The 67388-nt window shown below is 59.4% G+C and overlaps 3 protein-coding genes across 3 annotated transcripts; all 3 read left to right on the plus strand.

Moving 5' to 3' along the window:
- Positions 1-1879: 1879 nt before the first annotated feature.
- SPO11 (SPO11 initiator of meiotic double stranded breaks) lies at positions 1880-15874 on the plus strand. The gene is made up of 13 exons (XM_028524989.2): positions 1880-2048; positions 3945-4058; positions 5321-5409; positions 5790-5856; positions 6349-6457; positions 6800-6883; positions 7807-7843; positions 8180-8289; positions 11512-11611; positions 11875-11912; positions 12733-12809; positions 14981-15092; positions 15574-15874. Exons 1-13 carry the CDS (start codon positions 1915-1917, stop codon positions 15691-15693), a joined length of 1191 nt encoding a protein of 396 aa, XP_028380790.1. The 5' UTR covers positions 1880-1914; the 3' UTR covers positions 15694-15874.
- Positions 15875-20429: 4555 nt separating this feature from the next.
- Positions 20430-33107, plus strand: RAE1 (ribonucleic acid export 1). Its single transcript, XM_028524540.2, has 12 exons — positions 20430-20631; positions 23379-23475; positions 23997-24101; positions 25881-25973; positions 28319-28405; positions 29321-29407; positions 29507-29578; positions 30519-30626; positions 31197-31303; positions 31386-31461; positions 32008-32202; positions 32669-33107. Exons 2-12 carry the CDS (start codon positions 23386-23388, stop codon positions 32753-32755), a joined length of 1107 nt encoding a protein of 368 aa, XP_028380341.1. The 5' UTR covers positions 20430-20631; positions 23379-23385; the 3' UTR covers positions 32756-33107.
- A 10462-nt stretch (positions 33108-43569) lies between these two features.
- Positions 43570-57424, plus strand: RBM38 (RNA binding motif protein 38). The gene is made up of 4 exons (XM_028524469.2): positions 43570-43975; positions 44694-44817; positions 45281-45335; positions 56374-57424. Exons 1-4 carry the CDS (start codon positions 43739-43741, stop codon positions 56669-56671), a joined length of 714 nt encoding a protein of 237 aa, XP_028380270.1. The 5' UTR covers positions 43570-43738; the 3' UTR covers positions 56672-57424.
- Positions 57425-67388: the final 9964 nt, after the last annotated feature.

The following is a 67388-nucleotide window of genomic DNA, read 5'->3' on the forward strand; positions in this document are numbered from 1 at the left end:
GGAATTAAGGAGGCTTAGGAGACTTATCAACTAAGAGCCTCGAGTAGGTGGGCCTTATCTGCATTCTGACCAGAACAACCTATAACAGCAATTCCAGAAATAAGTGGGGACAGTGCAGCAGCGATGGAATATTTGGTGGTGTTAAAAATGATTGTGAACCTAAGTTTGGGTATGATAATGGGATTATGGCTATTTTTAAAAGGCCCCTTTATTTTATTTTTTTTTTAGAGACGCGTGTTCAAATACTTATGGGTAATAAGATGCTTGGGATTTGCTTCCAAATCCCCGGGGAGGGCTGGGAAGGCGCTGGCTGTGGATGAGAAGGCTGGCCATGAGTGACAGTCTCAGAAGCTGCTTTTGGGTCCCTGGTGATGCGTTCTAGCGCTTCCTCTGCGAAACCAAACACGCCTTCGTCCATCAGGCGGCCCGCGGCTTACAAAGATTTTGCTGAGCTTACTGAAGTTCAGTTTGACTTCCTTTTATTGATCCGCTTTACATGGTATACCCAGCTCCATGATCACTGGTTATCAAAAACGGGGAAATTCATTCAACAACACTAAATTACCCTAATTTTGAGGCAATTCACATAGCAACTGAGAGCAGAGAGACTGTTCCTGTCAACACTCTGTCCTTTGCGTCCCTATGACACAGCAATTTTCTACGTCTCGTGGCCTCAACCCTCTCCCCTGTAAAATGGGTGGAGGGAGCAAATGAAGTTTCACGCGTGCGGCGCTTGGCCCGGTGTCTGACCGTCGGCACACTGCCGTTACTAGTTTGACCAGGGGCAGCAATACAGAAAAACGTGGAATAGGGTCTTACTCATATAAAAAACTATGCTTCTTCAGGTATCGTAGAAAGACGCCTGGGATGTTACAAATAGATAACAAAGATAATCCCACTGGGAGTCAGTCGACCCAGCCCCTGAGTGGGGCTGGCCACCTGGAGGCAGAGCCGCAGCTGCCTGGGGGGGATGCCCTCGCTTTGCCCCGCCGCAGTGGGAACCTTTCAAGGTCTCGCCTGGCGGTTTCTCCCTGCAGGGATGCCGGGTTCACCACGCGTTTGTCCCCTTGACTGTTCAGATCTGCTCCCCGTGCCCCCACCCCCACCCGCCTCAGGACCTTGCGTTTCATGTCAGATCTAGGGGGGCCACTGGCTCCTGGCTGAGTAGAGTGACACATGCCACAGAGATAAGGGCAAGGGAAGGGCAAGGGAAGGGGAAGGAGAAAAGTACTCGGTGTTTATCTGGAATTCCAAGCTAGCTGAGTGTCCTGTATTTTAACTCGCTAAGTGTGAACCCAGGCCTGCCCGACCTTGGGGACCGCACTGTCCCCACTCCTGCACCGTGGCCGTGAGCCCCACGGGAACCTGCTGGGCTGGTCGGGAGCCCTCGCAGGGGGCGGCTGAGTGACCCGGGCTGCGGGAGCCCTCACCCCCCACGCAGACCTCCGCAGGGGCAGGCTCTGCTCCCGGCCGAGCCCGCCGGCCGCCTAGCACTGCCTCGGCCACACCCCTGAGCCGCCACACCTCTCGGTCACAAGGGCGAATCTCTGGCCCCGCCTTCCCTGCACAGCCGAAAAAACCCAAACAGGAAACCACTTCAATGAAACCTAGGTCCAACACCCCAAGCACGCCCTGCGGACCCCCATTCCTCGCCAAACTACTCCCCAGGAAGGACCCGACACGCTGTCCCCGCAGTGTGACCATGTCTCAGAACGCCCTGCGTGCGCGTGCGCACTCCACTCAACGGGACGTGCTGCGCACGTGGCGTCTGTCCAGCGGGCCTCTGGACAGGTGTGCGCCTGCGCAGGAGGCCTAAACCAGGAAGCGCGGGAAAAGCTTGATCCATGAGCGCGCGCCATTTTGGGGCCCCGTTGGATTCCTGCGCTCGGGGATTTCTCATCGCCGTCCATCTTCATGGCCTTTGCGCCCATGGGGCCTGAGCCCTCGTTCTTCCAGGCTTTGGACCGGCACAGGGCTTCCCTGCTGGCCGCCCTGAGGGGAGGCGGCGGCGGGGAGCCCGCGGGCGTGGGGACACGGCTGGCCTCCAGGTACGAGGGCTCCGCAGCGGGGCGGCGGGGCAGAGCACGTGCTCGAGAGGTGGACAGCGAGAGGGTTCCACGGCCTGGCGGAGGGTCGGGGGTGCTCTGTGGGGAAATGTCCGGGGGCAGCTCTTCTGGTCTTTGCGTGTTAGGGGCCGAGGGCTGCCCCTCCCTGATGTTGAGGCCCCTGGATGATGGGGGGGCTCCCTCGGCCAGCCGGCCCTGAACCCCGAGAAGGCGCCTCCCTTAGCGCTCCTTCCCCTTCCCACTTTTAATTCTCCTTGAGCTCCAACAAGCCTAGTGACAGCCCACCCCCTGGCGCCTTCCAGAATGTTCCAGGAGCACCCCCCCCCCCCCCCCCAGCCGTAGCCGGGCTCGCGGGTGCCTGAGCTCCTTTTGGGTGGGGGAGTCCAGGGCATAGTTGCGGGGGAAAATAATGTTTTTGAAGGGGGGATAAAATTAAAACTGGGGTTTTTGTGACTTTTGGGGCGGGGGGAGAGAAAGCGAGAGAGAAATGCATGTGGTGAGTTCCCGATCAGTGCGTCTCCTCCCGGTGAGCCAGGAAGCCAGCACGCCGGAAGTGGTTTACGGCACAACATTGGTCTTCGCGTCTGGGAAGGGGGGGCAGGGCGCCGGGTTGAGGCGGGCTCTGCGACCGCGAGTTCCAGCCCGGGGCGCGGAGGAACACCTTCCGGGCGGGCGCTGCGGCCGGCCCAGACCCGACGGCGGAAGGGCGTCCGCGTCGCTGCGTCGCTGCGTCGCTGCCGACTTGCGCCCGAAACGCTCTGTTGTTCTGCTGCTTTGATCCGCTTTTCTGGTTCATCAGCAACGTTTTTCGGCCTAAATAAATGGCCGTCTTTTTATTTTTAAGCCCAAACCAACTATCAGGGGGGGAAAAACCCCACAAGCAAACGAATGTTTATGTAAAGAGTTAGTTTGAGGGCATTTAGGAGGGTGAGGCAATGGGAGCCCCCCCCGTTTCCGTTTTAGCTGTAAGTTGATCTGATTGCGTCTTGGAGTCCGTCCTGCAACTTTTTATTTTTATTTTTTGTAACTGGAAAAAAAATGAATATTAGAGCCCGTTTTTACAGGTCGATATCAGGAAATAGTAAATGTTTTAAGTTCTATTTTCTGATCCCTGTGGTTCCGACGGGAGCATGTCCCGGTGGGATTGGGAAGCGCCCGCGAGTTGCCCGTTTGCTGCGCTCGGTGTTCGGTCCCGGGCACCGCGCCGGCGTGTTTGTACCCGAGCCGCGGTGTTCGGAGGCTGGCGGCTGGTGGAGTCCAACGTCGGCTGGCCGAAAACGGGGCGCGGTGCTAATGGTTCGCTGTGAAGTGGCCCAGTCGTGGCCCAGGCTGTCTTTCCGTGGCCGGGGTGAAAACTTTTCTGTAGTCACCGAAGTTCAAAAGAGCATGAGATCAGTCGGGGTAATTAGCCACAAAAGGAACTGTTTCTTTTGAAATGCGCATACTTCTGCGCTGCAGTTTCAGGAATTAAATTCAAAGCCAGCGTGACATCATTTTTAATGGAAACAGTAGCAGGTAAAGCCAACACGGTTGCATTTAAGTAGGTTAATGTGAAAGGTAGTAGACTCAAGTGTATTTGTAAATTGAATTGTCTAGTCATTCACCTAAGAGGGAAATACCTCTTCAATGGGTAATTGTTTGGAAAGTGAAATTACAAGCAGGTGAAATGTCTGTTCAGCCACCACTGTCAGTGCCGCCGAGCTGACGCGGCACGCCGGTGTCGGAGTTCAGTGGGAGACATTACCCGCGCGGATTACTGGGGCTTAAAAACAACTGACAGCACAACGATTTAATTTAGTGCTGATCTGGGGAAATGTTGTATATTGTTAGGGCCTAATTTAGAATTAAGATAGAATCATGGCGTGTTTATTGTTTCAGTTCTGAGGTCCTTGCATCAATCGAAACTGTCATCCAGGACGTGATCACCAGCTTGGCAAGAAACGAAGCACCTGCGTTCACCATAGATAACAGATCGACCTGGGAAAACATCAAGTGGGCACTTTGCGTTTTTTGTGTTTGTAAATGCAGTATCTATGTTGTTATTTGAATTCACTCAAGTCAGAGTTCTCGTCAGATTTTTTAAATTGCTTTTACCCCTGCCAAAAAGGATTTGAGGGATTTCACAATACACATACCATGTGGGCTGGTCACACAAACTAGAAGTAGGGGCGAAGATAAGGCCGAGGGAAAACAATGCTGGGGGAAAGACCGGAGCTCTGCAAGAGGGTGGGATTCCAAATGCACACGATGAAGCCTTGCAGTCCTGCCAGAAATAGCTCCCAACTTAGATCTGAGCTTTCCGGCACTCCGGGCAGGGAGTTCTCATCCGTGCTGCGAGAGCAGACCACCTGTTCTGGGGCTGCAGCCAGTCCTGATGCGGAGACAAAAATAAATGTGTCCTGAGCACGGAGCATGTTCCCTCAAAGCCTCTTCCCTCTAACAGGTCTCCCCTGCTAAGTCCCATGTCCAAGAGGGTAAAATCAGCGAACAGCCTAATCAGAGTCCTGAGCCTGGTTGCCTAGTTTGTTTCTCTGAGATCCTCAGCCTGCAGGGCTCTCCACCACATAATGAAGCACACTGCAGAGGCAGTTCTCCGCGAAAGTCAGAAACAGAATGAACGTAATGTTGAGGCTGAGAGTCACTGAGTGCTCTTTTATGATCCATGTAATGAACATAAAGCCTAAGCTTTTGAATCATATTTTGCTTCGTGTTTTGCAAGATGGATTGCAACAAGCCTCGAAGCCCCGGCAGCTGGCCTGTTTGCCTGGTGCCTTCTGCCCCCTTTGGGACGGGCCCGGTAGTTCACTCTGACAACCTAGCAGAAGTGATTCCATTTCATGTAACCTGGGAGGTAAATCAGAAATTAAATATTTAAAAACTTATTACATTGAATAAAGTCATTGAGTGAATTGGTGAAATTAGCAAAATGCTAGTTGTGAAATATTTAAAAATAGTTTCACATACACTAAATGTCTTCCCAGGGAAGAAACACACAGACGCACACACATGTCATAATCAAAGGTCTATAGCTCACCTATTTTAAACACGTTCTGCTAGTGCCTTTATATGTCACAGCACTAATCACCCAGATGTCACATGGAGTTATCTAAGCTAGCTACCCGAAAGCTTTAACGCTTACATTGCAGAAACATGGACCTAAATCATATGCAGAAGAAGACATTAAGTGTATATTGTTTGAAATTCAGAAATTGATTGTTTTTTATGTTATTCCCTTGCTTTAAACAAAATGACAGGTTTGAAGATTCTGTGGGTCTTCAGATGATATCTCATTGTACCACAAAAAAAATCAAAAGTGATTCACTAAAATCAGTTAAAAATTTTGGTAAGTCAATCTTTCTTAGCTTTTGGTAATAAATGAATTCGGTCACTTTCAGGGTTTTTGTTATTCCTAGTTAAATAATTTTACTTGTTCTTTAATAAACCACCATCATACCTGAAATAAATTTATAGAATTTTGTATCATCATTAACCATGGAAGTAAATTGTAATTCCAAAATAAATTTTCAAGGTACATAATTCAGTGGAAAAGTATTGTCTCAGTTTTGCTGTTCATTGAGCAATAATTTTATCTGATTCTTCAGGCAACTATATTCTGTACTGGAAAGATAATTTTTGTAATGTTATGGAAAATAACTGGTGACTGTTAAATGTTTTGAATTAGAGAAATGATGAGTAACTCATTTATTGCATCTTATTTTCCAGCTTTAATTCTTAAAATACTGTCCATGATTTATAAACTAGTACAGAGCGACACTTATGCAACCAAAAGGTACATGTATTGTTCTGGTAAATTATTCTTTAAAATGCAATGTGAGTCCTGGCTGGTGTGGCTCAATGGATTGAGTATTGGTGTACGAACTGAAAGGTCACCAGTTCGATTCCCAGTCAGGCCACATGCGTGGGTTTCCGGCCGGGTCCCCTGTTGGGGGAATGTAAGAGGTAGCTGCTCAATATATCTCTGATACATTGATGTTTCTCCCCGTCTTTTTCTCCCTCCCTTCCCGTTTCTAAGGGTAAATAAATAAAATCTTTAAAAATAAATAAGTCAGTAATTTAAAAAATGCAGTGCAAGATTTAGCTACATTAACTTCCATTATATGTTTTGAAAAGTTACGTCCAACTAGACTGTGGGTAATAGGTTACTTTCACCCACATGAGAGATTACTGTGTGTTTCATGTAGTTAAAGCTTTCTTCAAGTGCAACCACAGCGCTTGTCGTACTCAGGGAGAACGTGGCTAATTAAATTTCGAATTTTCACAGAGACATATATTACACTGACAGCCAACTCTTTGGAAATCAGACCACCGTGGACAGCATCATCAATGACATTTCCTGTATGCTGAAAGTGCCGAGGAGGTGTCTGCACATAGTAAGTGGCATTTACTACTGAACATTTCAAGACCAAGTGTTCGTATAAAATTTATAATAGAAGAATAAATGTGATCTGTGCCCTCTTTTGATACTTTTTGACACTATATTTTTTCACTGTAAATTTAAATATCTATTTTCAGTATTTCCCTGGAAGAATAGGACCAAAATAGATGAATCACTAAACAGTTTTTATTTCTAAATACGCTTACGTATTCTCTCTTTCATTCCTTAAACTACACACTGAGCTGAAAGTACGTGTGTTTCAGCAGGTGCGCGTGAGAAGTGACTCTGCAGCGTACAATATATTTGTGGAAAGGTTCTCAAATGTCTTTCTGTTTAGTTGTCCACGTCAAAAGGTCTGATCGCCGGCAACCTGAGGTACATGGAGGAGGACGGCACCAGAGTGCACTGCAGCTGCGCCACGGTGAGCGCCTCGGCGTGCGCGTGCGCCCCTCCCCGGCCCGTGGTTGGGAGCGCCTTCTGTTTCCTGCTTGTTCTGTAGTTTGGAGCTTAAGGTTTTAAAATAAAACTGAAGGACGAACAGGTATAGGAATTGGTATAGTTGTAAAATGTGGCACCTGTCAAGTGTCTGTGAAATAAATGTGCACATTTCTTTTAAAAATGGCCTGTTGCGTTCAGGTCAGGAGTGACTTGGCCATTTTAGTATGGTGGTTTAGGTAGTCTTTGGTTTATTTAGGTAAACGTTCGGGTTCTGGCACTGGCTGGTGTGGCTCAGTGGATTGAGCCCCGGCCTGAGAACCAAAGGGTTGCCAGTTCGATTCCCAGTCAGGGCACATGCCTGGGTTGCAGGCCAGGTCCCCAGTAGGGGGCGAGTGAGAGGCAACCACACATCGATGTTTTTCTTCCTCTCTTTCTCCCTCCCTTCTCTAAAAAGAAATAACAAAATTTCTTTTAAAAACTTTCTGGTTCTGAAATTAATATGCTTAAAACTAAGCTATTTAGCTCAGCTTTGGCACGTAGGAAGCCTAGAGTAGCAAAGGAGCAGTGCAAACAGGGCCAGCGCGCCGGTTTGGGAGGGGGGACACGGTCGGTGCCTGCGAGGCCCCGCCCAAGGAGCCGTCCCCTCCTCTGTTTCTGCTTTTTAGGCCAGGAAGCTGTCCCCAGCGTTCCCAGGAAGGTTTCCCCTGCTGGGAAGCGGCGCGGGTCTTGGGGCTGCATCCCTACCGAAGAGCAGATATTTCCTGTTGTTTCCGTGCTGAGGCGTAAGCCTCTGAGGGCAGATATGTTTCCTTAAAAATGAAAATACAGGACTTTTGTGATAAATTTAAAAATGTGGTTATACTTTCTTTTATCTAAAATAAACGCTGTCTTGTTTTGTTAACGTAGGCTGTTGCTGTGCCATCTAATATTCAAGGAATCTGGAGTATCCTTTGAATGGGGAAACCATTTAAACTCCTGGAAGGTCCATTCATTCATTACTGTGATAAATTCAGCCTTCTGGTATGTCACCACCACGCTAGACCCTATAGTGGCCAAGACGCACCCGCCATGGTCCCTTCTGCAGGATTCTTTTACAAGCCTACCATGCGGTAGCAGAGACAGATAACTACACACATGAGTGAATATCTGTTACACATTTCAAGGTAAAAATGAAAATACTGTATCTATAGCTGCTTTAGAATTGATGTGTAGGGCACCATTATTTAGTTGGTTAAATTGAAATAGTCTTGCCTTAAATTTGTCCACCTTAACTTCACAGATTTAATTACAGATGCAAAATTTCTGTTAATTGTAGAAAAAGATGCGACATTTCAGCGACTGCTAGATGACAACTTTTGCAGCAGGATGTCTCCGTGCATCATGGTTACGGTACATTACCCTCCGTCACTGGGGTAATGAGACTGACACAGTCAGAGACTGACACGGTGCTCTGGGGACTCGTAAGGGGCCTGTGACGCCAGCTCCACAGCTGGGCACTGTGCTGTTGTCAGTGCGGTGCATCCTTTGGGTCATAGACAAGAGTTTCCGAGGTGTCTGTAATCTTTTCAATTGATTTTTGAGGGTAGGGGAGAAAGAGGAAGGGAAACACCGATTTTGGTGGGGGGGGGGTCCCACTTACTTCTGCACTTGTCAGTTGCTTCTTGTTGTGCGCCCTGACCAGGGATCGAATCTGTGGCCTTGGATGTCACGATGCCGTTCTGGCAAACTGAGCTGCCCAGCCAGGGCTCAAAGATGTTTATTGAAACAGCCTCAAATCCGGTTAAAATCAAGGTCAGGTGGCTCGGTTGGTTGGAGCATTGTCCCGTACACCAAAAGGTTGTAGGTTTGACCCCCGGCCAGGGCCCATACCTAGTTGTGGGTTTGCTCTCTGATCGGGGTGCATGTGGCAGATAACCAATTGATGTTTCTCTCTCACATTGATGTTTTTTGTACTCTCCCTCTTCCTCTCTCTAAAATGAATAAGCATATTTAAAAAATTTTAAATCAAAACGATGGACCTGATCCCTGAATACCAGCAGTTTCCTAACACCACAGGGAGGGCGCGTGGGCTTCAGGCGTCCCCCTCCCAGCCTCCCCGAGGGGCTCTGGGCAGGGCTGGATGGGGAAGTGGGGCTCCTCGTCTGCCCCACACGGGTGTGTGTGCCAGGTGATCTCACCAAGTCCACCAAAGGAGCCTGCTTTTCTAAAGACCAGAAGTGTTCAAAGACCAGCACAGAGCGGAGAACAGGGCGCTGCTGGGCCGGTTAGCACGGCTGGTCGGTTAGCTAAGGGGAGGGAGTGCGAGTCCTGCCACGGGGCCTGGGGTGGTTCCTGGGCTGGGGCGTGGGTGACGGGTGCTGGGGTAGGGCAGAAAGCGGTGGGGGCAAAGGACGCGCTTGGGGTGTGGGGGGTGGAATGATAACAGGATAGGTTCCCCTGCCTGCCCTATCCCAGCTGGCTTTCTCCCGCTTTTGTAGATCTTTGTAAAAACCTAGGTTTAGAAAGGAAAAAGCTCACTCACTCAAACTTAGCGTGGCTTCCTAGGCCCCCAGTAATCGTGGTGACTGTCAGCTGTGTGCTGTGGAGGCAGGGTGTGGGGCAGCTGCGGGGAGTCTCGCAAGGCTGGCCCCCCTGCCCCTGGGAGGCAGCTGGGCCCCAGCAGGCACTCATGGAAGGTCTGGGACTGGGGAGGAAGGGGTGACGGGACTTGTCAGCCAGCTGGACAGCCAGGCAGGAGGCTGTCTGGTGTGAGGAGGGAGGAGGGCCGGCTAAGGAGAAAGGCTGAGACGAAGGAGGTCCCCGAGGCCAGTTCAGAAGGATGTGGTGACTCAGGAGGTGAGGATGAGTCCCATGTCCCTGGTGTGACCTGCGGAGCCACACAACCTGTGGGAAGCTGCAGGACGAGCAGCAGGAAGGGTCGGTTCTTCGTGGGAGGGTTGTGAGTGTAGTTCTAGAACAGGAGGCGGTAGCAGGGAGTCGGGTGGCGCCTAGTGGGAAGTTGAGACAGGAAGTTCAGACAGAGACCTCAAAAACATCGGAGGTTGTCTTTGAACCCCTGAAGTGGTCTTCTGCTGGGCACGCTCTGGGGCTCACTCTTCAGCCATCCTCTGGCCCTTGCATGCTGTGCTGGGCACACTGGAAGCCCGGCAGGCACACGCAAGGGAAGCGCCGAGGCCGGGGCCTCTGTGCGTCCTGGGGGGTTGAATCACACCTGGTCCCACCGCTTGGGAGGTGTGCATGGGTCACATCTGGGTCTCGGAGGAGAGAGCACAGAGGTGGTGGTGCCCACACACGGGGGGAAGTCGCACACAGCCCTTCCTCCCCCGTCTGCTTGTGGCCGCCTTCTAGTCCTCGCCACCCCCAGGTTGCTGCTGGCAGGGTCCCATTGACAGGTGCAGCCGTCACTCCCAGGACACGCCCACGAGGGGGCCGGCCCGTGTCTGCCTCTGAAGGGTTAGATCGGAGGGTCCCGGTCGCTGGCTGTCCTTGGGTGCTCTGACTCCACCACAGACACGGGCCCCCTTTCCCAGAGGGAAAAGGAAAGCATGGTGCCACCCACTGAGTGGTCCCCGTGTGCCCGGACCCGGGCCCTTTACTTAGTCCGAGTGCACAGTTACTGCCGTTTGTCACACACCAACTTGTGAGGTCCCTCAGCCACTGTACGGGGTAGGTACTGGCATCACCCCGTTTGAATGTCGGGGCACCGGGGCGCAGGGAGGTGTTCGCCATGAAACCGGGGCCCGGACGCAGGGAGGCCAGCTGCACTTGCGGCAGTGCCGTAGCTCCGAGCGGCAGGCACAGCGGTCTCCGCCTTTCAGTAAAGCTGTGGCCTGAGGAGGCTAAGTGGCTCCCTGGTGTCACCCGAGAATGACGGGCAGAGGGGGAGTCCCGACTCAAAGCCATCCCACGGGAAGCCCGTCCTTAACCCCACTTGCTCCTTCCCCGGCCTGCCCGGGGTCCCTCTGCTGTCCGCTTCCCCCCCTCAGTGCCCCTGCGAGGCGCAGTGAGTCGCTTTTCTGTGGAACTGTTTCTAATGGCTTCACAATGTTACTCCACCACGTAGGTTCGTTCAATCCTGAATTTTAGCCAGGTACTCTTCTAAGTGCTCTGTAGTCACTAAGTAATTTAATCCCTGTGTGATCTCAGAAGGCGTCACACGGCTGTGGACCGCAGAGGTTCGGGGTTTGCCCAGGTTCGTGTTGCCGCGAAGGGGCAGAGCGGAGGCGTCGGCACAGGCTGCGTGGCCCCAGGCTGGCACGGGGCATGCCACCGCTGCGGTGCTGCCCCGTGCCCCTGCGGAGAGGCTGCGGCTGTCTGCAGCACTGTGTGTTCCTCAGCAGCGCTGCGGCGAGCGCCTGCGCGGGTCAGGTTTGGGCTCCCGCTGCGTCTGCCCAGGTCCGTGCTTGGGCGGGAAGAACGGAGTCGGGTGCGTGCTGGGGGCCTTTCGCCCCGCTGTCCGCACCGTGGGGGTTTTCAGCCAGCACCTGTCTCCCAGCACCTGCAGTTGGGGGCGAGGGGACCCAACGTGCTCATCATCACTGATGGAAGGACGTCGCTGTATAGAGCTTGTTCTTCCAGAAGTAAAGTGTGTCACCACAATCTCGCTTTCAGGGGAAGGGGGTGCCCGACCTGAACACCAGACTGCTGGTCAGGAAGCTGTGGGACACCTGCCACGTCCCCACGGTCGCGCTCGTGGACGCCGACCCGCACGGTAACTCGTCACTCACTGTGTTCGACACGGTCCCGGTGAGATTGTGCTTGTAGTGTCGTGCCTTCCTGCTCTCAGAGCACTGCCGCAAATGTTTTACAGGAAGGCAACTTACTGCCATTTAGCCACATTAAACTGAACCGTAAGTTTTCGTTGGTAACGTCCATGAAAATAAAATCTGCAGATGTTAGACTTAATTCGGGAGTGAAGACGATCTAACCTGTAATGTACAGGAAGCCCGATTTTAAAGTTACCTCTTTCAACAGGCATAGAAATCATGTGCATTTATAAGTACGGATCTATGGTGAGTACAGAAAGGTATTTTTCTTTTTCCACTCCTGAGATATTTTATATTCACTGGGGTTATCTCTGCGCTCACTTACCAGCCCCTAGGAAGTGGAGGGCCCCCAAAGATACCAGGGGAGTTGCTGCCTTAGTCTAGGGCCAGTCTGCTTCCTTGCTGTGGTCCCAGCTCCCAGCACGCCAGTGCCACCGCAGATGACAGCGCGGGTTAGCTCTGGGCCACTCCGGGGACAGTGCAGTCTGGTCACAAACACTCTGGACGTTGTGAGCGGCCCGGATCCCTGCCTTGGCCGGTCCCCTTCCTCCCCCGCGAGCACCCGTCTCTGCCCTGGGGTCTGCAACCACGGTGCCCCACGGCTTCCAAAGCCGGGCCCTGGGCCGCAGCAGCAGCGTCCCCTGGGCACTCGCTAGCCACGGGCCCTGCCCGGACCTGCTGAATCGGGATCTCAAGGGGTGGCCCCCAGTGCTTCTGACCCATGGTGGAGTTTGGGGGCCACTGGTGTGCCCCTGGAGTGTCCCTGCCGTGTATGTTTAGAGCGGGTGGGAAGGACGATGGGGCCCCAACAGCCAGTACCAAATGCAGGTCGACGGGGGGCTCCTTCGTAGTTCTAGACTGCTAGGCCAGAATCACCGCAGGGCCGTTCGGGGACCGTCACGGGAAGTCTGCCTAGTGGAGCGCTCGGCGGTTTCCCGACTCCCGTGGGCTCTGGGGCCCGGAGTCTTCGGTGTTCGTTCTGATACGTCAAGGACTGGGCTGCAAACACAAGTGTGCCACTTGTCCGCCAGTTAGCGCCCTAACACGCTTTTGCTCTCTGTCCCAGTCGATGTCCTTCGAAGCCCACAACCTCACGGTTCCCGCCGTTCGATGGCTCGGTCTCCTCCCCTCGGATGTTAAAAGGTAGGGCGGGTGGGTGGACTGGGATGTTCAGACCAGTGACTCATCGTAGTACGTGCCAGTAAGCCCCAGAAGTCACCGCAAGGGAAAGCCCTTAATGCTCTCGATGCGCACGGCATGGCTCGCGGGACTCAGGGCTGCGCGGTCAGGTGTTCGGTTCGCCGTGTGTCTGCCTCGGCCGCCCGTGCACCCAAATGGGCTCGGCGAGTTGAACTTGCAGGAAGCTAGAGAACGTCTTTTGTTTTGCCTTTACTGTTAAAATATTTTGAAATTTATTACATTTAGAAAGTATAAAATATAGATGCCAGTTAAATGGTATTCATTGAAACATTATTTGACATATTAATTTTATATTTTAATTTTTAATTTCAAAAAAATCTCATTTTAAGAGTACATAAAGTTTGGAACGTAAAGTCTGGCGAGTTTCATATATACACTCATTACAGAGAGAATTACGTAACAAGGTAAAAAAGACCTTCGGATGAAAGCTTTACCTTTGTAGATTATTCTCTGTGCACAGTCACAGCTTTTCACAAAAACGGGCTCGTCCTGTGCCGTTACTTTGTGGCCTCCCTTTCCCACTCAGCACAGGGAGGTCGCTTTCCTGTATCAGGACACGCGTTTGTCCTCTGCAGCCTCAGTGTGATGCCTTGCGTTAGTGCATCCAGGTTCTGGTTGTGCCGTGTGTGTGCTGCCCGTTGCTCAAGGTCAGACGTGCGGGCGGCTCCCAGACGTCCGCTCTGAGGGGCAGCGCTGCGCTGGGCCCTCCTGTCGCTGAGTCTGCGCCCGCCCGGGCTTCGGCTGCAGTGGGTCCCGCGGGCTGGCTGCCCAGAGTCGCCGGGGCAGAGGGTGTGCGCCCTCTCGAGGTCTGGACTGGCCTCTGGGGAGGTTAATTATTTTGCTTCCCTGGAGAGTAAGAGCCCACTTGTCCGTCAGCATAGGACATCACTTTTACTCATCTCTGCTAGTGGGACATTTAAAAATACTTGACTCTTGCTTTAACTGGTCAGTGAGAATGAACCTGAACGTGCTGGCTGGAGTCCTCCAAGAGGGTGCAAACTCTGCTGACGGGCGCTTGCTTCCCGAATGTGGGACGTGAACAGGTTCGGGGCGATGGCCACTTCTAACGAAACGAGGGCACAGGAACACACATTTAACTTTCGAGTTTTGAGTGTGTGCACGCTGGTGAATCAAAGCTTTGGTTAGTTTAGTGCTTGCTATGTGTCATGGTCAAGGTCCCTTAGGGGCGGCCGTGTGAAGCATTTCTAATGCAGATGCAGGGCAAACGATCTGACCTTTGTTAAGGGGGAAGGCTCAGAAAGCTCCAGCCGCAACTCACAAATACCCTTAGTTCTCTCAGAAGCCACTCCAAATAAACGGGCAACCAAATAAAAGAACAGTGGGTAGCCCCAGAAACATGGTGCAAGGGAAGTCCTCTAGGTCCCCTCTCAGTCAGATTGTCACCCTGCCCAGGAGCTGCCACCGGCAAGTGGTCAGAGTTACAGGGACAGTGAAGACGACTTTGACCCTGGGGCTGTCCCGGGAGACCCAGCACTCGCGACTTCAGAAGTGGTCCATGCCCTACGTCCCGGACCTCTCATGCTCCATGTTTTAAACTCACACCGAGATAAAACTACCTTTTACTTTTTAAAATTTAACACTCGATAGGTATGTGTATGTGTGCGTTCCTGTGCAAGTAAGTAAAAAGTGACAACTGACTTCCACGGCCCAGAACATTCTCATCGAACACCACGACGGGACTGCTCGGGAACCTGAAAGCCCACTCGCATGTCCCCGCGTCACTCTGCCCCACGCGAGCGAGGTGTTGGGTCTCAGTGCCGCTTCGAGCTCTGCTCGGCGCGAGTGCACCAGGTGCTCGTGCTGTCGGCGCCAGGTTTACTTACAGCCGGCGTCTGTCTTCCTGCTGCCGTCCTGCGGGTGTGGCGTGAGGAAGAGCAGTGGCTCAGAACAGACTTCCACGGTGACCTTGGTCACTTGTCGGTCTGGGAAACGCCAGACCCCCAAAATTCTGGACTTAAAAGGTGGATCTGCACTGTCTTGTCTGTGATTTCTGAGTTTCTTAGAATAGTACAGTAAACATGAGTGACATGTATACGACCTTCAAGTTACAGGAGCACTTTGTTTTTACTAATTTTTCCAACTGCTTTTTCTAGGCTAAATATACCTAAAGATAACTTAATTCCATTGACTAAACGGGACCAAATGAAACTTGACAGTATCCTGAAGAGACCTTATGTTACTTGCCAGCCGTGTTGGAGAAAAGAAGTATGTTTCTTTTTAAAGTTCAAGTGTTGTATGTTTTATTGCCTTTGACTTCAGTAGCTCGTACTCACATGTTTCAAAAATGTCCTCCTTGAAATTTTATGTAACCAGCGACTAGGGTGAGTGTCGTTGGATAGTACGTGGTTGCTGAAACATCGAATCATGAATGCTGACGGGCAAGATCCCCTGGGCAGGGCCGGTCTGTTCGTGTCCTTATCATAGTGATGAACCCACTGTCTAGGGCTGTAGCACAGTTACTGGAGGGAAAAAGATTTATAAAGACCCCAGAATATTCCTAGTTATTGAAGGCATCTACCCTGGGTAGTCCCCTGGTATTTTTAACTGTTGCAGCTCTGGAACATTCCAGCTGACCCGAAGACTGTTGCCCATGGTGCTGGAGGATAGAACAAGTCTAGATGTATACGTTGAGTCGGCAGCGCTGTGTCACGGACTCTGGCAGACTGTATTTTACTTCTATTGACAGATGGAGATAATGGCAGACTCTAAAATGAAGGCAGAAATTCAAGCGTTGACCTTCCTGTCATCAGATTATCTCTCCCGAGTATACTTACCTAACAAATTAAAATTTGGGGGGTGGATCTAAAAATATATCAGAATATATCTTGTGATTTCAAGAGGACTCTCAGTATTTTTTCCAGTAGAAGACACTGTCATAAAAATATATATAGTCTTAAATTCACAGAGGTAAAATAAAATAATTTTCATTAATTATATTTTTGTCAAAACAAATGCTGTACTCTGATTTTCTTTAGAAGACTTTATCTACCCTTCTTTGTAGAGAGTGATCTCTACCCTGTTCTCAATGATGAAAGAATGTTATTTTGATTTTTAACTTTTATTTGAAAAAATACATTTACATGTCGTCAGAGTCTGCAGAAACAGTTTGCTCTCCACAACACGACGAGCGTTAACGCCTGACGTGTCTGGTCAGCAGCAACACCACACACCCAGACTGGGGCGGCGGGCGGGCCGCGGCGTCCAGCAGCCTCTCGGTTGCCCTCCCTTCGCCGTCATGGCGCACAGGCCACGCCCCCTCCTTGCACTCGTGAGGTCCGTGCAGTGTGTCACGGATCGGTGTTCAGGGGTGTGTGGTCTTCGGTGCTTGTTCTTGCATTTTTGAGCTTGCTTTTTATGAATAATATATTTATTTGAAAATTTTCTCAAGGGTTTTATCAGTTGTTACCCACATGCAAGTCAGCTGAATCCTGCTCTAGTTCAGGTTTCCAGAACAAAGGACTTCTCCAGCGTTAGGATTTACAGAAGCCTCACATTTTATCCTCCCTTCTGTCACAGTTAAGATGTGATCTTTCGCCCTCATAAACGTATCTTAATTTTTCCAGATGGGCTTGATGATTTTACTCTGTACTTTCAATAAACTGTTAACTGCCCTGAAAAGTTTCTTACAATCGTGAGCAAGAAATTTATGTATAGGAAAAGGACGGAACTGTCGGGCCGCCTCTTTACCGGGAGACGCTGATGACAACAGCAGGCGTCCTTTCTGAGTGCTCCTCGGTGCCAGTCCCCCTTCCCCAGGACCTCGAGACAGGCCTCCTGGGAACGCGCACCTGTGGCTTGCAGGTGGGCACACGGAATGCTGCTTGTCCGCACCCGCGCAGACGGAGGGGGCTGAGTGGGACAGCAGTCCTGTCTGCCTCAGGAGCGGGCCCAGCGGCCCAGTGAGTGGGGCCCAGCGCTGACTCTAAGGGTAGGGGCCCCGTTCAGAGGTGATGGAGAATTCCAAGGTAAAGCAGCAGGACATTAGACCAAGCATGGGGGCCCTGTGTGGCAGCACAGGGTGACACCCACGGAGCTGGCCCTGCTCTCCAGGTTCTAGTAACTGTTCAACAGGATCGTGTTGTTGCTGTAGCAATAAAAGAAAATACCTTTGGTGACACAGTGTGTGCCAGGCATTTTTCTAGTTTTACAAACATCAATTTCATCTTCACAGAAGCCCTATCAGCTAGGTAGTGTTCTCATCATCCTTATTTCACAGAGGTGAAGGAGCTTTGCCAGATCTTAAGATTTCCCCAAAAGGATTACTGTAGAGTTGACAGAACTGCTAAGCAGCGGAGCTGGGACTTGAACCCAGAGTCCGGCTCCAGAGCTCATGCTGCAGCCGTGACACTGGTTTACACAAAGTGCTTCACATGGCCCGGCGTGCGCCCTGCCCGGGGCAGGGCTGCGATTCCTGCTGTTGGGTCCGAGTCAAAGCCAGGCCCCCCATGCCAAGCCTGTGGTGTCGGCCGTTGTGTTGTGTTCCCGGGCACATCAGAACTGGATGTCTCATTTTGAGAACATTCTGGTATACTGTTAACTTGACTGACTTGTGAGACTATCAGAAACTTGAGAAAAATTCTTATAAATCACAATTTCTTTGAATTTATACCATACACCTTCCCCTAACATCTAATTATATCCTTAAACTTTGATAAGTTTTGTGAAGAAGATGACTAACTTGGGGTTAAGCCTCAGAATCTCTGGATCAAGATATTCTGCCAAAGTGGAAGGGAATGAAAAATCGACAGTAGTCACTAACATTTGAAAAAGGCTTGCAGAAACGTTCAGTTGGGACAATTAAATTCATCTCAAGTTCATGATTGGAAATTTACTTCAAAAATCTTCATTTATTTGGAAAATGAAAATGGAAAGGAAAGATACACTATAGTTTGGCATTGCTACCCGTCTTTATCAGATGCAGAAGGAAAATGAATGTGAGGAGCTATTTGGGAGTCATCTAGAATGCTAATTCTTAAGGTTTGTTCCCCTAAAGGACTACCGTAAAATTGGCAGCTATTTAAAATGACAGCAGACACCCCCTCTACCACGATCATCTGTATTTATTTTAAATATTTCCATCATTTTAATCAAGGAAGAACATTTGAACTGGAATCTGTTTATAATTAAAGTAATAAAAACTCATGCAACAAAAAGATGTTCAGAGAATCTTTTTTCCTTAAAGGCTCATAATCACCCTAGTAAAATAAGAGCTCCGTGATATGCTCACGTTTCAGAGAAATGTAACTGTTGTTGACAATGCTAAGTGGTTTCAGAAGTCGTGATTTCACCGGAAAAATACATGCTGCACTTTCTACGACGTGGGCAGAAAGCGCTCCAGGATTTCCACGACTTCCTTTAGAGAGACTGTCTGAGTTGAACGGTGTGATTGTAGAGACCTGTTTAGTGGTGTTGAAAAGAAGAAAATGCTTTCAAACCTGAGCTGCCTGTGCATGCGCCGTAAAGAGTGTGTCCAATGGAATGTTTGTAGGTGGGTATCGGGAAACACTGCTGCTGTTGCCCGAAAAGACTCGCAGCCCACGGAAACGGCCCTGTGAGAACAGGCTGACGTCGCCCTCTGCTGGCAGAAGCTCTACCGGTCTCAAATCTTTCCACTATTTGCGGTGGACATTTCCTTAGAACCCTTTCAGGTCCTTGTTTTAAGGAACGGGGTGAAAGTCCAAGGGACAGAGAGAGAGGCTGGGGACCCTGAGGGTTTGTGTGTGAGATAGAGGACTGGAGAGGGATCCCCAGCTCTGGACGCCCCCAGTTCCTTGTGAAGCTGCATGTAAGGTGTGCCTCCTTGCAACTCTGCTCTATACAAAACCTTCAACAACATTAAAATCTCTAGTTAAAGTTTAAGAAAGATCACTTCAAGTAAGAAGGAACTGATATAAAATGACAAACATACTCGGCTTTTGTTCACCCAGCAATGGAATATAATCCGTGCAGTCATTCATAAATATCCCTGTGTAAAGGGCTTACCAGTGTCAATGGCCATCACCAAAACATTTTAATTTTTTATTTTTAATAATTTGTCACCTGTAATCTACGGCTCATTAATCAAACCCATGGGTACAGACTGCGGCGATCCCCCATCCTGTTTTCTAAGGGGGGTGGGAAGTGGGATACTCTCCACCGCCTGCCGTCTCGGTGGGGGTGTAGGGTCAGGTTTTCGGGATAGGCTGCTTGCCTCCCAAATCCACTTCAACTCACTGCCTCTGTGGCTGGGACCAGTGACCACCCGGCCTTGGCTTCATCACCATAAAATGGGATAACAGTGATGCCTATCCGACAGAGTCATTGCGATGATTACATGAGATAATTCATGGAAAGTGTGTGCTTGAACAATACCCTTGGGGAAGAGTCGGGGAAGTTAGTTGTAATCACGTTTGCGCAAGTAAGCTGCCGCAATTGCTCCACAGATGGGCTATACAAACGGGGTTTGTCAATTAGAGCCCTAAGCAGCAGGAAAAGTTTTAAAAGTATGCTGAATCGTCAGTACTATACAAGAATCTCTCTCACCATAGATGCTTCTGAAAGAGGCTTTGTGCATAGAACAGGATCATTCAACAACTATAAACACTGAATATATGTAAGACGCTGTGCTTGGTGCAGCAGCGAGATACATGTGGGAGCAAGACACAACGTTTACGCTCTAGGCAGCTAGTCGAGGCAGGTACGCTGTTTTATGGGGCTGAATATGATTAGCACTGAGCTGGCTTGAAGAAGGCTTTGAGAGCGTCAGGAGGGGTGGTACGGATGACCCATTCGGGAAAGAATGAGGGAAGGTGTGGTCGAGGGGGAGGACTTGTCAGAGAAGATTCCGGGGTTTTGCAGGTTGACCAGTAGACTCAGCGCAGGCTTCACTGGCTTTACTACTTAGCAGCTGCATTTTCTTTGCCAAGTCATGACACCTCTCTCAGCCTCACTTTCCTTTTCTATGAAACGGAGATTATTACAATAGCTCCCTCGTAGGGCTGCTGTGGAAATTACAGGAGAGGACCTATCTAGCTAGTGCTCCAAAGAACTATTATCATCATTAGGCGAGAGGTTCTCAATCTAGGCTGCATCTAAAAATCTCCTAGTTTTTTAAACATATTATTTCCCTTAGTTCCACCCCAGATTATCTAAATCAGAATCTGAAGAGGAGGCCCAGGCACCAGAGCTTTTTAAAGCTCCGTTAAACTATCCTAAATACCTGATCTAGCTCCTTGGTGCTTAACTGCGGTGCGTGGCCCCGCAACCCCAGCTGGGAGTTTGCTCTAAATGTGGAGCTCTCCGGACGATGGAGTTGGACTTGAATTGGCATCAATAAGACTTTTGCTTGACTTTTCACTCACAAAACATCGCCCTCCACCAGCCAGGGCTGCAGATTTATCAAAGCGACTGCTCTGCCCCTAGCAGTCGGCTACAGGAACTTTCGACCAATCCGCAAGCTGCTGGCAAGAGGACCGCCTCTCGACATCAACAGTTCTTATGCGCATGTGCCATCGCCTCGCGGGAGGAGGAGCCTTTTTGTTTCTTTCTTGTCTTCCGGGCGACACAGGAAGTGGCTGCCCGGCGCATGCGCGACGTCTCCACGGTAATCGGGGCAGTTTCCTCCGCCGGCGTGGGGAGATCCAGGGCTCCCAAAATTCTTGTTCGCGCAATCTCGCCCTCGCTCCTTTCTCGCCGGAGCCGGCTCGCAGGCTCCCGAGCCCCTCCGGTCCCCGCAGCCAGCTTCTCGCCGCAGAGCGACTCTCAGGTAGCCCCCGTGCCGCCTCCCCTCGTTACCCGCCGCCATGGCGCAGCCGAGGCCGGGTGCCCCCCGGCGGAGTGTGCCCCGCTGCGAGCTGGCCTGTTGAGAAGCTCCCTTAGTGGTCCCTTGGGATGACGTCAAAGCTGGAGGGGGCCTTAGCGGTCACCTCGGGTCCAACCTCTTCGTTTCTCTCGTGGGGAAACTGAGGCACCGGGAAGGGCCACAGAGTTGATGGCAGCGTCTGTCGCCTCTGCCCTTCCCCCCGTAGTTCTGGCTTTTCGTCAGGCACGGACCACCTCCTCGGAGACTTTGCCTGACGGCTCGTCACCCGGGGCCATCCTCTTTAAAGCCCCTCCCACTTCACCCTGCCTGATCCTTCCCGCCCCCTGTTGTATTTACCACGGTCTGAGTCTGTCTTTTTGTTTTTGTCTTCCTCCGGAAGGTATTTATTACGTACACGTACGCGCGGCCCCCTACCAGGTGTGTGTTAATGATCAGCCGCCCCAGGTGTGTTGTAGGGAAGACCCAGACGGGACTCGGCCCCTTTGCAGCAGCCATGCCGTGCCCCTGGGAGAGAGGCTCCAGGGCTTCGGGGTCGCGGCAGGTGCTGCCTGGAAATAGGGGGGTGGGGGCGGTGATCGAAGGCTGGTTATGTTAAATTAGGAAGAGAGAGAAGCCTCTGAGGAGGTGGCCTTTTTTATTTATTTTTTTAATGCGTGTAAACTTCATTGTAAGTTACACCAGTGTGTAATTTTGATGAGTTTGGGGAGTTGAATACAGTTGTGTGGACATCTCCGCGGTGCAGTTTTAAAACATCTCCATTAGCTCGAAAAGGAGGCACTTTGTGACCCGGGACCTGGAGACTCAGACTGGGAGGGCCGGAGTTTGGGGGAAGGGTGAATTGCCCCAGAACAGCCAGCAGGAGTGCCCCAAGGCCGCCATGAGCCCCGCTCTGGGTTGAGGGTCTGTGCAGGGTTGGGGAGGAAGCCGGCAGGGCCAGTGCGGCTGTTGCTGGGAGCAGAGTGGGAGGGGGTTGGGTGGTGGGAGGTGCAGGGGGGTCTTGGAACTTCCCGAGGTCCCCAGTGTCCTGCGTGCTGTGCGTTCCACACAGCCTGGTAACGACTGGGGTGGCTTGGGCTCTTGCCTGGTGGCGGAAAGGCTTTCTCCCATCTTGATGGTGGAGGAGGGGGAGGAACGGAAGTAACACGTTTCAGGCACTGTGTGTGCTCACTTGGCCTGCACAGTCCCCTGCCGTGGATACGACTGACTTCTCTTGACGGGTGAGAAAGTCAGGGCTAAACAGCGTGGCGGAAGCATGCGGCGGGTTCCTGGACTCTGACTGCAGAAGCCAGGCCATCACCCTGCTCACCTGGTCCTGCGTTAACAGGTGGTCCGAGCGCACCGCTGATGGCTAAGGCAGAGTAGCTGGCCGGCGCCTCGTCCTGTCCCAAAGCCACTTTCTGAGATAGTAACGTGCTCGGAGCTGTTGCTTTTACCTGGTATGTCTGCACCTGCTTGTTTTGCATGAAGCTCAGAAAACTTAAATGCTTTTCCAGCAGGGGTGTCCAGCCCGAGGGCTGCATACGGCCCAGGATGGCTGTGAATGTGGCCCAACACAAAATCGTAAATTCATCTAAAACTATTTTGTTTTGCTCATTGGTTTCCGTTAGTGTTTGTGTATATAACGTGTGGGCCAAGGCAACTCGTCTTCTTCCAGGGTGGCCCAGAGACGCCACAAGGTTGGCCACCCCGTTTCCAAGATTCCTAGCAGTTCCCCACTCTGTGCTGTCGTCTTCAGAGACGCTGCCCTCGTTAGCGAGTACGTCACTCAGGTCCGAGGCTCCTCGGGGGAGGTGACTGACAGGGTAGATTTCTTGGTTTAAAAATTGGCTGATGACAAAATTGAAAATGGGGTATCAACATATGTGGGCCGTCAGGGAGGTAAAATACACAGCTGGTCTCCTTGCAAAGGAGAGTCGTTCATTGTGCCCGCTGTGTGGCACTGCACCGCCGTCTGCACGCGTGATCCGGCTCGGTCCTCGGAGCCCCCCGGAGAGAGGGTTGACGTTTTCTTTCGGCAGAGCAGGGGAGTGAGGCCTGGCCAGAGCAGGGGCCGGCCCCTGGCCGGCTGACTGAGACCTCAGAACGGGGGCGGGTTCTCGCTGGTCGGTGTCCACACGCAGTGTGAGCCTTCGGTGCTCACGCAGAACAGAGCGGGCTACCTTCTTGACAGAACTTCTACGAAGAAGTTGCTGAAGTGCAGCCAGGACTGGTTGCTTTTCTAAGGACCTTCGTGTGAGATACTGACCTCAAGCAGCGTGCAGGGGTTAACGAGAAGGAAGGGAGCTCCAAGTGGGAACTGGGAGACGGGACGCCTGCTGGTCCGCTGCCGTGTTCCTCGGCGTCTGACTGTAGGGAAGAGTGGGCCTGTGTTCTCGCTGCGGGCTGAGCAGCGCGCTGCCGCGGCCCGCCGGTGCTGGTTGATTAGCGGTGGCAAGTGGAAGGCGGACGCTAGGAACCTGGGCTTGGGGTGTGCGGGAACCCTCCTGTCCTCACAATTTTCTGTAAACCTAAAATAGTTTATTTTTTAACAACACTCTGCTTAGCACATTAGATCTCTTGAAAAGAGAGAGACCTCGCATCAGGCCATTCAGACTGGCTCCCTTCTGTGCTGTGGCCAGCCTCGTGTCACCTCTCAGTGGCATTTGTTCCTGAAGACGGCGCTTGGCCTTACAGCTTCCGTTACTTTTCAGGGCCAGCATGAGCCTGTTCGGAACAACCTCGGGTTTTGGAACGAGTGGGACCAGCATGTTCGGCAGCACGACCACAGATAACCACAACCCTATGAAGGTGCCTCGGCGGGCTTCCCGGCGTTTGTGCGGAGGGCGCCGCCAGGGCCACCTGCGGCAGTGATGCCGGGGAGCCTCCTCTGGGGCGGAAGCTGTGAAACGTCGTCTGGCTGCGTTCGCAACCACTGGAGCACAGAGACCGTGTGTCCCCTGCACTAGTGTCCTGTGCCCCCCCCCCCCCCCCCACGGTCCCGATCCCCAGAGTCACCAGTGGCGCTGGTTAAACCGCAGGTCCCCGGGCCCAGCCCCCACTGCTGAGGGGGAGTTTCTGCAGGGAAGGAGGGCGGGTGAGAGCTTGGATGGCTCTCGGGCCGCCGCCCGGGAATGTGGTTGTGCTGGTCCTCCCCCTGCCTTCCTCATTTCTCGGCGCCCTCTGGGTCCGGGTGAGACACGTCCGATTGGGTTAGCTGTGGGCCACAAGGGAGTCCACCGGGCGGGGGGGGCCGGAGGTTAGTGAGGAAGAAGGCAGTTTGGAATGTGACTGGGATGATGCACGCGTTTTCACGCTGACCTTTCCCCCAGGATATCGAGGTGACGTCCTCCCCCGACGACAGCATCGGTTGCCTGTCCTTTAGCCCGCCCACCCTGCCGGGGAACTTCCTCATCGCCGGATCGTGGGCTAACGACGTAAGTGAGCCCTCGCGTGCCTCCTGTGAGTCCGGGCAGGGCTCGCCTGGCTTTCCTCCAGGTGGGGCGGGCGCCCCGTCCTCGCCTAGACAGGTGAAACCGAGTTGGGGCTTACCCGTGGCGACCGGCGTAGGAAGCAGCAAGGAAACTGGACGTGGGGTGTATGGGAACTCTCCCGTCGTACGATTTTCTGTAGAAATAGTATATTTAAGTAAATCAGCGGGTATGCAGCCTCCTGAGCGGGCAGACACCGCTTCTCGGCTCGCTGAGTTTTGCTACAAAAGCTCCATCAGACGAATGGCCCAAAGATGCCCCCTGCAGCTCCGTCTCCTCTCGCCTGGAGATGGCCAGCGAGGAGGGTCTATGGGGGGCTAGCAGGTAATGCAAAGATACGCTGTACAGGTTAGAGTAAATGAAGAGAGAGAGAGAGTGGGTGTCGGCACGCCCAGATTGCCCGGCCAGGCACCCGGAAAGTGTGCTCAGGCGCGTGGCGAGCTCTTAGACGCCACACGGATTCTGCGTGGACATTGTGTGTGCCTGTTGTGCCACGGATTCTCCGTGGACATTGTGTGTGCCTGTTGTGCCACGGATTCTCCGTGGACATTGTGTGTGCCTGTTGTGCGCAGAAAAGACAGACAAACACTCTGGTAGAAAAGTAAGCTAAGGATTCGAAGAGACACTTCGCAAAAGGAGTTCATGTAGCCCATTGAACTTGAACCCTGGGGCCACACTTACAATCAGGTAAACGCACATTTGCGTGATAGACTTGACTTGTCTATCAAATTCACCAAAGTAAAAAGCTTAGAGGAGTTACACTTGGTACTGACAACAACAGGCCGAACCCTTCCGTGGATTGTTTGGTAGGCCCGTGCATTGGTAATAGGCAATATTTATCAGAAATCCTTTCGTTTGTACCCTGTGTCTCAGTGGCCCCCTTCTGGGGCTCGAGTGCCCGCTCTCCCAGCCACTGCCTGGTGCGGCCTCGTTTGGAAAAGGCCCTGCAGCGAGGCTTGCGGGGACTGTGGTGTCTGGCAGTGGCAGCGACCCTGCTACGTGCGGGCGGGGGAGTGCCGGTCTGGACGAGCAGGGGGTAGTTTCTGCGGTGGGAAGGCGGAGTGCGGCCACGTGGGGGCAGCAGGGAGGGGGGAGGAGGTCGAGGATGAGCAGGTGCGGTTTCTGCATGGGGTTTCTGCAGAGACTTCAGTTGATTCTCCGCTAAAACACGTAAGAATGTCCGTTGGCACCGAGTGTAAGTGAGGGGAGCGGCAACCGTCAGTGCAGGAGGGGACGTAGTGTATAATCTCCACTTTCGGAGGAGATGACGTGTGCACGGAAAGACCGGAGACACACCGCTGTCAGCTAGTGGTCTGGTGGGGTTTCTTGTCGTGTTCACACCATCTCTCAGTAAAACGCATTCCTTCTGGGATCGGGGAAAGGGACAGAACGTCAGAGTTAGGTGCCCGAGAAGGGCGGAGCGTCTCCGCGCTGGCCTGCAGCTCCGGGTGCTCACGGGCGGCGTCCTGCTCTGCGAGGCAGGTCGGCACGCGGCGGTGAGAAGTGTCCGCGGTTTAGGTGGAAGCAGAAGAACGTGCTCACTTTAGTGGCTCAGGAACAGGAACAGGGAAAGAGCCACGTGTGTGTGTGTTTCAATTGCTCTGTCCTCGGAGTGGGCTGAGAGGGCCGACAGCAGTGCACCCGTACCCCGGGGGGCCCCATCAGTCAGATGCGCGTGGCCCCTGTGAGCGGCTGCGCCCGCATTGACCTGTCTCCCTCCCGCAGGTGCGCTGCTGGGAAGTGCAGGACAGCGGCCAGACGATCCCGAAGGCCCAGCAGATGCACACGGGGCCGGTGCTCGCCGTCTGCTGGAGCGACGTGAGTTGCGCCCACGCGTCCGGTCGTCTTGCGCACAGAGCACGGTGTGGTTCGGGGTGCTGCACGCTTCTGTGTCTGCCTGCGTGTGTGTGTGTGCGTGTGTGTGTGTGTGTGCATTGAGGAAATGCTGAGTTTCCGAATGCAAATTCCTGGTGTGCCCAGTGTAGTCCGTGTCGGCTTGGTTAATCTCCGTGAAAGCTTTTCTTGCATGAAAAATCCATTGTTTTATTGACCTGTTACCGGGGACAAAGGGTTTTCCTTAAAGCCTTTCCTACTTCTCAGTATTCCACGAGCTAATGCTGCTTTAAAGTTAGAGCTTTACAATCTCGGGGAATAATTCCTAGGAGGGAAAATCCTGTCCGTTATGAGACATTCGAAGTCATTTGGGTTTTGGAATTCCGTTTCCCTCCTGACCATCAGCCACCTTAGCAAACATGTTCACGGCGCCGTTGTTGTTTTGTTGTTACTGGTTGAGGAGAACGCACAGAAGGTGAAGGAGGGGTGGCCGGCCGCACAGGGAGGTGCATGGTGCTGAGCCGCATGCACCCCCCACCCCAAGGGGGGTTGACAGGGCCGCCCCTCTCCCTCCCGTTCCACCTGGTGGCTGAGACGGGGAGCGGGAAGGCGGGCCTGGCCGACAGTCAGACGCAGATAGGTGTACCAGCAGGTAGATGAAAACGGTTTGAAAAGTGACGCGTTTACTCCAGATACAACTTACTTTAAATTTGCATGCCGGAAATTTAACTTCCAAATTAATTTGCCTGTCTGTCTTTACTGATTGGATGATGGTGAGAATTTTCGAGTTTCTAGGGAAGTGTGAGAAGTAGGGCGAACTGACACGAGAATTCGGCTGCCCGTGTCACCGAGTGGCCGTTGGCATTCACAGAGAGAACGCATCCTGCCCCTCCCCCGTGGTGCGCCTGGGCTCGCGGGGGACTCACACTCAGGACGGGGTCCCAGTGCAGCCGGCTGCTCTGGAGGGGCGTCCGGGTCTGGGTGGGTGGGCTGCCGTGAAGGCTTCGCTAGGTGAGAGCCCAGCGGAATGTTAAAGGAAGAGGGGGCCGTGGGCCCGTTGCCTTTCGCACATTGTCCCATTGGGCTTAGGTTCGAATCCCACCCCCGTCTCCTCCGGCTTTTTGACTTTGGCAGGTTACATAATCTCTCTGTGTCCGTTTCCTTGCGTATAAAATAGGACGAGGATTACGACAGAGAATAGCGTTTCACGCCGGGTGGCATTACCAGGCCCCTGGAGTACGCTGAAGCGCCGGGACGCCCCGGAAATCGGGGTAGGCGGGGCGGGCGAGTCCTGCGCTCCGGGGACCGGTGCTGCGGCGGCACGCACAGACGCCGTCGGGATTGCGGGTCCTGGAGGTCTGTGGGGCCGGGTTAGAGCTGCGTCACGTGGCTGGCGCGGTGCCCACTGACAAATGACGGGGACGGTCGCGACAGAGGAGCTGGCTACAGCCCGCGGGCCGCGTGTGGCCGTGGCCTGCTGTTGCAAGCAGGTGGGTCGGAGCCGCCGCACTGGTTCCCTCGTGGCTCTCGGAGGCCACGTTCGGGCCGTGCGGGCAGAGCTGTGGCGTGGCGCTGGAGGGCTGCGAAGTCTAGGGTGTTTCGTAGGTAGCGGCCCCTCGAGACAAAATTCGCCGACCGCTGGCCTAGGGTTTGTGTGTAGCGCTGTTTCTTCTTACTGAGAAGCATGCTTCTCCGTGTCCGACGGGCCTGCTCTGAGCTCCGCGTGTGAGTGGTTTCAGAACCGTCACTCGGGGACGGCCGCTCTCCTGGCCGGGCTGTAGTGGGCACGGGGCCGCCGGTGAGCGCAGGCCGGTGTGGATTTCCTGCGTGTCCGTCGGAGCCGTGCGGGCACGGGGCTGAGCAGGAGGAGTGACGAGCAGAGACGTGTGTGGCGGGGGGGAGAGCAGGGAGACAGGGCGTGGGCGTGCTTGGGACTCGAGGGGAGGGTTGGGGTGTTTGTGGGTTCGTCCTGGCACCCTTGCTGAAGGCTGGGAATCGGTGAAGCCGAGAGACGACGTGAGTGGCTCTGGCGGCGCACGCAGGTGCGTGCTGCGCCGTCCGTTCCCGACGGGTGTGCCGCGGCGGTGCGCGCCTCTCGATTCTGTTTGTCCCGGGTTTGGTGATGTCTCTCAGAAGGGGAATCGGGATAAAAATGGGGCTGAAAACCTGTTCTGTGTATGACTGTGGTCTGCAGCTCAGGGGTCCCCAACAATTGGGAGAACAAAAACCGCAGAACAAAACCTGCCCGAGTAAGTTCACCCTCGTGAGAACACACACACAGACAGATCTTCTCTTGCTCAGGATGACGGGGTTTCTCCGTGTCGTTTCAGGATGGGAGCAAAGTGTTTACAGCCTCATGTGACAAAACTGCCAAAATGTGGGACCTGAACAGCAACCAGGCGATTCAGATCGCGCAGGTAAGAAGGCCTGGCCCTCCGCACACAGGCCGCTGCCCGCCGCGAACCCTCTGTCACCGGGGAGCCTGCGGCCGGGCCCGCCAGCTCGGGTGGGCGGACCGGAGCGTGCCGGAAGCCCCCTTCTGTGCAGACACGGCACCAGCGTCACATGCATCCTCGCTGTCGCTGCTGCTGCACAGGTCGCCGTGTCCTGCGTCTCCCGTGTGCGTGGAGACGAGGGTAGTGCAGCGTAAGGACTTAGTGACGTTGAATCCACGCGAGACGGATGTCGCAGGTGGCCCTCGACATTCGCTCGCTTAACGCTCCAGTCCCCACGAGTGGCTTGCCTTTTCCCAGCGACACCTGGTCCCTCGGTCCCGGACCAGTGCTTGTCAGACGCCTGCTGTGTGCCAGCTACCGTCCTCGGGCGTCCGGCAGCGAGGGGTCACTCCCACACGCCCCCGGAGCTGTGTGGCCTGCTCGGGGACAGGCAGGTTCTTCGTGACGCCTGCCAACAAAGGCAGAGGCCATGAAGGTGGGAGGACCTAGAACCAGAGGGTCTGACCTGGTGAGGGCACGGGGCCGTTTTCAGGAAGGCGCGGCCTGCTCAGCTCACGTGGGGAGAAGCGTCTCCCGGTCTCTCAGCTCGTGTCGTCCACGTGGGTGATGCGACCCTGGCGGGTCCCGGCGCGGGCTCACTCTCCATGCGGCCGACTGGGGGGGAAGTCGGCCGAGGCGTCAGAACGGAAGGGAGGCGTGGCTCACGTCACGTCGGCTGTTCTGGCCGCGCCGAAGGGCTCACAGGCCCCCTGGGTTCCGCTGGGCGTGACCCCCGTGTCCTCCGACCCCTCTCCGCGAGCCTGCGGAACGAAAGCCCCGGGGCTCTCGTTCCACTCCCTTCCCTTCACCACCCTGGTCTGGTCTTGTCGCCGCCAGCACGACGCTCCCGTGAAGACCATCCACTGGATCAAAGCGCCGAACTACAGCTGCGTGATGACCGGGAGCTGGGACAAGACCCTGAAGGTATGCGCAGCCCCGGGGGAGCACGTGGCAGCGCGTGGGGGCCCCCACCGGCACGGGCTCTGTCCTCACGCTGTCCGTCTGCGTCTCTCTGTCCCCCAGTTCTGGGACACGCGGTCGTCGAACCCCATGATGGTCCTGCAGCTCCCCGAGAGGTGCTACTGCGCCGACATGGTGAGCGGTCCCCCCGCTGCGCGCGTCCCATCTCCCCCGGTGCGCGGGCGTCCTCCTGACAGTGCGCATCTGGGGGGGGTGGGGGGTGGAGCGCAGCCCCCCTCGGGAGTCCCGGGTCAGGACGCCTCTGCCCGCCCTCGTTCCCGCGCTGCTCGGCGCCGGCGGGCGAGGGCTCTGTCGCTGGTTGGAGCGGACACCAGCGGCACACGCCCCTCACCGTGCAGCTGCGGGAGACAGGCGGCGGCTCCGCTAGGTCTTTGAGGGCCACTCGGTGGGAGACAAGAGGGCGCCTCTCTCCGTCCGTGTAGCCTGCGGTCCAGAAGTGTCGTCCCCGCCGCCCCGGGCGCTGCGCAACGAGGCGTGTCGTGGGAGCGGGGAGGAGGCCGACGGCCTCTGTCCTGGGTGACGTCGTGAAGCGCCGGGGGTGGTCCGACGGGCACGGCTCAGTGAGCCCAGGGGCGGGGCCCCCGGGAGTTCTAGACGGCCGCCGGTGCCCTCGGAGGGCACGCCTTGAGGTCACAGTACGGGCTGAAACACGCGTGCACACGTGTACCCGTGTGACACGCAGGGGGGAGGCTGGAGTGAAACAGGCCGTGGTGTCAGCGCCTGTCGTCACCAGAGAGGGCGGTCGGTGCAGGTGGCCTCACGTCTTCTCTGTCCCCAAGCGTGTGTGCTGAGTGTTCGTGCGTCCTGTTGTTTCAGAGAAACGAGTCTTAGAAACTCGTGAGTTTTCTCTTTTCAAACAGGATTTTGTGTTTCCATGAAACATGTTGATACCTTTCATTTTAAACTGAGAAGAGTTTTAATCAGACTTATTTTCATGGCTCCAGAAAAATTGATCTCATGCTCTGGCGTGAAGAAACGCGCCCCTGGGGGTGGGTTTGTCTTGAAAAGCGCGGTCCTTCACTCCGGGCGCATCTCTGCTCCCCGCCCCGCCCAGATATACCCGATGGCCGTGGTGGCCACTGCCGAGAGGGGCCTGATCGTGTACCAGCTGGAGAACCAGCCCTCCGAGTTCAGGCGGATCGAGTCCCCCCTGAAGCACCAGGTGAGTGCCCGGCGAGTCCGGAGGCGGCTTAGGGCGCCTGGACCGGCGGGGCCCCGCGCGGAACACAGTGGCGCCTCTGACCGCCTGCGGGTGTGTTCGGAGGGAGCGAGAGTACAGACGCAAACACAACGTCTGGTGAGCGAGGAGGCTGCACGCCTGCGTGAGCCCAGCTCACCTGCCCGCCCCAGACTCCCCCCAGTGGCCGGGTGCTGCCGAGCCCGAGGGCCCACCTCAGGGGCGCCTCCAGCTGTGCCCTCTTGGTGCCCAGACGGCTCCCGGGCTCTCACCTCCGGCCCTGTCTCCGCCTGCCACGGGCTCGCGGGTCCTCTCCACTCCCTTCGCCCTCCTGGACTCGCCTCCCTTCGCCTGGCCCAGCCGCTCAGACCAGCTCCCACTCGGGAAGCGGAAGCTAGTGGGGGGGACGGGGCGGGGGGGCCTGCACCCGCACCTTCCCTGCCGCGTTCCTGGTGCTCCAGGCCCAGACACGGGCGGAGATGACTCGCCCTCCGCCTCGTGGCGAGGCGCCTCGGTTGGCACGGTGGGGACGTCCGTGTCTCTCTCCAACCGCAGCACCGCTGTGTGGCCATCTTCAAGGACAAGCAGAACAAGCCGACGGGCTTCGCCCTGGGCAGCATCGAGGGCAGGGTGGCCATCCACTACATCAACCCCCCGAACCCGTGAGTGGGCGCGCCCGTGGGCGGGTTTTCGCCCGAGACTCCTTCTCCCCCGAGAAGTCTTAGCCGGGCCTTTGTTTTTCAGAGCCAAAGATAACTTCACCTTCAAATGCCACCGGTCTAACGGGACCAACACCTCCGCCCCTCAGGACATCTACGCGGTAGGTTCCCAGGGCCCTGCCTTGGGAACGCGGCGAGTCTAGAAACTAGACTCGCCGTGGGCGGCTGAGTCATCCGGGACCCGAGAAGGTGACGCGGCTGTGCGCTCGCGTCCGGAGGGGAGCGCCGAGGCTGCCGGTTTCGGCTTTCCGTTTCTGAGAACGCGCCGACGGTCTCCGTCGTCTGTGGTGTTCCTGAGTGCAAGCTCAGGGCTTCTGGGGGGGGGGGGGGGGCCCCCCCCCCGCCCCCGGGGGTGCTGGTGGACGGCTCCTCCCCTCGGCTCACCCTGGGAAGCCGCTGGGGGGTGGGGGTGGGGGGGAGACTTTCCCGGAGGCCCACGCCTCCGTGTCGCTGGCTGCACGTGGCTAACTTCTGCTGACTGGGGCTGGCAGCAAGAGCCGTGACCGGCGTCCGGGCCGGCGGGTGATCGGGGAGCGTGGCAGCTCTGCCGTGACCGGGCGGTTGCTCCTGGTTCCTCCCCGAAGCAGCGAGCGGGCGCCCCCGCCCCGGGCCAGCCCGCCTCTCACCGCGCGTGCCGCCCCCTGCAGGTCAACGGGATCGCCTTCCACCCTGTCCACGGCACCCTGGCCACCGTGGGCTCTGACGGCCGATTCAGCTTCTGGGACAAAGACGCCCGGACGAAGCTGAAGACGTCGGAGCAGCTGGACCAGCCCATCTCGGCCTGCTGCTTCAACCACAACGGGAACATTTTCGCCTACGCGTCCAGCTACGACTGGTCCAAGGTGAGGGTCCCGCCGGCGGCCCCTCCAGCCCACTGGGCAGGCGCGCTCCCCACCCCGCCGCCTCCCCTCCTCTCCGGGTCGGGGACGCTCGCCCTGGGCCGCGGCTGGAGCCTCTGGTCCGTCGGAGCTCCTCGCCCCTCGCCACCCCCCGCCACCCCCGGCTTGCCCTCCGAGGGTGGTCGTCAGGGCCCCACTGGCGGGGCGGCAGGTGGGAACGAGCCCCGGCCCCTGAAGGACAAGCGTGGAGAGATGGCCCCTGCACACGGGACGCGGAGGCGGATTTCCCCCAGGTCCGGCCCTTTGCTCGAGGACACAGTAACCCTTGGAGCTCTGGCCGTCCCCCCACCTGCCTGTGTCGTTCCCCCGCAGGGCGGTGCCTTGTCCCCGTGGTGGGGGCCTCGGTGCGGGAGAGGTGCCCCCAGGATGCGGAGTGTTGCCTTTTCATGACGACTGTTCCCCCCCTTAGGGCCACGAGTTCTACAACCCGCAGAAGAAGAACTACATCTTCCTGCGGAACGCGGCCGAGGAGCTGAAGCCCAGGAACAAGAAGTAGTGGCGGGGCCGCCCGGGGCGCGTGCGGTCCTGTTCTCTCCCGCCTTGTCCGCGCACGAACTGGTCCGGCTTCGGGGCGGGAGCCGGTGCGGGCTCTGCCCCCACCCCCGGGGAAGGCACCGCCGTTGCTCAGCGGCCGGCCCCTGAGGGCCGCTGTGCCCGCCGGTCGCATCCCACCACCATTCCAGGTGTCCTCCGTGACTCCCCGGGGCTGGGTCGTCGTCAGAGCCAGGGCCGCGCGGGCCCCTGCCGGCTGGCTGGCAATGCTTTGTGTAGCCGCTGCGTTCCGGAGGCGCCGGGAGGCGGTCTGGGAACGCTGTGCCGTGCTTTGTAATAAAGCGTTTTGGAGGTTGCCTGCTCGGCTCCCTTTGTCCCTCTCCCCCCACCCTGTGTCCGCCCTGCCGCCCGGGCAGCTCCGGGTGGACACTCCTGCTCAGCGTGTCCTTGGGTGTTCACTGGTGACTTCTGGCGCCCTTTGGGAATCTCGGGGCTCTTGTGCCTTAGGAGGACGGCGTCCCGGGCTGCGAGTGACCCCCTGATGCCCAGTGAGTGGGGCGTCGAGCGGCAGCCCCTCCGAGCGCGGGCAGGCGGGGTGCAACTGTGTCCTCTTGTCTCCGCTTCACTTCCATCTCAACACCCCCGCGCTTGTCGGCTCTGCGGGGCAGCCGTCCTGGGGGCCGAGATGGGGACATTCTTTGTGGGCAAGGCCTGTGGGCGGGGTGCGTGTGGCCGGCGAGGCAGAGCCCAGCTCCCCGCACGGCAAGTGCTCTTTCCTCACGCCCCCTAGTAGTGACTGATGGCTTGGGGTGCTGCTTTCTTATTTCGTGTAGTTTAACATGTTTGGTTGGCAAGTATGAAATGAAATTCAACTTGATGTCTGGCTTCTGAGTCTGTGGCGTGTTCACCCTGTGATCCCAAACGCTGCTCACACTCACTGTTCGGGGCCGGCGTGCAAGCCGACTTTCTGCGCGGAGACCTGGCGTCGTGACGCCGTGAGACGTGTGTGCCTGCTCGTGAAGAGCAAGCGAAACCCCCACCGGGGAACGTCGCCCACACTCAGCAGCTGAGATTCTCGACTCGTTGGATCACAAGTGAATTCACACCCGTCAACTCTGTGGCTCTGTCTTTGAGCCTGAAAAGTCATTTTTTGGGGGGGAGAGAAAAGGGTATGAGCCTGAGGAAGAAACCTGAATTTCAAATAATCTTTTACATCTTGTCTTCTCCTTCTACGAGTCAGCCCTGTGGCTTTGTGGCGTGTGCGGATGGGGAGACACGGGGGTGGGGAAGGGGGCGCGAGGCGGTCAAGCTGGACCCCCCAGGAGCGGCCTTCGCTGGAGGTGGGGCGAGACTCACAACTTGAGTTCAGCCCCAGGGTCGCTGTTTCCACAAGCCGTGGTTGAAAGTGGCCCAAAACGACGAGTCTATAAACTATGAGTTTTGTAGAGTGTTCTGTCCCGACACTGCGCCTTGCCACCTCACCAAGGCGGTCGTTTTTGTAATTGGCGAATTGGAAACGTGCCCAAGTCCAAGGTTGGCCTTGGGGCCGCCAGGAACTGGGCTGCCCGCCAGGAGCGTGCAGGCCAGCCCCGTGTTGCCGATGGTGAGCCAGGAGACGCTTGTTGAAGTCACTCAACTTCTTCAGATACTTGTTTTCGCGTTTCCTGAAGGGCACGGGGAGCCCCGTGGAACTCTCCACTGAAGCCTTCCCCGTCTCTGCAGGCACCAACCAGTACCGCGTTGGGGGCCGGCGCCTGCTGCAAACAGGAGGTGCTCAATAGGTGCTGGTAAATCTGATGGCATCTTCTAGTTCGAAAAGATGCGAGTGCAATCGTGACCCTTAATCAATGTCATGTTATTCTGCTGTTAGAGATGTACTGTGTGACCACTTGAAAATAGAAGGTGGAGTCTATGAACCTCTGGAAAAGACCTGTTGGCGTTCCCCTCGTTTCCCCCACATTTTATGAGAACTTTCGAACGCCGGGAAGAGCTGAGAGAGTCTTCCGGGGCACGGAAGCCCCGCACCTGGATTCTGCAGCCCCCGCCCCGCCTGCACTGCGCTCTTCCGCGCGGGCTTCTCGGGCTCGCTCTCCGTTACCGAGTGTGCACGCGGACTGGCGGGGTGGTGTCCTGGGGATCTGGGAGTCGTCTACTGGGAGGTGCTCGTCCCACCCCCTGCACGAGGGGGCGGAGCCCGAGAAGGGGTGCTCTGTGCGTTCATCTGCGAAGCCGTCTCCGTCTCCGAGGGGGCTGGTGCGCCCTGCCTCCCAGCGGCGTCTGTCAGGCCCCTAGATGACAGGAGGCCGGGTGGAGTTGGGTGGAGCGACACGAGCGCGGTCGCACTGCAACAAGTCACCCCTGTCCCTCGTGAGAAATGGCTACTGCACCAAAGGAGAGAAACCCCCTGGGCTCCCTAAACGGGGGACTCCCGCCGCGGGATGCGGTGTTCCGGTGCAGCCAGCAGATGGCGCCAGTGACGCCGGTGCCCTGTCGGGGAGCAGGTTCTGGGTTCAATTCCAGGGACTTGCGTTTGTTAGAGGAAACGAGCGTAGGCTCCCCGTTTGCTGCTGTTACCAAGCTTGTAAGACACTGGGAGATCCAGGGATTACTTCTGTGAGGATACATTTCTAAAACTAACAGTTGTATCGTGAGAAAAATGGATGGCCTTCTCAGGGAAATGCTACAAGCAGCAATTTTTCAGAGGCCGGAGTCCTGACTTTCCTACTTAAGAATGTAATGTCCCCGCGGGCTTCCTTGGGGGACCTTGAGTCCTGGCTGCCCGCGGAACAGCACTCGCTGTTCCTTCCAGCGTTATTCCCTCCAGCGTTATTCCCACCCTGGTTTGGGAGGCAAGATTCCGACAGCGAAATCCCCACCCCCGGCCTTGGCCACTGGATGTATGGCCGGCCGGCCGGCAGGCTGGCTGTCTCCGGGGGCGGGGCCTCGGCGGCCCCAGGCCCCTGACGTCCCCAGGTGTCCCAGGCGGCACGTCCAATGTTAACGTGCAGCCCCGGCCCGCTGTACGTGCATACTTTCCCTGCAGATTTTTTTTTTTGGAAAGTATTTTTGATATTTTTTACTTCTGAAATTATTTGGCAGTCTTGACCCTTGGCCATGATTTCTTAACGAGCACCCTGAATGCGAGGGAATTTCTCAAGTGTTTTCTGATGCGTTGTTTTCAAATGTATCAAGTGTGTTGGCACACTAGTGAGGTCTACAGTATGGCATGTGTACACATTCAATGAAACGGACCCATGGGGTATGTTATTTTTTTATATTTTGAAGCCAATTTCCTCTCTGTCTCCCCCCTCAAATTGTTGGGAGACAGGAGCCCCAGACCGTGGTCCGGAGGGCCCACTGGGAGTCTGTCCTGGCTGCAGAGCTCGGAAAGCAGCTCCAGCACGAGCCACCTATTTCCTGGGGAGGGGACGGCCAGGGGCTGCCAGTGTGTCACAGCTCTGCGGGACATCCTGTTCGGTGAGGTTCCCCTGTCTCACACAGCTCCCGCAGAAGGCAGGAGAACCCCGAGGCCACAAGTTTCGAGAGGTTTTTATTTTCTGACATCACCATAGGTGTTGTCGCCACAAGGCAAACGCAGCGGAGGAAATCATTCTATACACTGTTGTACGGAAGCCTGCTGCGAATTCCGCGTCAGTCTGTTAAGACTTTTGGAGGTGAGAGCCCTTTCCAAAGCAAATAAAAACCTCTTGCGTACTTGCTTAAAATGCAAGTGGGCCCCTCGCAAAATAACTGGTGGGCATTCTTATTCTGGTAGGTTCTCCCCATGGCTGTGGGGCCGGGGAGAGGAAGTGGACAAAGCACTAAGAAGAAACTCAGTGTCCAGCCCCTCCGGGGCCCGAATCTCTCTCGTCGCTGCCCTTTGGGCCGTGGGGAGCCCCTCGGTGCCCGTCACACCTGCGCCTTCGCATCCCTCTCTTCTGCGCTGCTGGCCCGCAGCGTGGGCCCCTCCCTCGGCGTATGAGTCCCAGAGGTCAGATGCACCTGACGGCGTGTCATACCGTGTCAGCATCGCTCCGGGTGACCTAGGGTCCCCGACCAGATTTCGCCACGGGGCCACTGGGGAACCGGGAGAGGCCGGCTTTTCCTTACTCACTCACACCCAGACTTCCGGCCACAGCTGGCCGCCTCCCTCCGCAGGTTGGGCCGTGGCCCTCCCGACCTCGGGCGCGACCTCATGCACCGCATGTGCCAGCATTCCCCTTCCTCCGTGGGTCTTTCTGGCTCCGGGGCTGGGCCTCAGAAACAGAGGTGCAGTGGAGGCTGATGTTTTCTGAGCAAGACTTTGCCTGATGACGGACACTCCCCAGTCTTGGGACTCGTGGCTCCCGGTCCCAGAGGGTCCAGGGAGTCTGTCAAGGCCCCTTTTCCTCTTGGGGTTCCATGTGCACGACCCACCCCTCAGGCTGCACAGGGCAGCTCTGCAGGAAGGGCCAGGCGGCCCGCGGGGAAGGCCCTGCACATGGTTGTGTTCAACCCCCGAGAACTGCCTGCAAAGCACAGCCGGCATTTGTCATGGGCCGACTGTGGGCCCCCGCCCCCCAACTCACATGCTACTCTGAACCCCCAGCGCCCCAGAAGGTGACTGTGTTTGGAGACACGGTTTCCAAACAGGCGATTAGTTAGTCAAGTGAGGTCCCTCGGGCGGCTCCAGTCGACTATGACCGATGTCCTTGGAAGAGATTGGGACACAGACACACACAGAGACAAGACCACGTGAGGACACAGGGAGAAGACAGCCGTCTGCACTCCAAGGAGAGAGGCCTCCCCCAAACCCACCCCTCCCGACTCCCCGACCTTGGACGTCTGGCCTCCGGGGCTGGAGGAAACAAGTCCGCCCAGCCCGCGGCACCTCGTTGCAGCAGCCCAAGCTAAGACGGGGTTCTCATGCGTGGCACGGTGTCTGCCAGCCCGCCGCCTTCGGAAGAGAGCCCAGGTCCATGCTGCACCTACAGGGGCCCCCACAAACACCTCCAGACCTCTAGGGCAGGCCGCACCTGCTGGGGAAGGGTCTCCTGACCGGCGCTCACCAGGAAGACCCCGGCCAGCTGGAGCCAGGGGTCGCCTCGCTCCGACACGGGCAGCCTGGGCCTTCACCCTGGCATTGGGTCCCAGGCTTCTCGCAGCCCGGGCGCCAGCCGCACATGCGCTGGGCAGAGGGGCTTCTGTTTTCACGACGGGCTTCTCCGCACGCCTGGCAACCTGTGGAGCACCCGAAGCGGAGAAGCGTGCAGCCTTCAGGGCAGGGTTTGGCGTGTTTACATCCGTGTTGGTACAGGCTGCTTTTCTAAGGGGTCAGAGCTGGGCCCTCCAGCCCCGGTTTGGGGAGAAGGGAGGGAGGGAGGGCATCTTGAAGAAAGGGGTTTGGGACTTTGCCCCCGGGCGATGGGGAGCCACCTGACCCCTGACCCCTGTGTGCGTGCGGGAGGGCTGACGAGGCTGCCACCTCCCCGCTTGTTGCTGGCTGCCACGCGGGCCGGAAACTGAAACACGCCCGGGCAGGACATGAAAATCGCAGGCTTCTGCATTACTGAGCTCCTGTTCAGTGCGGAGCGAGCTCAGCACTTTCTGTGTGCTATCTAGTTTCGTCCCCACAAAAGCCCTGTGACGACGTGACTGTCCTCATGCCCATCTTATAGCTGAGGCAGCCGAGGCCCCCCAGAGAGCCCTCTGGCACGTGCGTGACGTGTCTGGACCGCGACGGCTGACCCAGACACCAGGGCGGGCCGGGAACGGAAGATCTGAGTTGGTCCCGGGGCCGCAGCCAGATGGTGCCTTGGAGACGCATGTGGGGCTGGTGGGCCCCAGTCTGGCCAGCAGGAGGCGGCCAGGAGGGCTCCAGGGAAGGGGGGCACCAGTTTTCTCCCCGGTGGGGGCTCTGGGGGGAGGACAGGAGTGGGTGTAAACGGGGGATGTTTTAAATGGAAGGGTCCTTAGCCGCACCCTGCCTTCCCTGCTGAGCGGTGGACCCCCTGCCCGGGGCTCTGTCCTGGTCTTCCCCCCTCTGGCGTTAGTCTCCCAGGGCTAATGCCGCAGAGGACCACGACCTGGGCGGCTGGACCACGGAAACTGGTTCCCTCCCAGCTCTGGAGACCCGGAGTCCAAACTCAAGGTGCCGGCCAGGCCGAGCTCCCGCTGAGGGCCCTCGGAGGGGAGTCTGCCCCACACAGGCCTCTCGGCTCCTGGTGTCACAGCAGTGGCGGCCTGCCTGGGTGCAGTGGGTGTCACCCGGACCTCCGCCGCAGTGTCCCCTGGCGTGCTCCCTGTGTGTCTCTGCATTTTTACGTGGCCTCATTACAAGGGCAAGTCACTGGATCAGGCCCATACGCATCCAATATGACTTCATCTGCAATTGACTAGATGACCAAAATTGCCTCCAACCTGGCTGGCGTAGCTCAATGGATTGAGTGCAGGCTGCGAACCAAAGTGTCGCGGGTTCGATTCCCAGTCAGGGCATATGCCTGGGTTGCAGGCCAGGTCCCCCAGCAACCACACATTGATGTTTCTCTCATTCTCTCTCCCTCTCTCCCTCCCTCTCTCTCTCTCTCCCTCCCTTCCCTCTCTAAAAAGAAATATATAAAATCTTTTAAAAAATTGCTTCCAAATAGTCATTCATTACCCATAGGCACCAGGGGTTAGGACTTGAACATGTATGTATATTTTATTCCTCACCTGAGGACATCTTCTCATTGCTCTTGGGGAGAGAGACATCGATCGGTTGCCTCCTGTATGTGCCCTGACCAGGGATCAAACTTGCAACTTTTCGGTTAAGGGGTGACGCTCCAACCAACCGAGCCACACTGACTGGGGCAAAGGTACTTTTTGGGAGACACAAGTCAACCCACGGCAAATGCTCAAACCCCTCAGGCATCGTTACAGACAAGGGCCAGCCTTCTGGAGCAAGGGTCCCGAGTCTAGGCCCTCCCCATGGGGACAGGGACAGGCTGTGAGGTGGGACTCAGCGTCAGACATCTTCTGAGTGAGCCGGGTGGGCGGTGGGCAGGGGGACAGGGCCTGCTCCACCTCCAGACCCAGAGCTGGGGGCCGGGGACACCGCCCGCAGGGGACCAGCAGCAGGCACTGGGCGCTGACCCCAAGCGTCTGGCCCCAGTCGCCACACCTGTGCTCTTTCCCTTCCGCCTCCCGGCCCCTCCCCCTCCACCCCCACAGCCCGGGTGCAGAAGGCACCGCTGCCGCCCCCTCGTGATGAGGGGCTGGAGCTTTGGAGGGAGGAGCGCCCGCCCACGGTCACTGATGATGGGACCACAATCACCCTCCCCACTGACCTCCTCCCAACCCGTAGTGAGTGCCACAGGGACTAGGGGAGCGGGGAGAGGACCCCCCAGGCGTTTATTTTTCTTACACCACGAGGGGCCTGGTTGTTGGCATCGGCTCAGCACACGGTTTCTCAGTCTCTGCGCTGTGGACATGCTGGGCGGGACAGGGCACAGGGTGCCCGCAGGCTCTTCCGCAGCCTCCCGGCACCCAAGTGCACTTGTCCCGCTCGGTCCGCCCCCATCCCCCATGCCTCTCGGTTCTCTGCTCAGCAACTGCCTGGAAAATTTACCTAAACGTAACACTCATTTGTTGTCTCTCTACTCCTAAAACGTAAAGCTCGCTGCGGCCAGCAGGCAGGCGCGTTCGTTTCGGACTTGCAGTGTCCCCTGGGCCTAGGGCCTGGGCCTCCCGGCGGACGGGCCATTCCACGAAGTGTGACTTGGGGGTAAGTGACTCTCACACAGAAGTTGGAGCCACGTGCAGCCGCGGGGCCACCCTACTAGGGTCGTAGAGGTTGCCGTTGCAGAAACCTAAGGGATCAGGGGATGAACGAGTGAAGGAACCTGTACCTGGGCATCCGCTTTTTAAGACACTGGTTCCCCTCCCCGCCGCCTTCCCAGAGGGGCGGGCGGCCCGGTGCACGCCGCGGGAGACGGCGCGCTCCGGGGAGGACCAATGCCCAGCCCCAGTCCTGTGCTTTCCGCTTTTCCGACTCCGTGGCCCCGCCCTGCGCGGCCGGAGGGGTCGGGACCCTTCCGGAGACCTCCGGCCCCCGGCGCCAGCACGTGCTCCGGGGACGCCCACCGCCTGCCAGCAGCCGCGCTCCCCGCGGACTCACCTCCGCGCGTGGTGCTTGGGTGCGGGCGGTGGGCGGGGGAGGGCGGGGCCCGCGCGGCGGCGCTGGGATTTGTAGTTCCGGAGCCTCCGCCGCCCGCACGAGGCGCGGGGAGCGCAAGGCGCCCGGGACCCTGCCCTAGCCCCTCCTGGCCCAGGCTGTCCGGACCTGTGGGTCACAAAAGGGGGAACCGAGGCCCAGCGAGGGAGCCCAGCTTGCCGAAGGTCATGAGGACGCTTTCCCTGGCGCAACAAGTGTAGGTCATGCTTTATTTTTTCAAAGTTCTTAAACTGATCAGTCTTCTCATGAAAAATGTGCCTAATCGCCACAAAGGCACTGAAGACTCTTGACTGCTTACTGATTTACTTCTTTATTTTTGGCCAGCACCGACGTGGGCCCTCGCGGCCCCGCCGACTGTGTTTATTGTGTCCCGGCGTTCCTTTCGCTGTTAGTTTTTGAGTTCTTACATAGGCCGTGTGCGACACGCGTGTGTTTGGGTGCGTTTCCCCTGGTGTGATCCGAGGAGTCGGGAATCGCCGCCGAAGCCGGCTGTCTCTGCCGCCACCGAAATGGGTTCTGAATCCAAACGCAAAGATGGTGCGTTTGGCTGGTTTTTCCTGAATTTCTGTCTACGTACTGGTGCCTTCCCAGGGTGAAGGACGTCAGTGACGTCCGTTTGTTTTCTCTGACGTTGTCTGTTGGCCGTGAACTTCCCGGTGCGGATAGTGACTGTGTCCTTCTCCATGGCGGCTGATCTGCAGGCAGCCAGGGAGGAAAAGAGCTGGGTCGCGCTTCCATCAAAGTTTTCAGAGCGTCCCTTTTTTGTTTTTGAAACATTTTTTCTTCTATTTATTGATTTGAGAGAGACCACTCTGTTGTTCCACTTATTGGTGCACTCACTGGTCGTTTCCTGTATGAGCCCCCGTCTGGCGATCAAACCTGCAACCTGGTGCCCTGGGATGACGCCGTAACCCACTGAGCCAGCCGGCCAGAGGGTTACAGAGGGTCCCTTTTCTGGTGGGGAGCTGCCCACACCTCCTTCGTTCCATCGTACATTCCCGCAGGTGTTTCCCAAAGGCCCCCTGCTTGGCAGGTGATGTTGCAAAGGCCTGGAGCTGGGGGGACAGTGAGTGACAAGAGAAGGGGAAACGAGTTGAGACAGAAAAGTATGTCCCCAGTAGGCTCTTTGAAGACTTGGGGTCCCCTGCCCAGCACAGAGGGCCTGGGGACTGCGGCTTGGGGAAGGGAGGGTCAGACTTCAGTAGCTGCAGGGTGGGCCTTGGGGTCAGGAAGTCCAGGGACGGGGGATGGGTTTGTCTGGACGTGGGGCCAAACACAGCATGAATGACCAGCAGACACTTCACCTGCATCCCTGTCCCCCTCAGCCCACCTGGTGCCACTCACGTCCTCGCAGGCCCTAGCCTGTGTCCTGCCGTCCAGAGAGGACGTCCATAGGGTTGGGGTCAGAGTGACCCTACTTAGAGTTACAGTCCCAGACTGCACAGGGCGTCACAGCGGTGGGGCTAGACATGCAGAGAGACTGAGGTCCCCAGTCTGGCACCATGGTGTGACCCACCCGTGGGGGAAGTTGGTGCCAGGGCCAGCTGCGGGGGCAGTGACCTGCACAGCCACATGGCCAGACGCTTAGAAAGGCTCCGTACTTGGTTCAGCGCTTTGCTGTCAGATGTGAAATTCCTAATAACTTTGAGCTCTCAAAATTCTGTAGCTAGCCTTGGCTGCCATGGCTCAGTGGATAAAGTGTTGGCCTGTGAACCCAAAGGGTCGCAGGTTCGATTCCCAGTCAGGTCACATGCCTGGGTTGCTGGCCAGGTCCCCAGTAGGGGGCGTGTGAGAGGCAACCACACACTGTTTCTCTCCCTCTCTTTCTTCCTCCCTTCCCTCTCTCTAAAAAGAAATAAGTAAAAATATATTTTTAAAAATTCTGTAGCCCATCCTTCCAGGTGTGACATTCAGAGGGCTGGAGGTGAGGTGACCTATTTCTGGGGTTGGGGACCAGAACAACGGGAAGGTGGACAGCGCTCTGCTTAATTTCCACCAAGGGCAGTCCACACAGATGGAGGGACCCCTGGCACGGGCTGTGGTTGGGGACAGACTGTTGAAGAGGCCGGAACTCCCTCCCCTGCCCAGACACTGTCTCTGGGGGGGCCTCCGGGACCCCTTGGGCCTCTCCTGGACAGATGCACCCCGATTTCCTTCTTTCCGGATTATATAGTGTGTATTGACTTGCTGAATTGTGCGTCTTATTCAGAGATGCCCCGTTCTGCGCATCTGTGCAGCCACCACTCCCTGGTTAATATTCGTCCAGCTAATTATATCTATAGACAAAAGAAAATCGTTTTTCCTTTAATATATTAAGACGAATATCGCATCAATAATCATGACTTAATATTCGATTATATCTGATTCATTAGATTCTGCGCGCCCTGAGGGCAGTGGCCGGCAACTCCGCAGGCACGTAGTAGGACCTCGGAAAACTTCCGGATGCTCCGTCCCCAGAGGCGGACCCCACCCCCAGGCCTTTCCCAGAGCGCTGGGCGCGGCTGGGCGGGGCCCGGACTACGCTTCCCGGCGGCCCCTGCGCGCCAGGGGCGGGGAGGGGGCGGGCCCCAGGCGGGCCGGGGGTGGAGCCGGCTACAAAGCCCGGGGGCGGGCGCCGGGGCGCAGAGTGCCCGCAGCGCCGGCAGGAGCGCAGCGCGTCTCGTCGCGGTGCGCACTGCTGGAACGGCCCGCGAGTGGACGGGCCCGGGGGCACCGCTGCTGCCTTGCTCGCTCCTTGTCGCTGCCCATGAGCGGATCCCCACGCGACCCGGGTCCGTAGGCCGCGGGGCGCCCCCGATGCTGCTGCAGCCCGCGCCGTGCGCCCCGAGCGCGGGCTTCCCGCGGCCCCCGGCCGCCCCCGGCGCCATGCACGGCTCGCAGAAGGACACCACGTTCACCAAGATCTTCGTGGGCGGCCTGCCGTACCATACCACCGACGCCTCGCTCAGGAAGTACTTCGAGGGCTTCGGGGACATCGAGGAGGCCGTGGTCATCACCGACCGCCAGACGGGCAAGTCCCGCGGCTACGGCTTCGTAAGTGGCCCAGAGGCTGGGCGCGCACCCCAAACTGCACTTATCTTGGCCCCGGGCGCTGAGTCAACTGGCAGGCGCACGCCCAGCCACTCCGCGGCCGCCCGGGGCGCCTTCGGCTGGCGTTGGCACCTGCTGCCCCCTCTCGGGCTCCGGGGACGACGGTTCGCGTTCCAGCCGGTCCCGCCCCCCCATCCTTCGGCTGGGTCAGTCTTCCCCTGCCCCACGCCCGGTTTAAAAGGGAGATCCTCAGGTTTCGATTGGAACTTGTAAGTCTGTGGAGAGCTTGCGGGGTCAGATGACTACTCTCAGGACCTCATGGAGCAACCAGCTAGTGAGGAGCAGGGGCTTGGCCCCCAGGGGCTTCAGAGCCCTGGGCGCCTCCCCCCACGTTTTCCAACAACCCCTTCTGCCGCTACAGATAAACACGAGTTTAAAAAGCGGCTTGAACCCAGTCTCTTTCCAACTCCAGTATCTCCAAACCTCTTCTGTGAAGAAAGTCACAGGCCCCTGCCTCTCTCGGGAGAAGGGAGGGTGCTCTGTCTCCCCTGGGGATTGTTTCTGCCCTTGAAATCAAGGCTTCCTAGCACTTGAACTTGGGGGGAGGGGCTTGAATCCCCGGGGCAGCTTCGTGGGAGGGCCCGGGGCTGGGGTCTGAGGGGTGGGGGAAGTGGGCACCCCCAGGCCAGGGCAGAGCCCATGGATGTGTCTGCTCCTCCAGGTGACCATGGTGGACCGGGCGGCCGCCGAGCGGGCTTGCAAAGACCCTAACCCCAACATCGACGGCCGCAAAGCCAATGTCAACCTGGCCTATCTGGGTGCCAAGCCGAGGAGCCTGCATTCGGGTAGGAGGCCGTTTCCCTTCCCGGGCTCTGCCTGGCTGCTATATTCAGCACTGGGATCTGTCTAGGGGAACACCCCCGCCCCCACCCGCCCCGGGAGTGCCAGTCGGCTGTCATGTGCTTGCAGAGCCGTCCCAGGGCAGTCATTCCCCAGCTTGGGAGCTGGGCCCCTTCACCTAGCTGCGTGTGCCAGTGGCACAGGGCGACCAGGGTGCGTCGCCCAGTTGTCAGCTGTCCTCGCGGGCGGGAGGACGTTGGTCTCCGGGACCTGAGGTGGGGAGGACAAAAGCCTACAGGCTGCTGCGCCCCAGGTGCCTTGGGCCGCTCTGCTGGGAGCTTTGGGGTTCGTGTGGGGGTGGCCTGGGGTGGAGAGAGGAAGCCCATTTTCCCTTGTGGTTAGACTGGCGTGGCTGTGCGGTGCCGCCGCCCTGGGTGAGCCCTGCCCCTAACGGGCCTCTCGTTGTAGGCTTCGCCATCGGCGTGCAGCAGCTGCATCCCACCTTGATCCAGCGGACGTACGGGTGAGTGGGGTGGCGGGCCGGGGACGGGCCGGGGGGCCCCCAGGGTGGGTGCCCACACCCCACTCCAGGACTGCCAGCCCTGTTGCTTTGGTTGTGCCCTGAGGTGTCCAGGAAACACTCACTCCAATTTTTCAGAAACGGTGGTTTGGTTTTGGGGGCTGGGGTGGGGCGGGGACAAGCTGGGAGAACTGAGAGGAGGCAGACGGCGTGTCTCCGCCCCTGGCAGAGGCCCCGCAGCAGAGAGAGGTGAGGAGCGTGGGCTCCGGAGCCTGAGGCCTGGGGTTCAAATCCTGGCTTCCCGCTCTCTGGTTGTGTGACCTCCAGCAGCCGACACAGGTGTCTCTGCCTCTGTGTCCTCACCCTCAGAGTGGGGACTGTAACTGTACCCCCGATTTCTGTGAGTGCAGACCTCAGGTGGCAGGTGGGCGCTCTGGAAGCGTCACTGGCGTTTTCAGGGACCGGCAGGCCGGGCCCTTGTCAGGGAGCCCCTCTGTCCTGCTCCCGCACCTGGCAGATGGTGGCAGCAGGTCGCGCCAGCCGGGGTCCGGGGGCTGTGCGAGCTGGAGCAGGTGAGCGGGGATCAGGGCCAGATGTCCCCAGCCCCGGCCGGCTGGCCCCTGTGCCTTTTGTCTGACGTGCTCTGGAGGAGTGTGTCCCACCCTCCCGCATCCAGAAAAGGCCCCTCTTTCCTTGCCTTTTTTTTTTTTTTTTTTAAACATCTAATAAGGCCCGGCAGCTGCTTGGGGAAAGACGGGCAGGCCTCAGGGGCACAAAGGAGCCGCCGTGCGCTCCTACTGCCCGGCCCATGATTGATGTGGCGTGTGCCCCGGAGCCAGGAGCTTGTCGTCGGGGTGGGGGGTGGCTCCTCTCGGGGGGGTGGGGAGGACAGTCCATTATAAAACACGCTACTGGTTTTAGAACATGGCACTTCTCCAGCTATTAGAGACCAGTCTCAGGTGCCAGGTTCGAGGCCCGGTGGAAGGAGCATTCTGGCTCGAGGGGCCGCGTGGACCAAGGGCCTCGGAGCAGGGGTGGCGCCAGGCTCGGGGGCACCGACGGGGCAGGTCGGCCAGGTGACTGAGGAACTGCCCCAGGCCAGCGACTCAGGGTCGCCTGCACAGTGCAGTGGCTTCGGCGTGGATGGCTCATGTGTGAGCTCAGCGCCGGTCTGTCTTCTGGGGGTGGGGAGCCTGGAGGGTGGCTGGGAGCAGGTGGTTCTGGGTTTCCTTCTCACCGGGGCTCTGCGTCACAGTGTCTGCAGCTGTCTGGGAAGGAGTGTGGGGACACCCCAGTCCTGCCATCGCCCCAGGCTCTTCCTCTCTGGGGTTCAGGCCCCATAAGGAGGGTGTTCCTGGTTTTCACAGCCCTGGCTGTGTTCTCCGGGTCCACACCAGGTGCCCAGGGGCAGGGCCGGCTGCACAAAGATAAGGGTGTGAGCTTCCAGCACAGGCAGCTCTTCCTGTTTAAAATGTAACAATATCTCCCCCACCATTGCGGCTGCCTTTGGGACTCGAGCAACCGGCAATGCTTGGCCTCTGGAGCCTGGAGACCCGGGTTCGAATCCTGGCCCTGTCATTTGCCAGCTGGGTCCATCTTGGCCGGTGATGTGGTGTCCTCCTCTTGAGCCTCAAGTTTTATTTTCCGACACAGTGTCGGCGCAGGGGGCTGGGTGGCCCTGCGCCCGCCACACCTCTCCCTCCGTCCCCAAGACCACCCCCTGAGGTCGGGATTGACATGTCTCTGCCCCATAGATGAGGAAACAGACAACGAGAGGTTACCAGCCCGTCCGGCGTGGCTGGAGGGACAGGATTTGTGCCCGGGCTGGCTGGCTCCGGAACCCACACTCTCAACCACTGCTCTGTGGGGCGGGCGGGGACGGGGACACCCCGATCGCACCTCGGGGTCCCCAGAACATCACCCACGTGAAGGCAGTTGGGGGGGTGGGTCACAGTTTTTACTGCCGTGCGTCCCCCACTCAGGCGACACTGTTGCGTAACTCCGTCTGCCGGCCGGTCATCTAACACCTGGGTCAGGGAAGAGGCCTCCGCTGTTGACTGGTTGCCAAGGGGTGGAGACGCAAACAGGGACAAGGGGTCAGAGGGGCTGTCCCGCAGTCGGGCGGTGGACTGGAGCCTCTTGGAACCTCGCCGCCTCCCTCCTGGCCTTGCTGAGGTCCAGGCTTGGGTGGGGCCCGTGGGTGCGCTGCTGCAGAGGGGTGGCCGGCTGGGCTGCCCGGGTCAGCTGTCCTCTCCCAGCGCCCGCCTGCCGGGCCGGAGAGTTGGGCCGTCAGCATCCCCTTTGTCTTTGGGAACAATCGGGCTTGGGACTGTGGCCCGGCCTGACTCAGCGGTCGGGTTTGTCGGCCTCCGGCGGCCAGCGAGGCCGGGCCTGCCGCTGGCTGAGGGCGCTGTGCGAGCTCTGGGTGGGAGCCAGGTGACCCCTCTCCTGCCCGGCCTGTCTTTCCGGGACGTCCTGGCCCCCGGCACGGGCCCGGACAGCTCTCAGGGACCCCCGCCCCTCTCTGGGAGAGGCCACTGCCTGGAGCGCTCGCCTGGCTGGGTCGTAAAGGTCAGCGTGGGAAGAGTCCCCAGAGAACTTGGCACTTGGGGCTTTTTGCTTGGATTCCCCTCCCCCCGCTGTTCTTGTGTTTAAGCGGATGGACGTGTTCAGGACCTGGCTCGGCCGACTGTGCATTTCCACCCTGTAACCACGTGGGGGGCCCCTCCCTGAGGCTTGGCGTCCTTGGCAGGTGACAGGTGTCTCCAAGGGAGGAGACGGTGGCGGCCACGGACCGCCCAGCCGAGAGGCCCCTGGCTGGCCGGCGGGACGGCGAGCAGGCCGCAGGCGGGACTGGAGGCAGAGCCGTCTGGAGCGGCCCGTGTCCAGGCAGAGGTGGGGCCTCGCCCGAAGGGGGCCTCCCGGTGTCATGGGGCGCTCATTCACACCCAGGCTGGGCTGCGCTCGGGGCCCGTCCTGCGGTTATTTTTGAAGGGCCAGCTGCTTCTCCGGGCACAGCTGACCCATGCCATTCTTAAAGGGGGTGTGCTTGGGCTCCACGCCCATTTACTGTGAGCCCCGCTGAGTGCCAGGCTTGGGGCCAGGCTCCCGGGGGGCCCAGATGACAAGATGGGGTCCCGGGGCCGCTTGGCTGTCAGGTGCGCCAGTGGATGGAGCAAAGGCCCTGGGGTCTGCCTGGGTTCGAGGCTGGGCCCCCTCCCCATCTGGGTGGTGGGCACACCTCGCAGGGCTGACCGGGTGCTGTGTGCAGAGCCGTCGGTTGGGGTCTGGCCCGCGGGAGGACCTGGGGTTTGGCCGGCCGTGAGGGTCGCACAGCAGTCCGGGTCGGGGTCTGTCACTCCCGCCACCTGCGCAGGCCTCAGCCAGGGGAACCGTGCGCGGCTCTCGCAGAGTGGGGTGGGGGCCTGAGCCGGGGGCTCCTTCGCCCTGGTTCCTTCCTCGGGGGCCCAGCTCCTCCCCACTGGCCAGCCCTTGGACACACCCCCACCCCCTGCGATGGACAGCACCGTGGGGCCCTCTCACACGGACCGTGTGGCCTGCAGTGTCTGAGCGAACGTCCCCAGTGCCCGCGCCAGGGCCCGGGCCGTGCGAGAACATGCCCAGGGGTCTGAGCGGAGTGTCCGGGCCACCAGGCGGGAGAGGGGCCGGGGCGTGACAGGAAGGTGTGGAGTCCAAGGGCCTGGGCAGAATCCTTCACTCATTGAGGTTTATGTTGAGCACCTGCTATATGCTGGGCCGTGTGCCTGGGCTATTTTGAGTAAGAGAGACACGGTCCCCTTCACAAGGCACCTCCTTTCTAGCGGGGTTGCCAGACTGTTGCGAAGCCACCGGTGTGCGCAGGGGCCGGAGAGGGGGTGCCACATGCCAAGGAGCGGGCGGTTCTCGTGGGGGTGGGACAGCCCTGCACGGTGACCGTCATGGTGTACGGGGGGGGGGGGGGGTGTGTGTGCATGTGACACGGTGCCAGGCTTACCCGCCGGGACCCATCAGAAAATGGTGAGGTCCAGTGAAGGCTGACACCCGTTGGTAGCCATGTGCCCGTGGTTCCCGGTGTTAGTGACGCTCTGGGTTGTGAGACATCATCTTTGGGGGACTTCTCCACGCTGTCTTTGCACCTTCTTGGGAGTCTGTCACTGGTTTATAACTCGAAGTAGGTAAAGCTGGGGGGGTGCCTGGCAGTGCCTGAGGGGGTGGGCATGGCAGGAAGTGAGCTCAGCGCCAGAGGCTGTGGGTGCTGGGAGGAGGTGGGCGCCCTCTCCCCCCCTCCTGCCTTGGGGCGTCACGTGGCTTGTTTTTACTTTCAGGGTGTCTGGGGCGATCAGCACTTCCTGTTTGTCACTCGCTGGAGCACAGTGGGGGTGGCGGGTGGCCCGTGCACACCTGCTGTCTGTCCCTGTCTGCCGCCGGAACAGAAGCCGGCCTCCGCGAGGTCCCGCGCTCCGCTGCCGGCCCTGCTGGCCCTTCTCGGGCTGGAGGGCCTTGTGGGGGGGGGGGGGGCCTCAGACCCAGGGCAGGGCCAGACCACAGACAGATGCCGAGGCAGGCAGCTAAAACCCCCCAGGGGTGCCCCCACTTTAGGTGGCAGGGGGGTGGGCCCCAGCTGGGTACGGAGTCTGGAGGCCCCTTTTTCAACTGTTCCAGCCCTTGTCCCCATGATTTTCCTGGTCGAGCCTCAGTTTCCCCATCTGCCAGGTGGGCCTGACAAGTGCCGGGGGTGGGGGGACATCGGATCATTCCCCCTCCCCCTCCCCCCCCCTCCCCCCCCGCGGGGGCCGGAAGGAAGTGGTGTGTTCCTCTAGTCAGTCCATTCAGCAGACACGTGCTTGCGGTGGGCCAGGCTCAGGACGCCGCCGTGGGGACGCGAGGACACCCGGCCCCGCTGTGTGATCGCAGGGCGGCCCTGGGGAGGCGACCCTGCAGACGGACAAGGGGATGATCGTGGCTCCAGCAGCCACAGGCGCTGTGCGGGGAAAGGTGGGAGGCGGGGGTGCAGGGCCCAGCAGGCGGCCTTGCTCACGGGGCAGCAGTGGGGCCCAGGCGAGCGGTGGGGTTCTACTCTCAGTGGCTTGGGGCCCAGGTGGGCCCTGAGCGGAGGAGGGCCAGGTCACTGGTGTCTTTTAAGGGTCCCTCTGGCTGCTGGGCGGGCTGGGCTGCCAGGCTAGCCTGGAGGCCCCGCCTGGGGACAGATCTGTAATCCAGGTTTGAGGCCTGTGGCTGCCCCACCCCCGCTGGGGCGAGAAGAGGGGATTCTGGATGCTTTTTAAGGAATGTGTCACAGAAGGAGGCATCTTCCTAAGAAGCTTCCAGAGCTTTGGGCCTGAGCAGATGGAAGACCCGGTTGGTCTGGCCAGCGAGGGGAGGCCGGTGTGGGGCGCACGTTCGGGGAGGAGCAGGTTCCGGTGGACACGCCGTGCCGGGCAGGGCCGAGTCCCAGGCCCCCGGGAAGGCGTCTTACCAGCCCCAGGTCCGGCCGCGCCCGCCCCCGCCCCACTTGCCTGTGTTCTGGTCGCCCCAGAGAGCCCGGGGGTTCCCGTGAGGCCTCTGGGGCCTGGTTTCCCCACGACCTGTGCAGGGCCCGTTCCCAGGGCGGCGGGGCGTGGAGGGGGCCCTTCACTGCCCCCAAAGCCTCGAGTCCCGCCTCCAGCCGCTGGGTGTCTCTTGCACGGTGGGCAGAAACCTCCAGAGAACAGAAAAGTGAAACCAACCCATCCGCCTTTTTTATTTTTATTTTTATTTTTGGGGGCAGCTTTGCATTCAGAAGCGGACCCCCTAGGTTGCAGCTGAACCCTCCCCACCTGGGGGGGGTTTTGCTCTGAGTGTGCGGAGGTGCGGTCGGCCGCCTCCTGGGCGCCGGCTGCCCCTGGCCCTTGTCCGCACCCCTCCCCCACCTGGGAGCGCGTGGACCATGCTGCTCAGGGCCCCGGACACATGCCTTCCGAGGGGCTTTGAGGACCACCCCCTGGGGCCTCTGGCGGGCTCTGGGGCACAGCCTTCATTCGCAGAGGTGGCAGCTGAGGCCAGAGAGGGCCGGGGGACCGGGCAGGCTCCGCCAGGAGCGAGGGACTCAGGCTTCTCGCCTCTGGACGCCCGATCTCCTCCGATGGGCCGAGCCGGCTGGGGTGCCCTTGGCTGAGCGTTGTTTATCTCTGAGTGTGCGGGGCCTGGGCGGAGACTGGGCCTGTCCCCGCTCAGCGGGGGTGCTGGATGGCTGCCTGGGCCGCCCGGGACCCCGGAGCCACTCCGCTCGAGGTCAGCTCCAGTCCCTGTGCCTCTGGCGTGGTCCAGCAGCACCCTGTGCCCCCCGCCCCTACCCAGTCTGCTGGGGCCATGTGGGGGCGTGGGTGGATGGAGGCGGGGGAGGGCGGGGGACGGAAGGATGGGGCACCTAGAGGTGGGGTGGGCGTGGCTTCAGGGCAGGGAGTCTCTGAGGGGCGGGCCAGAGTGTGGCCAGGCCTGTGCCCTTTTCCGAGGCCCGAGGATCAGGCACGAGGAGCCCAGCGGCGTCCTGGCCGTTCAGGAGAGCAGGCGGAGAGTCAAGGAACCTTCTGGACACAAGCTCCCTGTTCCCCGGCTCCGGGGAGTCGGGGACTCTACCCGTGGCGATGTGCCGGCCTGGGGGTACGGGCGGGGGAGCCCGTGGGGTGGGGGCTGCCCTCGGACGGGGCGGGCTGCCGAGTGGCTGGGTGTCCTTTCTCACGGAAGAGCTCCGGGTGCCCGGGTGTCCGTGCACAGGTGGGTGCCCAGCGCACCCTGAGCTCCCCGCCTGGCCTCCTCCCCAGCCCCCGGCGTGGGCGCCCCTGGCTGTGAGGGTGGCGAGAAGCCCTTGTATTTGTTTGCCCTTCACGGTGCGGCCTGTGGCAGGGTCCTGCCCTCGGGCAGTGCTGGGGGACTCCCTGTGGGTCCGTCCCGAGAACTGCAGGGTGCTAGCAGCACCCCTGGCCCGTACCCAGTGGAAGCCCGAGGCACGCCGGTGTGACGGCCAGAACTGTCCCGGCTGTGGCCGTGTCCCCTGAGGGGCAGAGACACGCTGGCTGAGGACCGCTGCCCCACTGGGGGGGTCCCGGCTCTCACCGCGAGCCCTGAGGTCAGCCTCCGCGACCCCTGTTTTACAGACACGCGCCACCGCCCGGGGGAGGGCCCTGCCATTTTTAAACTTTTATGTAAAAGATTTTTTAATTTACTTTTAGAGAGACGGGAAAGGAGGGAGAAAGACAAGGAGAAAAATATCCATGTGTGGTTGTCTCTGTTGTGTCCCGTACTGAGGACCTGGCCCGCCACCCACACATGTGCCCTGACCAGGAATCGAACCGATGACCCTGTGGTTTGCAGTCCGGCGCTCAGTCCACTGAGCTGCACCAGCCAGGGCCTCCCTGTCACTTTGACCTGAGTCCAGGCGCACACGCCTGTCTGAGGTCCAGTCTCTGTGGACGCACTGAGCTTCTCGCAGACACTGCCACGTCTTGGGGTGGGGCCCTTGGCACCTGGGCTGCCCTCCCACCTGGGTGGACCCCGAGGTGGGTCCGGGTTCGCTGGCCCCAGCCTGCAGCCAGCCCTTGTGGGCACAGGTACTGGGCAGCGGACGGACCGGGGCGGACTCTGCTCTGCCGTGCCCTCGGGCCGGGGGCCTCTCTGGGCCTCAGTTTCCGTCGCCCAGAAATGGGGGAGCAGCAGCACCTGTGACATAGCTGTGAAAAGCTTTGTGAGTTACCTGGGGGTTTTCATGCTGAGTGTCGAGGGTGGCTGAACACCTGGGGGAACAGGTGACTGGATGCGGACAGCACCCCCAGGGACAGGAAGCAGGCTGCCCTCCTCCCCAACTGGTGCACCCTCCTCATGCCTGAGTGTCCCCCAGCAGGGCAGAGCTCTGGTGTGGCCCGGAAGCTGTCCCTGGTGGAGCCCCGGCACCTGTGCTGGGTGGACAGCGCACGGCCCTGACGCGGGCAGCTGTTCCCGAGGGCCTGTGTGTGTGCGAGGGTCTTTGCGGGGCTCTCCGCTGCGGGGCCCTGCCCCTGCCGGACTTCGGTCTGCAGGGGGATCCATGTTTTTAGCAAATGTGTGGCGGGCAGTGGTGTCTGGGGTGGGGCTGCCCCCACCCCTGCCCGTGCTTGGAGAAGTTCTGGCCTCAGAGCTGCCAGGACCTCCAGTTAAGGAGTGTCCCCGGTTCTGGAAGCTGGGTGTGGGTGCACACGGTGCGGGGCCCCTCACCGATGGTGCCTGGGGGCGGCATGGTAGGCGCTGTCCCACGACAGTTTGTCCCGTTTATTTGCTCCTTCCCCGGGGGGCCCCTGGACCGCCAGAGCCCCTCGGCTGTCTTGGAGCGGCGTGTGCCTGGGGGCTGTTGCACCCCTCCATGTGGTCATGTGAGCCCCAGCGGGCGAGACAGGCCACGGCGCTCCAGCCCTGTGCGGTCGGCCCCTCCTCCAGGAAGCCTCCCCTGAACACCCTGGGAGTCCCGGGTCTGGCCATGGGCTGGTGTGTGTGTGTGTGTGTGTGTGTGTGACCCCTACCCCTCCTGGAATCCAGGCCCCGCGAGGCCAGGGTTTGCGCAGCCCGGGAAACGCCGTGTCCTGGCCCAGAGCACACCCTCGACTGGTGAGAAGGCTGTGCCCCAGCTCCTGAGGCTGAGGTGGGACTTGAACCCAGGCCCTCCTCTGCTCAAGGCTCTGTTTCCCACGGGGAAGGCCCTCAGAGAGGGGGCCAGCAGAGGCTTCTGAGCAGATGGGGGAGCAGGCATCATGGCCCCCAGCCAGGGCCTCCCGCCGGGAACTGCGAACGATCGCCCGTGTGGGCGCAGGAGCTGGCTGATGCTGGCGTGGGTGCGTTGCCGTGGCAGCCGCTGGGGTGCTGCTCCCTAGGAGGGCCAGTGGCCAGAGGGAGCTGGGGGCCCCTCCGGCGTGGAGCCAGGTGTGCCCCAGTCTCTCATCCTCCAGGTGTTTGCTGCTTAGTCCATGGGGCACGCCACACCATCCTTCGCCTCAGCTCTGCCCATGCCCGGCCCAGCCAGCAGGGGCCCCGCCGCGGTAGGGGGCCTTACCCGTATGTCTGACTGTGGTGAAGTCACGCTAACCTGGAGTCTGTCATTCAAAGACGTCAGGTGTGTTCACGAAGGTGTGCCACACAGCCAGTGTGGAATTGAGGACTCACCCTCAGCCCCAGACACCCCCGAGCACTCTCCTCCCGCTGCCCGAAGCCCCGGCTGTCTGACCAGTCCCCTGTCTGGATGCTGCACGTGGATGGGACCCTGAGGGCTGGCCAGTGTCACTCAGCACAGTGTTGGGGCACGTGCCCCAGTGTGGCACCTGTCCCTCTCTTTCGGTGGCTGAGTGCCAGCCCGTGGCCCGGATCCTCCACTGCCCGTTTATCCTCAGCAGTGGGCGGACCCTGGGCTGTCGTGGGTCCCGCTCTCTAGCCCTCCCGGTGCCTGTGAGGGCGCTGGCCCGCCTGCCTGGGGTATTCAGACCCACGTGGGGTCCTGAAGCCCTTCTCTGTGCTTCGAAGCGTAACACCTTGTGGAGCTGCTGCCCACTCTCAGGCCCGTGAAAACGGGTCGTGTTTCATGCGCCCCAGCCTCACCCGTCCTCAGCTTGCATGCACACACGCATTTGTTTTTCTAGAACAGACGGCATCACCATGTAGCACGGGTCAAATATCCCCGTTTTGCATAAACAGCATCTCTCTTCTGCTCGGTTCTCGCTCCTGACGGCGTGGTGCGGGGAGGGGCTCGGGCTGAGTGTGGCCTCGTTCCCCCGTCGTGTGCGGTGGGGTCTGGAGGGACATCCGAGGACCCCCTGCGTGATGCTTGGGTCTCTGTGGTTTTCCACGGAAGCCGAGGCTGCCGCCGTGATGCACTGAGCGCATGCATCCGTCTCTGCCCTGGAGAGGACTCCCTGTGGGTGCTGGGGGTGGCCTGCCCCAGGGGACGGTGCGCATGGTCTTGGCGGCCCACTTACTGTCCAGTTGCTCTGCAGGCAGCTGCCTGTTTCTGCCCCTGCCAGGGGACGAGGCCCCCAGGGACCTCCTCCTTTTTCTTTCAAAGCAGCCTGTCTGTGGGGCAGGAGCAGGGGCAGATGGGGTCCCCATCCTGAGTGATTTGTGCTGGTGTGAGGAAGGGGGAGGAGATGCCCTGGACGCAGTGTCTACCCCACGGGGTCCCTCTGTGCCCAGTGGGCTGTGAGGCTCAGAGAGGCTGAGCCACTTACCCAAGGCAGCCCAGCGGCTGGTCGGCAGGGCGGACAGATGCTGCTGCCGCCTCCCTGCGCCTCGGGCCCCCGTTTGCGCACACAGGAGTCCATCCCCGCCCTGCAGGGCGTGTGCTGGCACCTGGACCTGCGGGGTGGGACCGGCGTGGCGGTTAAGAGGGTCTGGGAGTCTCAGCCCCCACCCTCCTCCCTGAGGTCTCAGCGTCAGCTTTACTGCCATCACTGCTGTCGCCGCCGCCCGGTTTTTCTGTGTCAGTTACATGCTCACCCACTCGGCGTGCACTGGGCCCCTGCTGGCGGCCAGGACCGGCTGGCAGTGGACAGAATGGGCATCCTTTGGGGAGCCAGGGCTCTGGGTGGGGGGTGAGACGTGGCGAGTCAGCGGGCTGCGAAGGGTGTCCTCTGGTGGGTGGCAGATGTTGGGAAGATGAGCCGGGAAGTGTGGGGACAGGGCGGCCCTCGTGGGCCGGTGGCCCGAGCACTCACGAGGGGACCCGTGCTCAAAGCCAGGAGACGTCGCTGGCTTTGACGTCTGCTGTCACCATCTTGAGATGCTTAATCACTTTCAAACCTGGTCCCCCAGTCGCATCTGCGGTCCCGTGGGGTGCAGGGCCGGGAGGGGCGCCAGGGGAGGACCCGCTGAGGAGGGGACGTTCACGTGCAGCCAGTGCTCCCACCCGCGCAGCTGACGTGTTCAAGCCTCAGGGAGCGAGACCCGGGCCGGGAACACAGCAGCGCCCCGCTCTCCCTCCGGGTCCCGCCCCGGAGCCAGCGTGGCGCCTGACCCTCGAACCCCCCCCCCCCCCCGTTTGGCTCCACAGGTTGACCCCCCACTACATCTACCCACAAGCCATCGTCCAGCCCAGCGTGGTGATCCCGGCCACCCCCATGCCCTCGCTGTCCTCGCCCTACATTGAGTACACGCCGACCAGCCCGGCCTACGCGCAGTACCCGCCAGCCGCCTACGACCAGTATCCCTACGCGGCCTCGCCCGCCTCGCCTGCCAGCTTCCTGAGCTACAGCTACCCAGCCGCGCTGCCCCCGGGCCTCGCGGCCCCCGCGGGCACCGCCTTCGTGCAGTACCAGCCCCCGCAGCTGCAGCCCGACAGGATGCAGTGAGGCCGCTGCCCTGCCCGCGGCCTGCTGCCCACACGTCCACCCGGCCGAGCTGGGGCCGCATACCGGCACCTGTGCTTCTGGGGACCCCCAGGACCCCTGCCTGCACCCTGGATGGCCCAGAAGCCGCTTCCCTCCAAACCCAGGACCCGCTCTGCGTCAAGGGAGGACTTGAAGACAGAGAAGGAGCAAGAGTTCCAGAAGACGTAAGCCTGACCTCCCAGCGCGTACAGCCTGCCGCCTCCCTTCACCTGCGCTCCCTCCCCGAGCTCGGCTGAGGGGCCCCGCCTCCCCCGCCTAGCACCCGGCAAGGCCACGCCCACTCCCTGCAGACCCCGGCTGCTGCTCTGCGGGCTCTGCAGAGACTGTCCTGCTCAGAGATGCCTTACTCCAGGGAAACCTAAATGAGTGGCGTGAATTGACTGTTTATTGTCACTCCATCCGCACAAGCTGTGAACGCGGGAGAAGGTGTGTGACCACCGCCTCGTGGGATTCTCACTTCCGGCGGTGGCACAGGGTGGCTCCCGCGAGCCCCCGAGGCTCCCGGGGCAGCAGGGCCACCGGCCATGGCCGCGTCCTTGGCCCTCGGAGCACTGAGACCTTTTTTCTTACTGTGGTCGTTTTGCTACTAAAGATGATCCAGAATTTCAGTTTATTTTTTCAGTGGAGGCTCCTGCCACCGAGAAACCAGAACCTGTTTTTGACTTTGAGATGCTCACTGCTGTCCGTGGCTCCGCCCAAGGAGACGGGGACAGTGTTTCTGTGGGGAAAAGTCTCTTGTCGCTCGAGCACCAGGAGCCCCTTGGAGGGTGGACATCCCCAGACCGGAGGTCTTCCTCCGCGACAGTAAGTCGTCCCAGAAGCTTGTCCCCGCCCCTGCAGCCCCTGGAGCCCCTGCAGCCCCTGCAGGGGACAGAGAGAGTAGGGCCCTAGGTGATGCTGGCCGAGGGGCTGGACACAGCGTCCCCGCCCGCTCCCCGTGTCCCTGGCTGCACACCAGCCGGTGCTGAGACCAGCCTGGCGTGTCCTGCCCGCCATGGGGCTCGGTGCGGCGGGGGAGGCGAGCATTCCAGCGCGCGGTGACGGGGCTCCTGAGGCGGGGGCCCTGCCCAGCCTTGCAGGAGGAGGGAGGGTGGGTGAGGGGGCAGGCAGCCTGGCTGAGGGGGCTTGGGGGGAGCGGGAAGAATGTTGGGGGGCGCTGGGGGTATTCCTTCGGACCTACCTCAGGGACTCGGGAGGCCCCGGGGCGGGCTGACGCCTGGGAGAGTCGAGGCCCCGGAAATACAGGTAGCTAATGTTATACTAATATTTTTATTAGAATGTTCGGATTATAAAAATAAAACTTGTTTTCTTTAAAGAGAAAGTTGGCCTATAGTTTTGCTCTTGACGTGGGGGCCCTGGATCCCTCCCCACCGAAGTCATCACGGGCAGGCCCCAGGCCACACGTGTGAAGGACCGGAAAGCCCCGCCCCCCAGGTGCTTCCCCACTCAGCGGTCTGCCCGGTCTGCCCGGAGCCCCAGGGGAGAGCCGACTGGCTCAGAGCAGGCCTGGGGGCGGGGCCCAGTGTTGTGATTGTCAGCTCCAGCAAAACCCCGTGGAATAACATGGGCAGCTCCCCAAGAGAAAGGAGGGGGGCGAGTAAGGGCAGCTGCCAGGAGGCAGGTGGCCATGCAGCTTCCCTAGGGGTGCCAGCAGCCAGGGGGGTGCAAGGTCAAGGTCACAGAATTAGGAAGGGGGGCCTTGGTCTGGGGCTGAGGGTCCGCAGCCTGGGGATGGACCTGGCATCTCCTGGAATTCAGCTGGAGCCCCGACTCAGCACTGGGGCAATCAGGAGGGCTTCAGAAAGGAGATGTTAAGGCTGGAAGGTATATCAATTCACTGCTCCTTTTTGTCAACTGCTTATTCATTCGTTCCTGGGGATGTGCGCATGCTCGCATGCAGGGCACTGGGGAGAGCCATCGGCAGGCCATGTGGTGGGGGAGCGGCAGCAGACCTGCAAATGGCGTGATCTCAGACACCCACCACACTGTGAAGGAGCTGTCCCAGGGTGGGAGAGAATGCCTGGGTTCTCAGCAGAGGGGACAGCCAGTGCAAAGGCCCTGGGGTGGGTGCCCGGACCCAGCGGGCCAGGGCGGCTGGAGAAGGAGCGGCCCGGTGAACGAGGGAGGAGGCGAGCTCTAGGGAGAGGCTGGTGGTTGCTGGGGAGACAGCAGAGACCCCGAGGGAGGTGTGAGCATGGCCTGGCCTGGGAGGAGCAGGTGCCGCAGGCAGGCCCAGTGCGGCGTGCCAGGTTCAGTTGGTGGGAAGTCCCCTGAACCTGGGGGAGGGGGGGGCGCCGCAGCTGGGACGGGCACTGGAGGCAGCTGGGCAGTGCGAGACCAGAGGCTCCCGGCTGTCCAGGGGGGATGGAGTGGGAGCCCCTGGTGAGGAGGTCAGTCTGAACAAGGCTCAGAGGTCCTGGGTGTGACCTCCTTGGGACCTGTCACTCTTCAGGCCCCAGGTGTGGGCCCCATCACATGCAGCCTGCCCCCTTTCTCCCGCACTCACCTCCCACACAGTGGCCCTCACACCCGCAGGTCCCCAGCTCAGAGCCTTCTGGGACTCCACGTCATCCTCACGGGGAAAGCCGGAGCTGTCACTGGCCTATGCACCCACACCTGGCACGGCTCACCCCAGGGCCTTTGCACCAGCTACGGAATCCTTGTGTCCCCGCATCTAGTGCTGTGCCAGGCACAGCTGGAAACCGTGTGACCTGCAAACATTCTGAACTTGACTCAGCCCCCGGAGTGGGGACAGCAGTGGTTTCTAAGGGAGGACATGGGTGGGAATTGTGGGGCCAACTGTTGCCGTTGGAGTGTGCTGGGCGGCTCTGGGCCGGGAGAGGCTGCGGCCCTGTGGAGAGAGGGGACAGGGAGCACAATCAACACCGTGTCCACGAGGGACTTAGCAGAGGGACTCCCAGAGAGAGGCCAGCTGTGCAGAGCTGGGCACTTGGGTCTGACCCCACCGGCAGCTCCGCCGACAACTCCATGTGGTCAGCCCTTTGCAGGGAGGTGGGGTCACCCTGATGCAGGGAGGGGACCTGGGTGGACCTGGGCTCTTCCCTGCACCATTTTGGGGACCCCCAGGGGGCCCTCTCAGACCTTTTCTAGTTACTTTGACTTTGAGATTTGTATATCCCCCTTTCTGGGGTCCAGGGCTCCCCACCTCTGCCCATAGAAGGGTCAGGTATCCCGGGGTCAAGCCAGGTGAGACCCTGCTGGGCAGGGCTCCCCTTCCTTACCAGGGACCCCCGCTGTCCCTCCCTGCCCGCCCCTCCCCACCTGCCCCCTCCCGCCAGCTGGGTTTTAGTTCGCAAACACAGGCAAGGGGCGAGAGCCGGGAGTCCTCCTGGAGCTCAGCACAGACATTTGTGGTGACTGATAAGGGTTTGGGGGAGGGGGTGCGGGCGCCGCCAGGGTTATCTGGGGGTGCACTCTCCGCCAGCCCGTTTCCTGCGGCTATCAGCCCGCGGCAGCCCCTGGGACAGGCCTGGAGGCCTCACGAAACATCCTCGGGGGGCCCAGGATGGGGGGCTCCGGAGGGCGGTGAACCCAGGAGAGACTGTCAAGTCTCCCTTGGCGTGTGTGGCAGGCTGCCACCAGTCGCTGCATCGGTCGTGGTGGGTGACAGGAATGACCACAGGGCTCCATCCGGGGCAGACATCACGCCATGCGTCTTTCAGGGTGGTCTCCGTGGCCCTCGATGGGGGGCACTCTGGGTCCCCTTGCACAGATGGACGAACTGAGACACCCAGGAGTGGAGCGCCGTTCCCCATGCCCCAGGGAGAGGCAGGGCCAGTGGCCACCACGCAGGGCCCAGAGGGAGACCCAGCAAGTAATTGGGGGTGGAGGTGAGAAACCACTCTTAATTCCCGTGAAAGCCACCCAGGGCCCCTCCTGGGGGTGAAGGACCCGTGTTTCCAGTCACACGAGACGGTCACACCCCCGCCCCCACCCCCGCTCCCTGTGTTGGTCTAAGGCTGTCGCCACAGTTCCAGAACCTGCGAAAATGGACATTTCTTGGATGCTTTCTGTGGCTTTTGGTCTGGTCCTTCCCCGGACACTCCCAGCAGCCCGTGGGAGGCTGACCGGGCCCGGTTCGCCGCAGATGGAAAACCCAGGACCCAGGCTGGGAGGTTCAGCCCCGCGGCAGGGTGACAGAGTCGGGCTGGATCCCAGAGCCTGGAACCTGGAGGCCGGGCGGGGGCAGGGCTCCGGCCTCCCCACCCCCACCCAGTTCTCCCCCCCCCCCCGCCCCCCCCCAGGCCCCATCACGTCCTTTCTCAGGCTGCTGAGTCACACTGTGTTTGTCCCCCAGAGACGTAAACACCAATCCGGGAACCCCCTGGGGTTGGGGACCGTCCAGATACAGTGGAAATAGCAAAGCAGCTGCCCAGCGGCGTGACCTGGGGCTGGGTGCCTGCCCGGGGCACGGCGTGGGCGGGCACCCAACCTCCTGTGGGGGGCCGATAAGTGCCCAGCTCTGCTTATCTGCAGCCCCCCCCCCCCCCGGCCTGCTCTACCCCAAACCTTTGTGCACATTGGGGTTCACAGAGGCCTGGGGAGCAAGGGCTGGGTGAACCCCCCCCAAAGGCCAGCCCATCAGACAGCTGAGCCGGAGGCATCAGACAACTCAGAGCTCTGGGGGGCCTCTTGCCGGCTCCGCTGTTCCCGGCCCCCCCCCCCCCCCCGCCGAGGGGGTGTTTTTAGAAACATTAAAGTTGTTTTCTTTCTAGATTATAAAGTTAACCCCGTTGGGAGACAAACTTCAAAATAAAGGAACTGTATTTAAATGGCCTCCACGTGCCGGTCAGACAGCAGGACGGACCCAGGCCAGACTGCGGGAGAGTTTCCCGTTCTCTCTCCGCACAGCCCCGTCCTGCTCACGGCTGAGCAGAGACGGCGGGAAAGTGACGTGGGGCGGGGCCTTTGGTGGTGCGGGTGTGGGGACACGGTCCCAGTGCCACTGGGGAGGGGGGGTGTTTTTTGCGTCGGTCACCTTGCCTATAGTGGTCTTCTGGGGGACCCTGCTGGGCCTGAGCTGGGTGGGGTCCAGAGGGGGCCATTCTTTTTTTTTTTTTTTTATCTTCACCTGAGGACATGCTCATTGATGTCAGAGAGAGGGGAAGGGAGGGAGAGAGAGAAAGGGAGAAACATCAGTTGAGAGAGAAACACCCATCACTCTCCACTTGTGCGCACCCCGACTGGGAACCGAACCTGCAGCCTGGGCGCACAGTAGGGGGACTCCCAATACCTGCTGAACATATGAATTCTAAAGAACTTAAATTGGAAGATCGTCCCAGTTGAGGAGAAGTCGCCTGAGGCAGCGTGGGGTGTGACGTCATGAGGGGATGCACGAGGAGGAAGGCACGGGCACCCCCCGGGTCGCAGGCCTGGGACCCCACGAGGGAGGAGCTGACTGGGGAGAGGCCCACAGGAGCCGGGGCCCAGGGAGAGGAGAGGCCGCCTGGACTGCGCTCGAGGGGCACGGGCAGAAGTGGGGGAGCTCCCTCCCCTTCCAGGGCCTTCTGGGATCGTCGGAGTCCGTCACCCATGGGGGTATGGGGTGGGGTACCTCCCACTGGGCTCCTCTGGGGCAGCCTGGCCCTCCCCCAAGGGCCGCGGGATCCAGTTTTGACCACATTCGTCTCCCAGCCAAGCGGCCACCCCGAGGGGCTCCGGTATGAATATCGGTTTATTTACTCCGTTTCTCGGCGAAGCTCGCTTCCCTGCTGGTTGGTGCACAAGTCTGGGAAGTTGGTTCTGGGGCAGGGGGCTGGTCCTAGGGGCCGGGCTGGGCTGTTTTCGGGAGGCTCTCCGTCCCGTTTTGGGGGCCGCCCTGCTCAGTGCCTCGCCTCCAGCACGTGGAACAAGGCGGAGTCTCCGGGGAGCCAGCGCCGCGCAGCTGCCTGAGCCCACCGAGTCCCACCAGCCGTTTTCCAGGAGCACAGGCCAGCCGGGGGTCTTTCCTTGGCGAGGGACAGAAAACCCAAGTCAGAGCCCTGGGATCGTGGAACTTGTGAAGACGTTGAGTGGCAGAGCCAAAGGGACTTCGCAGGTGTGGTGGAGGTTAGGACCTGGGCCTTAGCCTCGGGAGAGAGGGTTGGATTATCCAAGGGAGGGGGGTTCAGTGTCATCCCGTGAGCCCTTAGAAGCTGGAGGCAGACAGGCAGCAGAAAGGGAAGGCGGAGAGATTCAGAGACCGAGGGGTAGCTGACCCGCTGTCCCTCAAGGGCCCCGTGGGCAACCCCAGAGGGAGGCGTGTGCTCCAGGAGCAAAGGCCCACCCCCTGCTGTCAGTCACCGGGGAACGCAGACGGCAGTCCTACAACCGCAAGGAGCCGAAGTCGGCCAGCAGCCGCGTGAGCACAGGAGCAGATCCCTCCCCGCCACCTGCAGGGAGGGCACAGCCCTGCAGGCCCCCGGATTCCTGCCATCCCGGCCTGAGACCCACTCGGGTCACGCTGCATCTGGAGCTGGCAAACGGCCACAGAAGCCCCGCTGCAAGGGGGGGGGGGTGGGCCGGAGGACCCCCCTCTGCCTCTCCCCAGGCTCTGCTCTCAGAATAAAAGATTGGGGCCCCGGATGAGGACCCTGGGCCCTGGCGGGCAGCCACTGCCGGCCATCTGCATCGCAGATGAGGCTCGGTCCGGCTGCTGGACTCCTGCTGCCCTCGGGTGACTTGAGGACAGGAGTCAGCACTCAGCTGTCCCACACGCTGCCCCTCCCCCAGCTGCCCGAAGGGCACTCCTGGGGTGGCTGCCCGGCAGGGCCTCAACCTGATTGGGGCCCTCCTGGCCCGGCCAGCCCTCCCCACCAGCCTGGAAGAGCAATAATAATGTGGCTCATAAACTCAGCTCGGTCAAGGGGGGGGGCTCTCTGAACGGGGGTGGGGTGTTGGGGGGGACTCAGCACTGACTTCCTTTCATTTGGCTCTCACGGCCCGCTGTGCAGAGGAGGGAACTGAGGCCCATGGAGGGCGAGGGGTCTGTTCCAGGCCATGCAGCGACCCCCCCCCCCCCCCCCCCCGCAGAGCTGGCCCTTGAACCCGAGTCATTGTGCTCTGGAAACTGCTGTGAACATGGGGCACCCCCTCGGGGTGTGGGGTGAGCCCCAGCCTTTCTCCCCTTTGTGGTTGGGGTGAGGCGTGAGCCCCGAGAGGCCGGGGCACGGCCCGTGCCCGCCTGGGGCTCGGGCACACGGCAGGTGCCCTGTGTTTCTGGAGTATGTGATTGCGTGAATCAGGGCACGCCCTCTCGTTGCGCCTGGGCCCTGCTTTTCCAGCACGGGGTCCTTCCCAGGCAGAGGTGGGTCGTGTCTGACTTGGGCACCCCAGGGCTGAGCCTGTGTCCCGGCCTCCTGGGGAGTGCTAGACATCTGAGGTTCTGCCTTGTCTGCAGCTGGCTGGGGCTTCTGCCTGTGAGCCTGTGAGCCCAGCCTGGGGAGGCACTGGGGGCTCCCTCTAGGTGAGGCTGGCTCGCAGGGAGACCTCTGTCCAGCTGCCCATTGCTCCCCGGCTGGGCTTCTGGGAAGTCCTTCCTGCCCCAGACCCTCTGCTTTTCCTGCCCTCGTGCCTGCATGCCTCCCTCAGCTCGTCTAGGGTGGGCTGCAGTCCTTGCAGTGGCCTGGCCTCATCCGCCCCTCCTCAGAGGGGTCTCAGGGCCGCCCCGTCTGGCTGGAGTCCCCCCGGGGTTCTGTGCCCACCCCGTCTGTCTCCAAGCACTGAGTGGACTTTGCCACTGCTTTTCATTTGTTTTCTTGGGATTCGCCGGCACCCCCAGGAGAACAAAAGAGGGAGAAAGATGCACACACACAGACAGGGAGCAAAACAGAGTGAGGAGGGAGAAAGTGGAAGGGAGTCGGACAGACGGAGAGAGGGGAAGGGGCGGGCAGAGGTGCGGGAGGAGGAGAGACAGCGTGGGAGCGAAGCCGACTCAGAGGCAGAGATACCAAGAGAAACCGAAAGAAAAACAGAACTGGAGCCCCGGAGAGCGATGGGGGCGGGCAGAGAGCAAGAGGGAGACTCGTGGGGGCGAACCACCGGGGAGACAGGGTGCAGGGGCTTCCTTCTGGGGCCATGGAAACGTCTGGAATCAGGTCGTGGTGACGCCTGCACATCCCTGTGGGTCCACTCAGGGCCACGGAATTACACCCTTTAAAAGTCTGCGTTTTAAAGCCCTGGCTGGTGAAGCTCAGTGGATTGAGCGCAGGCTGGGAACCAAAGTGTCGCAGGTTTGATTCCCAGTCAGGGCACATGCCTGGGTTGCAGGCCACAGCCCCCGGCAACCGCACACTGATGTTTCTCTTTCTTTCCGCCCCCCTTCCCTCTCTAAAAATAAATAAATAAAATCTTTAAAAGTCTGCGTTTTAAAACGTGGAAGGAAAGCGGACAAACCCAAACTGATGTACAACCTACAGAACACCGGGCTGATGGTACCCGCTCACCGATGGTGGGACCGGGACCAGGACCGGGAGCAGGAGGGAGTGAGGGCCCTCCCCAGGCGGCTGGGGGCTGAGGGCACAAAGGCGACCGAGTGCCGTGTGGGCCCCGGGGCAGAGGGAGGACACTGTGGGGGACACTCGAGTGCAGTGTGTGGTTCAGTCCGTGGGGCTGCGTCAGCATGAACTCCTCAGCCTCTGCTGCTGGAGCTGGCAGGTGAGACATTAATGGTCGGGGAAGCTGAGTGAAGGGGGTGGAAACTCATACTGTCTTTGCACATAAAATTATTTCAAAATAAAATGTTCAAACAAGCAACAAGGGAGACAAAGGACGAGAGGACAGCACGGCCTGGTGTCATCTTCTCCATTACTGCCACAGAGGCTGCCACCCCCTGGGCAGGCAGGGCACAGCTCTGGTGAGGCGCTCCCCGCCCCGCCCCCCACGGCTGGCCCGGACCCCCAGACCCCCGGGGCCTGCCTGCAGGAGCCACAGAAAACTCAGGCCGACACCCCTCACTGTCCATCCAAGGGTCGCAGGGGTGGCTGGGACAACCCTGGGGACTGCTCCCGGCCTGCGACGGGGCCCCAGTGCACGATGCCACCCCGACGTGGCGGCCCCCAGAGCCAGCCGGCGGACTCGGGCAAGGCTCGGACTGTCTGTCTGTCCTTCTGCGGGAGGGGAGAACCACCCACGGCCCCGCTCCCCTGTGAAAACGGAGACTCAGCCCCCCCACGCCGGCGCTGGGCTCACTTCACACGGGTCCCCCGGCACACGGGACGTGCAGGCCTGGTTCCGGTCCCTCTTGCTGGAGGCCCGCCCGCCCTCTTCTCACGCCTTACTTTCAAGCTTTTCAAAGCACAGAAACCTTCTTTTTAAAAAGGAAAACATAAGCCAGAGAATCAAGGAACCCCTTAGTACCACTGCCCAGAAGTCAACACGACCCAGAGGGACCCACGAACATTTGGAACGTTTGTCCCTGATCTTTTTTTCTTTAAGGAATAAAATGTCACAGATACATCGACATCCTGCTGTGCCTTCCACGCAGAACCAACTCAGGGGGCGAGGGCGCGGCAGCTGCCGCCCCTGCCCGGGTGTCGCTGCGTTGTGTCCCTGTGTGAAAGCTGGCACGTGGACGGTCCCCCACCGTGAGTGGCGCTGTGACAGTGTGTGTCTGCTGTTCGGCAGCCCCCACCCACCCTCGGGCTCCCACCCTCGTCACCCACAGGCACACGGCCCAGCAGCCACACGGGGCTCAAAAGGTCCCCCCCCCCCACGCCAGGTTTAATGCTCAGCCAGCCGCCTGCGTCTTGAAATTCTTAGTAACTCTTGAGCAAGGGGCCCGCATTTTCATTCTGACGGCCCCCTGCCCCCCTCACGCCACCGTTCTGACCACACGGACCGCCTCCTGAGCCCGGGCCCTGCGCCCAGCTGTCCTGGGCCTTGATGCACCCGCAAGGAGCGCACGGTTCCCATCAGCCCATTCTGCGGGTGGGGAAGCTGAGGCTTCAGAGCTCCTGACTCACCTGCAGCCACATGCGACACCCACTCTGAACCTGGGCCAGCCCCCCGTGTCCTGAACGCGGGGCACAGAGCCGGGTCCGGGGCCCTGCCCACAGCTGGGAGCCAGCGTCCCCCGTCTGGCCCGGGCCCCCTCCCCGGCCGCTGAACTCATCTCCCCACATTTCCTCGCACCAGAAGGACCGTCTCGACGCGCAGCGCACCCCACCCGGGGCAGGCGGCTCGCAGCCCACTTCCTCTCACCGGAGGAGCGGGGCTGGCCGGCTCACACGCCCGCCGCCTTCTATAATTAGACCCCGGCCTCGCCCTCCAGCTGGGTCTGGGCCGCTTCCGGCCCCAGGGAGGGGCTTCCACGCTGCTTCCCGAGGCCCCTCGGAGCCTGTGGGCGTGGCCGTGGGGGTGCTCGGGGGCCCGAGGCCAGGAAGGGCCCCCCTCCTGCCTCCCTGGCAGGCCCCTCACCTCTGCAGCCTTGTGGGCGGACCAGACCCACCTCTTCGCACCCGAGGGAAGCCCTGGCCTCATTGGTTCGTGCGTGGGACTGGGTGCCAGGCCCTGGTCTGGAGTCTGAGGGACAAGGACACAGAGGACAGACGAGCCCCCTGCCCCCTGGAGCTGAGAAAGACATACACACATCGATGTCAAAAACAGAAAACAGTATACTTTAAGAAAAGGCCAGGAGGACCCTCCATCAGGAGATGGTTAGAGGGGGGCGGGACAGTGG

This window comes from Phyllostomus discolor, chromosome 9, assembly GCF_004126475.2.
Source record: "Phyllostomus discolor isolate MPI-MPIP mPhyDis1 chromosome 9, mPhyDis1.pri.v3, whole genome shotgun sequence".
In the NCBI taxonomy this organism is placed as follows: Eukaryota; Metazoa; Chordata; class Mammalia; order Chiroptera; family Phyllostomidae; genus Phyllostomus; species Phyllostomus discolor.

Excerpts from the sequence above, each read along its gene's own strand:
- SPO11 (XM_028524989.2), top strand. The coding sequence starts at position 1,915 with ATGGCCTTTGCGCCCATGGGGCCTGAGCCCTCGTTCTTCCAGGCTTTG. Across the intron at positions 4,059-5,320 it reads TCGACCTGGGAAAACATCAA|GTTTGAAGATTCTGTGGGTC; the intron begins GTGGGCACTTTG and ends ACAAAATGACAG. Across the intron at positions 6,458-6,799 it reads CGAGGAGGTGTCTGCACATA|TTGTCCACGTCAAAAGGTCT; the intron begins GTAAGTGGCATT and ends CTTTCTGTTTAG.
- RAE1 (XM_028524540.2), top strand. The coding sequence starts at position 23,386 with ATGAGCCTGTTCGGAACAACCTCGGGTTTTGGAACGAGTGGGACCAGC. Across the intron at positions 25,974-28,318 it reads TCGCCGTCTGCTGGAGCGAC|GATGGGAGCAAAGTGTTTAC; the intron begins GTGAGTTGCGCC and ends GTGTCGTTTCAG. Across the intron at positions 29,408-29,506 it reads GCTGGGACAAGACCCTGAAG|TTCTGGGACACGCGGTCGTC; the intron begins GTATGCGCAGCC and ends TCTGTCCCCCAG.
- RBM38 (XM_028524469.2), top strand. The coding sequence starts at position 43,739 with ATGCTGCTGCAGCCCGCGCCGTGCGCCCCGAGCGCGGGCTTCCCGCGG. Across the intron at positions 43,976-44,693 it reads AGTCCCGCGGCTACGGCTTC|GTGACCATGGTGGACCGGGC; the intron begins GTAAGTGGCCCA and ends CTGCTCCTCCAG. Across the intron at positions 45,336-56,373 it reads TTGATCCAGCGGACGTACGG|GTTGACCCCCCACTACATCT; the intron begins GTGAGTGGGGTG and ends TTGGCTCCACAG.